Source organism: Clarias gariepinus, chromosome 1 (genome assembly GCF_024256425.1).
Source record: "Clarias gariepinus isolate MV-2021 ecotype Netherlands chromosome 1, CGAR_prim_01v2, whole genome shotgun sequence".
Classification (NCBI taxonomy): Eukaryota; Metazoa; Chordata; class Actinopteri; order Siluriformes; family Clariidae; genus Clarias; species Clarias gariepinus.
Window position 1 is genome coordinate 23,209,676 of NC_071100.1, and position 72,089 is coordinate 23,281,764.

Here is a 72,089-nt window from a genome sequence, read left to right on the forward strand (position 1 = left end):
GCTTTCATGTAGTCTGTAAAACATAAAAAAATATATATTTAAACCACATCCAGTGGTGGTCTCAGATTGGATTCCTAAGATGTGTCTCAGTCTGGATGCTCTACCCACTGACATCAGAGTTCATACTGTTCGTTATGTCACTCGCAATGTGATGCAGAAGTTTGAGTTCATGCGATCATGTAGTATGGACATAGATCAATGGTCGAAAAACAGGCAGAAAGGCAATGGACGAAATGGACCCCAATAAGACAATGATATTGACCTTCGTGTTATCCTTCTGTTGTTATAAATCACCAGTATTTGACGTCACACATCACACGTGCTACAGTGTATCCACGCCTCTGGCATCGTTACCGCGGCAACCAATGCAGGTAGCCTGCCACTGTGTCAGATTTGAGCTGCAAGTCTGAACAGATCCAAATCCGATCAGATCACTCTCAAATAACAGTGTGGACAGTCAGTCCTAAAGATCAGATCTGTGAAACATCTCGGATTTGCCTGCAGTCTGAACAAGACATTTTGCTTGTCAAGTATAATGAAAAACACATCATTAGATGTCAAGTAAAAGGCCTTGAAGCTGAGAAAACATCTACTGCTAATGTCACATGGGAAATGATGTCAACACCCGACAATCTCACATAAATTCTCCTGCTTCCACAGATAATTAAAGGGAAAAAGAAACAGAATATAAAACTTAAAAATGTTTTATTAAAAATCTGTACGAATAGCTGTAGATGTATCTCAGTGTATCAAAAAAAGTGACACAAGACACAGTGTGACCAGACTTCACAGTTTGCTCACTGCTTGCTTTGTCAAAATTCTGTTAAAAATGCAATTCCATCTATTACTGTTTGTCAATTTTTTCCCTACTTCTTACTTTAGTGGTTAATTTTTGGTTTTCAGCTGCAACTCCCTCAAAATTTCTCAACCCCCTCCAGACCCAGACTACAGCAAGCTCTACTTTCTGTGAGCTGCTACTGCTGTAAACATATTACATCGCTGCCACTTCTAGCATGACTTTATCATGCACTACTTCTATCAAGCGCACAAAAAAAGAAATGTGCCATTAATGACCACAAATAAACAAAACAATGGTCTATTTCACGCTAAGGAGCGCCACGCACCGACACACTAGGCAGATTTTTTTTCTTTTGGCTCAGTGTACTGCCTTTCCTTGCAGCCACATTGATTTTCATTTTCATTTTTAATACCATTTTATACTATCCCACTAAGGAAGATGAACAATTAGAAGACTTTTGGTTTTTGTTATTCATACGAGGACGTGCAAAGTGACTTTTGTACAAAGACATTTCACCACCGGATTGCGTGTTTTAAATGGGTGATTTTATCACATGATATTGTGAAATCATACTATGAAATTTTAAACGATAACACCGCTATTCAGGAAGGAGACAAAACAGGATTTCCATAAATAAGAAAATAGATAGCAGGAACTATAGTGACAAAGCATTCTGGAATGTGACATGAAAGTGACACAATAAAGCCATGTCCTAACCTGCAGCTTGACGTATCCTACGCTGTCTCCTGCAGGGTACACTGGAGGTGCAGGAGTTAGCCCGATCCCTGCATACTCGTTCCCTTGCTCGTCCTCACTCATCTCTCCAGCAAGGGAAAGTGATGCAGGCGCTGGAGGCAACGGAAATGCAGGAACAGAAGGAGGAGGGAGCGGGTGCTCCTGGATCCAGCTACCCTTGCGAGACCCCATTCCTCCTGACATGGGCTTCACCCCTGCAACCGGCAACGCGGGAAGTGGCCTCCGTGAGAGAGACTCCTGAGAGGGCAGACGCGGTCTTGTTTGGCTCTGCAAAATGGTGGAGGAGTCCTCAAGAGCTCGGCGGACCATTGTGAGCAGACTTTCAGCCGTAGGAGATGCACTACACACCGACAGTGCAGGAAGGAGGTCTGCAAGACGAGACCATGCCTGCTGAAGAGAAGGTGGGATATCGCCAGAGTGACCTGCTTTCCATACTGACAAAATTTCGGCCAGCGATGCGGCCAGGTCCCGTGAAGGTGTGGCGGCGACTGAGGCGGAGCTTAGAGCTGACTGTACGAGAGACGAGAGAGAGCTTTTCCACTGGATGTCACCCGACCCGGTGCTGGATGCAGAAAGACGGCATGCAGGAATGTCCACTGTGAGAGCGGGCATGTCATAAATGCCTCCATCTGCTTCAGAGAAATCCTCGGATGCCAGTTCCGACTTTCCAGGACTTGGAATAGAGTAAACCTCAGCGTTTCCCCTTGCTTCCATTGGCATTTCACCAGAGTCTAAAGGCAGACCTGGAAGACTGGGGACACTGTAAACGTCTTCTTCTATGTCTTCGCTTAGTGAAAGTGATGCCGGGACATTGTAGGTCTCCTGCTCAAGGTCTGAGGGTGGATTCAGAGCATGGGTGGGAACATCATAAATCTGGCACATAATAAAGTGTAAAGAAGGAAGTAGAGAGCGAGGAAACAAGAGAAGAAGAGAGAGGATGTTATTCACATGAACTAGAAAATTGCTCTTATTATACCCCCATAGCCATCTGTCAATCATAGCTGCCACTATGTTGAAAACAATCGCCTTTTTCACAAAGTCACTGTTTTAAAGCTGAACTTTCCCCATCTTCCTAACACTGGGGGCTGTGTATAAAGGCTAAACTGTGCTCTATTTCTTCACTATTGTAATTTCCAAACAGACAGCTGGCTCTATGTGCTTTCCCTGCAATGACGCAGGCTCTGAGCAGCCTTGTTGGGAGCTCTTGTGGCTTAATGTTGGCCCTGAATAAGAGCACGTACATGGAGGCTGTACTTTCCACTGCCTTATTAAAGGAAAAAAAAAAAAGAATCTCTGGATTAACAGGGTGTGTCATTAAACTTCTGTAAGCAGTAATTACTTATTTATAGATGTAATGATACTTCTGTTAGAGATGGATAAAAAGGGGTAACTTTTCAGGCATAACTGTGGTAGCTGCAATCGAGTGTCACACCAGCAAGTCCTCTTAAGACAGACGGGTGTGACCAGCTGAACGAGAGGAAGGCGACAGACAGAAGGGATTAGCTCAGAGCAGTGAAAAACAGGTGTGGCCCTGAAATGGAGGAATGACTCTTTGCTTGTGAGAGAGGCATAACTGCTGTTGGGAAGTGATTATATGAACAATGAACAATTTGAAATGCTGATAAATTAAGAACACTTTACATGGAAACTGCATCATGTCGCACATTTACCTCTGATCCCTGTTCATTGTGTAAAGGGACAGCACGAGGGGTGTTATAGATGCTCTCGCTTTCCTCGGCAGATAGTGCGGGGACTGGCTGCTGCCATCTGTTTGTAGGAGGAGTGTCATACACCTGTACAAAGGAAAAAGAACATGAGGACTAATCCAAGTCTTGTAAAAGCTGAACAGCAAAAACTAGTCACTTATTTAGTCAAACAATTTAGGCCGTTTTCACACTAGACACAAGTGATTTGTACCATGCCCAGGAACAATTGCCCCCACGCTACCCAACTGGCCAGTGTTCACATTATTTTTGCTTTCTGTTCTCAGGTACACTCGCTATTTACACTCTTTGATACAGCATATGTGGCAGCATGAACCTACATCGCGTCTAAACAGTAAGAGATTATCTACTTTCGTGTTCATGTACAATTGGCTTCCATATCTAATTTGATCTTTGCCCAAATATGCTGTATTGTTCTTGAGACCACTTTTTGCAGCAGACTTGGAAAGATTGTGTTCTCACTAATCAAAATAAACCAGACTTTAAGATCAAGTGTTCTTGGAAACGAGCATGGGGTCCAAATGTGAAAACACAAACCGACCAAAAATCCATTTATGATTTCTGATTCACTTTTTTAAAAGATCATACTGTCAGGCGTGGGACTGAAGAAGGGTGAACCCAATAGCAGACTAAAAGTGTTTTTTTTCTTTATTGAAAAGCACAAGGGAGTTTTAACATGTAGAAGAGATAGGAGAAGGGGAGAATAAGGTGCTTGTGAGAGAACGGGATGAATGGGGAATCTCCTGTGACGTGAAAGGAGGCGGGTCGATGACGTAGGGGGGAGAACCCCACAGTCCGGAAGTCGAAGGTGAAGCGGGAGTCTCCTGTGATGCGTGGGTGGAGGATGAGAATTTGTGTGTGTAAATGCAGTGTTTGGTGTTTTAGGAGTTTGTGTCTGGCAGAAAGTGAATTCCCACTCGTGTTGATAAAACTCCTTCGTCCGATCTCCGCGAACGCGAAAGTGCACGCAAGCACACACACGCGCGCACACAGCCTGAGAGGAATAGTGCAAGTCGAGGTCGGAGAGGCAGGCAAAGTTGGTGACCAGTAATCCAGCCGCGAGAGAAGTTATATGATCCAAAACGTGATCCAAACTCAGAGTAGATAAACAGACGAGGTCATACACATAGACGAATCCAAAGTGAGCAAATCCGGAAGGTGAAGCACGAAAGCAAAATCCAAAACAGGCAAGGTCGAAAACACAAATCCAGGACACTAGGAAATTTCACGAAGAAACAAGACGAGAGGCACGTAGTAAGATACATCGGCAAGGTGAGGAGCTTTCTGCATTACTTTTAAAGTCCCTGGCTGATTGGTAACAGATGTGCTCTCGCCATTGGCGCAGAGTGTATTAGCAGGAGTTATGACTTAGATGTGCTGGGTTGATCAGACTGGCTCGTGACACGATGCTCCACAGACAATGTGATTTGATTTTAAACAAGCTTTCGTACAAGTAGCTAGCAAACAGCTAGTTAGTTAGATTGTTTTTTGGTGAGCTTCATATGACTATGAGTAATTAACAGTAATTAACACTGTTTCACTTTAGAAGAGAAAAAAACAACAACCATGCATCTTGGTACACTTCCAAGGTATTAAATGCTGCAAGATCTATTATCTAGTTCACCTAGATAAACTCAACCAAACAAAAATTTGTTGATGAATATAAAGACAGCATTAAATAAATATAACAAGGTGAGTCTGGTTTAACAATATTAACAATCACTAGAACAGCAGACGTCCATTGTAATCTACCGATACAAACATCTTCCAGGTAAGTCCTATTTAACTATTAACATTTAAATATGATGTGAAACTGAAACAGCATGGAATAAGTGTAAAACAATACAATTTCCTTTACCTGATCGCCATGTGTTCCATCATCAGAAAGTGTGCACTCCGTCTTCATCATCTTTATGTCCTTCTTCTTCCCACCATCTTTACTTATCTGACGTTGTTTCTCCTCCTTAGCAGTCTCCGTAGGAGGACCTGCCTGCATAGTGGGTTTTGCAGCAGATGATGTTGCCTGCCCCTGAGGTAAATCCTTCCGGGTCACACTTCTAACCGACGGCGCTGGTGGAGGAGGCTTACGTCCAAAATTGGCAGGCCGCATTTCGCACAACAAGAGGGGATCCTTTTACGGAAACCTGTGATGTTTTTCCACGACCCACCGGGGGAGTGGCACACTGACCCTGTGCTCTGGCAGATGACCTGCTTGTTGGGGGTGTGTTTACATTTTGTCCCAAGGCAACCGATACCACAACAGACCCAGCAGATAGCTTGCGCTCGGCTTGTGGAGTCCTAGTTATGGCTGTCCCTGGTGCACTCGGGGTCTGGTACATTCCTGGAAGTTCCTGACCTGTTTTAACTTGACTGGTTACTCCGTCTTGAAGCACTGGCACTGAAGCCATGTTAACCGGAGTTTGATAAAAATCCTCACCTGGTAAAACTGCCACAGTTGGCCGAGGAACCAAATAACAGGCATCTGAATGGCCTGTGATGCTTGAATCTCTTGGGCTCAGATAAGCAGCCTCGCTTCCTGTTTCAACGGTAGATCTGGGCACAGCACTGGGTGACAGGTACACTGAATCAGAGGCACCCTGCGATCTGTAAGGTGCCCCTAGTGGTGCTGTTGTGGCAGGAGTCTGATATACTGAACCCGCTTCTCCTGTCCGTCCTCTAAGGGAAGGTGAGCGTGGACGTCCTTCAACTCCTATATCTGCCCATTCTGGCCGTGGCCTAGCACCAGAGCTGGAGTGGGAGCGTGGACGACTACCAGATCCTGATGCCCCTGCAGGTCTCTGCTACACCCCTTCAGCTAGGCTTGAAGGAGAGAGATACACTGGGTCCCTATTAATTAATTAACCCCTCCGTCCAGCCATTAACGTGTCCCTGCTGAACTGGAGAGAGATAGACTGAGTCCACACTGGGGGCACGGTGGGCATCCGGTGCTGTCTGGAGGAGCCGTAAGCGGTTAGCAGGGGCGATGCCTTGGCGCCCGTGGAGGGAGCAGAGCCACCACCCCGGCCCACCATCTTGCTCCTGCTCCAGCACCATCAAGATGTCACCTTTCCGAAAAGCCAGCTCCCCTGGACTCTCAGCCGCATTATCATATAACGCCTTTGCTAGCACCGTCTGAGAAAGAAAAATGGAACAAAGAAGGAAAGATAGAATTAGATTGGCACAATTTGTTGTATAGAAATAGACAAAACATAGTCATGGAGAATACTGATACAAATCTAGACATGGAACAGAGTGATAAAAAGCAAAAAGGGGGTGTGGTGTTCACTGTATTTACTACAATTAGGGGGAAAGGAAAGCGATGAAAAAACTACATTGGAAAGACTACAAAAGTAAAATAAAAGTTCAAATTTAAATTAAAGTCGATAAAGTAAGAGAAAATTTATGCAATCACTGAAATCAATCAGAGAAACCTAAAACTTCAACTATTTTATGCAAAGTACAGGAAAAGTTTGAAGAAATTGGCTGCATTAAAAGTTTTAAAAGGAAGACAAGTCTTGGTTGTACATGTGGATACTCAGTGCATATGCAGGGACAGTCAGCCGTGTCACACCACACCAGCATACCAGAAATGCCATTCATAACACAATTTGGCGAAGTAAATCCAATGTGTTCGGATTTAAAAAGTCTTAAGTCAGTTTAGCCAAGCTCACTTTGCAGAGATCCACCTCAGCTAAATACTGCACCGGTTAGACTTGCACAAGTTCTACTGGCAGAACAGGACTAAACCAAGAGGACAAACAGCAAGGCAAGCCAAACATACGGCCTTTCATACAGAATAACACTACAGTTTACACGAGTTCAGCAGATTACACTAACAACTGGCCATGAGATAAAATGACCTTGTTTTTCTGCTTGCTTGACAAACAGAAACCGACAGAAGCTGGAAAAAGTCTGTTGGAGGTCATAAAAAACAATTCTTCCTTTCCATTACTTCTAATTGTAGAAAGTGGCTTCAATTCATTAAGAAGGTGTACAAATTAGGAACAGCTGTTAAGTGTATTCTCGGAGGCTGTTAAATAAATCCGAGCCATTTCTGTAAAAGATATGATGCCTTTATGCTTTCTGTGTTAAAACCTACTTCTGAGCGTACAGATACTAAGGTTTCGCAGTCGAAAAAAAAGGTATGTGTCGGGCGACTCTCCATTAGATCTGCAGTATTAGGGTTATGCAGAATAGTCTATGCAAATAGAGTCATGAAGTCAAATGAGCTACTCTGAGGTTGCAGGTTGTTAGGGATGACTTTTATTCATCAGCACACTTTACTAGAGCCACTGAAAGATCAGTACTGGCTCGACTGACTGACAACTGGTTACTAACCCTATACATATGGTAAGTGTGACTTTCCTGGCTGCTTTTATTAAAGCACAATAGAGTCGATACGTAGATGAGAGAGAGAGAAAGGGAACAGATGATAACGAGAGGAATGAGCGGGGGAGGGGGTTCCACATCTGTCCCCCGGTTTTAGGGGTCCTTTTGTCATCCCTCATTTTCACTGGGTTGAACTACTCTGGGACAAGCTGAGCCCCGATCACTTCTCCTCCTCTCTCCCGGAGGGGTTTCAAACGATTGGTCCCAACAGGAGGGGATTTAACAGCGGTGAACGGTAAATACCAAAGTCTGCATGTTAGACTATGTGCTTTCAATAATAAAAAAACAACAACAAACAAACACATAAAAACACTTACAGAGAGAGACATGACTGCCAGTGATTTCTGTATCAAAGCTCTGTATCAAAGCTCAGTCCGGGTGTGTGCTGGTTCTGGACAAGCCTTTTTAAAAATGTTTTTTAAATATCCTGGTCACATATAGAATGTGTAACCCATGTGTACGTCTGTCAGAGCCAGGCGTTGACTCAGATGTCCCGGTGGTGTAGACTGGCGTGATGTCAAAACCACTTTCCTTGCATTAAGTAGAGTTGATTGCTTACTGCAGATCTTCCTCGCCGCTTCACACCGTCGTCCATGACTATATCGCCTGAGCTCAACCTGGGGGATATAAAAAAAAGCTGATGTTTGTACACTTTTCAAAATATTTCATTTAAATAAAATACAATCTCAGTGTGTAGTGTGACCGTTCTTGATCTGGAAGGCTTAGGCAGCAACTCAAGCACAAACTCAGAAATCTCTCATAATGTTTTTTTTAATTTTGACATCAGCAGGTACCAAACAAGATTTCAGCAGGTTAACTTTCCAGTTGAATTAGAGCAGGGTAAGATGAGAACAAAGGTAACAGACAATTGGCTTCTAACCCAACAGAAACGCTGTTTGCCTACAGGGGGAAAAAACCCAAAACAAACAAAAAAAAAAGATCTCTCTCGTTTGACTCAACAATGTAAGCTATATAGTTGAGGCCCCTCCTCTCCAATTCAAATAAGCCAATAACAGCAAATCTTACTTTTGATTGACAACTCCATTATACATAAATTTTCACTCAATAATTTGCATGATCTTCATTATCATTATACAAACATTACATTATACATTTTCTCAAACTCTCTTTTCAGAAAGATAATACCGAGAAATTCAAAAGACAAACATTTTAAATACATTTTCAAATTCTCATAGACTAGACTCCACCCCCCCCACATGGATGACATGTATAGGGCTTCCTGTTTGCGGGCCAGCCCCTCCTATTTCACAGGAAAAGGTAAGACAAAGAAAACCATGAATATCAAGCAAAAATACTATTTTAACTAACAATGTCTTTTAGAAATACCACCACTTTACAGGAGCAAATGAAAGGCAGTCACACTGGAATGTGCACCTTCCATGGGACTGTAAAAAAAAACAATAAAATTAATAAAAATTGTTTCAAACACAACTTGGTGAGACCATTATTTCATGTTCAACATACTCCATGTATCACATTTCTCCCTACTACCCCTTCTGGGCATTGTTAGTCACTTAAGCGGGATAGGTAATCTGCAATTAAATTCTTCTTACCTGGACAATGCTCAATGGTGAACTTATAAGGTTGCAGAGCCAAGCACCAGCGCAGTATTCGAGAGTTATTATTTTGCATCGATTGCATCCATTTTAATGATCGATGATCCGTTTGCAGAGTAAATTCCCTTCCGAGCAGATAGTATCTTAGAGAGTCCACAGCCCATTTAATTGCCAAACCCTCTTTTTCCACCGTTGAATATCGTCTCTCTCTTTCAAAGAGTTTCCTGCTCAGAAACAACACTGGCTGCTCATTCCCCAACTCTCCTTGGGCTAATACTGCTCCCAGTCCAACATCTGAGGCATCCACCTGCACAAGAAATCTGCCAGAGAAATCAGGGCTTTGCAGAATTGGTTCTTGATACAACAACTGCTTCAGGGCTTCAAAAGCCTCTTGACACTCCCTTGTCCAGTGAAATTTAGAGGGACTCTTTCTGGTCAATTCTGTTAATGGGAAGGCCAGAGATGAAAAGTGGGAAATAAATCGTCGGTACCAGCCGATTAAACCCAAAAATGATCTTACTTGCCTTTTTGTTTGTGGCTGTGGGATATTTTGAATGGCTTTAAGCTTTTCCACTTGGGGTTTGACTTTGCCACGACCCAGAAGATACCCCAGATACTTCACTTCCACCTGTGCCCATGAACATTTAGAGGAATTAATAGTGAGCCCAGCTTTTTGAAGTCTTTTCAGTATGTCAGAAAGATGTTCAAGGTGTTCTTGCCATGACTGACTATAAATGATCACATCATCCAAATATGCTGCAGCATATTGATCACATCCAGACAATATCCCATCCATTAGTCTTTGAAAAGTTGCTGGGGCTCCATGTAACCCAAAAGGCATTACAGTATACTGGTATAACCCAGTAGGGGTCCGGAAAGCAGTGTAGGGTCTGCAAGATGGTTCAAGTGGTACTTGCCAGTATCCCTTGCATAAGTCAAGTGTGGTCATGTAATGTGCTTTACCGAGTCTTTCAATGAGTTCATCTATACGTGGCATTGGATAAGAATCAAAGCAAGACACACTATTTAACTTCCGAAAATCTGTGCAAAACCTCACCCCCCCCATCCTTCTTAGGTACCAGGAGAATAGGACTTGACCATTCAGACTGAGAGGGCTCTACGATTCCCATCTTCAACATCATCCTCACCTCGGTCTTCAACTTCTCCACCATCTTTTCAGGAACTCTGTAAGGTTTCTGTCGGATTGGGGTAAAATCTTTCAAGATGATATTATGGGTGAGAACTTGTGTCAGCCCCGGTTTTTCTTGAAACAGTGATGAGAAGGATTGACGTACCTTCATTAGCTGTTGTTGTTGCTGATCACTTAAGTGAGAATAGTCACCAGGAACGTCCTCTAAATGTCGTACTGGTTCCATTTCCTCGTCTTCTGCTTCCTCAACAACAGCCTGAACCATCATTGCCACGCGACTCTCGTTCTCAACAGTCCGGTCTTTAAACTCCCTCAACAAGTTAACATGTAAGATCTGCGTGGAAGGTTTTCTTTCTGGACACAGAATTTCATAAGTTACAGGGCCCAACTTTCGCTTGACCAGATAGGGCCCTTGCCATTTGGCCAACAACTTGCAAGTACCTGAAGGTAAAAGTACCAGTACGTTTTGCCCGGGTTGCAATTCTCTTTCTCTAGCATGTTTATCGTACCATACCTTCTGCTTCTTTTGAGCCTCCTGCAGATTTTCTTGAGCCATGCTCCTGAAGTTCTCCAGTTTATCCCTCATCTGCAAGATGTATGAAGCGACACTGCACTGGGCTGGTTCCTCTGCTGTCCATCCTTCTTTGAGCATGTCCAGGGGACCTCGAACTTGCCTACCATACAACAACTCAAAAGGAGAGAAACCAGTTGAACATTGAGGTACTTCTCGATATGCAAACAAAAGAAAAGGAATCCACTTATCCCAATCACTACCAGTTTCATCGACAAATTTCTTAAGCATGTTTTTTAAAGTACCATTAAAACGTTCAACCAAACCATCTGTTTGAGGGTGGAAAGGAGTGGTCCTAATACCGCTTATTCCTAGTTGCTTATAAAGCAATTTCATCAATTTGGCCATGAAATTGGTTCCCTGATCAGTAATTATTTCAGAAGGAACACCCACCCTTGAAATTAGATCTATCAAACACTTCACAATGTTTTTAACCTGAACGGATCGCAAAGGGTACACTTCAGGGTATCTAGTTGCGTAATCACAGATTACCAACGCAAACTGATTACCTGAGCTACTCTTCACTAAAGGTCCTATTATGTCCATTCCTATGCGATCAAATGGGGTACCAATAATCGGTAGAGGTTTAAGGTAACTTCTGTCGACTTTGTGAACTGGAGCTACCATCTGGCATTGAGAACAGGTCCTACAATATTCTTGTACATCCTGATACAACTTCGGCCAATAAAAGCGTTGACTAATTCGGTCATACGTTTTCTGCTGACCTAAGTGTCCTGACCATGGGATAGTATGACCTAAATGCAAGATCATTTGACGGAGTTTACCAGGTACAACCAATCTGGGATTTCCAGTATCTACTAAATACAGAAGATTGTCTTTAATCATGTACTTATCCCCAACTAGTTTTGGTACACCCACACTTTTCCCATCAATTTCACAAACTTTTTGAAACAGAGGCTGTAAAGTAAGATCAGATTTCTGCAATTCTCGAAAATTGTCAGGGACTTGCCACTGAGTTTTAACTAAATCTGACACAGGGCCAGGGAAATTTGGTAGGCTATCCTGTGCTTTTTCTTTACCCCTATGTTTTTCTCGCTTTCGCTCTTTTTTGGTTTTCCTAACCTTCCCACCAGGTTCAAACAGATCTGCATGGACATTAGGGAGAGGTTGCAGGCCTTTAGTCTGTGATCTAGTTACCACTGCAGAGTCTCTGTGAATTACATGGACAAGTTCATTTAAAAGTGGAAAATCCTCACCTAGCACCACATCATAGGCTAGCTTATCAACTACACCCACCCTCAGTAAGTACGCCTGACCATCCACAATTATATTCACATCAGCAGTTGGGTAAATCTTTTCTTCGCCATGAACACACCCCAAACTAAGCATTTCTCCATAATTGAATATTTTCCCATTTAGGAAGTTAGACTTCACCAGCGTTTGGGTACTTCCTGTGTCTACGAGAGCCTGAGCCACCTGACCATTTACTGTTACAGTTACAACATGCCTATGTTTTTCAGGGTGAGTTGACAATTCACATGAAATTTCTTCCCGGGGTACATAACACATGTGGTTTACCTTAGGTTTTCTCAAGGGACAGACAGATGCCTTATGTCCTGGTTGTTGGCAATAGAAACAGATTAGAGGTCCAACAGTAGTAACAGGTTTCCTTCTCATTAACCCGACATTGCCATTACTAGGTTCCTCCAATTGACCCCTACTCACAGTACCTTTACTCGTCCTGGGTGGTTCCTGATGAGCAGCCACATATCTCTCAGCCAACCTAGCCGCCTCTTCACCAGTCTGAGGTTGATTTTCTTTGACCCAAATCCTTACATCTGGGCGAAGCATTCGAAGATATTGCTCAAGAATGATGGTCTCCCCCATCTGGTCTTTGGTCTTCATTGTTGGTCGCATCCATCTCCCATATAAGCTTTTAATACGATTATAGGTCTCTCTCACGGTCTCTCCAGATGGTACCATGAGACTTCTAAACCGCAGTCGATAGGTCTCCTCTGTCACGTTATACTTGGTCAGAACAGCTGCCTTGATGTCCTCGTAATTGCAGGCTCCTAGCTCATCCATCCCAGCATACGCCTCCAAGGCCTTTCCCGTCAGTAAGGTAACAACTCGAGCAGCCCACTCGTCCACTGGCCAGCCCCACGTTCTTGAAATCCTCTCAAAGCGAACAAAAAAACTCTCCACATCTTCTCCCTCCACAAATTCAGGAATTCGTGGTTCGTGATATCGGCGAAATGAGATATTCTGCACCTGACTGTTTACATGCATACCTCCAACAGGATGGACTGAAGGGTTGGTTTGGGCGGGGTACGAAAATAGTGCAGGAGGTGTAGAAGATGGTTGCAAAAAGGTTCCTGGTGGGGGTAAAGGGTGGTGGGTATGCTGACTTGCCTGGTCCTCCAATTCCCATTCACTTCTGGGCTTTGGAAGAATAGAAGCCTTCAAGTAATGCAATTCTTCAAAAAGGATTTTCTCTTTTCTCTGTTGCTGCTGCATAAACTGTCTCATTTCATCAAAAAAATCTTGCTCCAACCCCACACTTCCTCGTTTGCCATGAGGGGTACTAACCTTCACCGTCTTAGTTCTCACCACTGGTTCAGTGTCTTCCTCTTGACTGTTTACTACAATAGTAAAGTGGTCTAGGGGTGGATTCACCTCTCTTCCAACAGCACCCAATTCCATTTCTCCAGTGTTCACAGTCTCTACTGCTTCCACAGTATCCTCTTCAGAAAACAGCACTGGGTGGGCTCTTGTGACTCGTTGCGGTACGTGTGCTCTGTCAGCCATCACATTTCTTTTCGTTGTGCTCACCAGCGCCTATTGTTAACCCTCAGAGACGAGATCCCACCGCTGCCACCAATTTGAAGGCTTAGACAGCAACTCAAGCACAAACTCAGAAATCTCTCATAATGTTTTTTTTTTATTTTGACATCAGCAGGTACCAAACAAGATTTCAGCAGGTTAACTTTCCAGTTGAATTAGAGCAGGGTAAGATGAGAACAAAGGTAACAGACAATTGGCTTCTAACCCAACAGAAACGCTGTTTGCCTACAGGGGAAAAAAACCCAAAACAAACAAACAAAAAAAAGATCTCCCTCGTTTGACTCAACAATGTAAGCTATATAGTTGAGGCCCCTCCTCTCCAATTCAAATAAGCCAATAACAGCAAATCTTACTTTTGATTGACAACTCCATTATACATAAATTTTCACTCAATAATTTGCATGATCTTCATTATCATTATACAAACATTACATTATACATTTTCTCAAACTCTCTTTTCAGAAAGATAATACCGAGAAATTCAAAAGACAAACATTTTAAATACATTTTCAAATTCTCAGAGACTGGACTCCACCGCCCCCCCCCCCCCCCCCCCCCCCCCCCCACATGGATGACATGTATAGGGCTTCCTGTTTGCGAGCCGGCCCCTCCTATTTCACAGGAAAAGGTAAGACAAAGAAAACCATGAATATCAAGCAAAAATACTATTTTAACTAACAATGTCTTTTAGAAATACCACCACTTTACAGGAGCAAATGAAAGGCAGTCACACTGGAATGTGCACCTTCCATGGGACTGTAAAAAAAAACAATAAAATTAATAAAAATTGTTTCAAACACAACTTGGTGAGACCATTATTTCATGTTCAACATACTCCATGTATCACACAGTGTAAAAATAATAATAATAATAATAATAATAATTCTCAGCTTTAAATATGTATTAATATTTAAATATGTATTAATTACTTAATTACAGCATTTCAACCACAAACATTTAATGAGCTCCTATTATAACATAGTAATAATCTGTCTACAGGCGAATAAAATGGTTTGATTTCCTCATTTAAATCGTGAAAGAAACACCACTGATGTCTTGCTGGACATTTAGAAATGAATCTTCCATTAAACCGACATCAGGTCTGACAGTTATTTCATGCGTTACTGTGTTTCAGGTTATTATTGCTGAGATTATGTAGATTATGTAGATTATACAGCTATTAACGGAGTGATTAGGAATACGTAGTGAATCTTCTCGGAGGGTTTTGAACAGCCACGTTTCGTTTTTCCAGCCCAGAGACCCTGTTAAAGACACAGACTGCTAACGCTCTCATCTCACGGTCACAACAAAAGGACGTTAACGTGCAGCTGAACTGCGGAGATTCGGGGAGAAACGCGGAGAGAAAACGCGCTGTGCGGAAACGGACAGGGACACGGGCTGGAGTCTCAACAAAGGAGCCGGGAAATAAAGCTCGACCAAGTGTGGAAGAAATAAATAAATAAACAGAGAGAAACGAAGGATCTTACCTTCACTCCGGCGAGGAGACATGAAGGAAATGAGGAGGGACGAGGAAGACAAAAGACAGGAGGAATTACATTCCCGAAACGCCGCTGTGGTTGTGATTCTCTGCTGGGTTTTTTTTTTTTCGAGATTCATTTGCGTTGCTCCATTTGCTCGGTCTAACCCCCGGCCTTCTGCACAGGCCACTCGGGTAAGTAGCACACATCAAGAATCAAGCTAATTTTATTTTTTTTAAATACTGCTAATCTATTATAAAACGGTTAAAATTATTACCACAGCTGTGTGTTTTTTGTAGCATTTTATGAAGACTTTAAATAATAATTATAAAAAATAATACTAGGTAGTCACAGTGTTACAGTATGTGAAAAATGTGGGACATTTTTTTTTCATTTGCTCCTCTTAGTTTTCCTTCCTCAGCTCAGACTACACCTGTTAGACTGAATTTAAATTTGGCACATGGTGTGTGTGTGTGTGTGTGTGTGTGTGTGTGTTGGGGTGGGGTTGGGGGCATGTTTTTTATATTTGTACGGAACATGTGTCCCCGCAAGGATAAGAATATCTCACAGATTTAAAGTCCTCACAAGGATATATGTGTTTTCTTAAAAAAGTAGCTTTCATTTCAGCTACGATTATGGTTAGATTTAAGCATTAATTAGCTGCTGTAAGGGTCCTCCACTAGAGGTCACTGTTTTTATTTTGTAGTTTTTGTTGGCCGACTCAGTTTCCCAGCAGGCACCTCGGTCAGGTGAGGCAGTGCACACCTAAACCGAGGTAGCCATCAATCAATCTATAAATAACTGTTTAGACTGGGAAACTGGGTCGAGCGTTTTTGGTAATACCACTGTCATTTGTGTGGGCATTTTGTTCTGTTCTGTTTCGATATTTGTTTAGTTTGTACTTTGATTTTAGTTGTGTTGACTTGGGCTCTCTTATTGGCAATGTCTCTGTGTATGTTTAGTGTGTCTGTGTTAGTGGAGCTGATTCAGTCCTGTCCTCCTGTGTTCTTGTGTGTTTAGCTAGAGCAGGTAAGTAGTTAGGTGTGTGTGTGGCTAGGAGCATGATTAGCTAAAGTTTATGTTGAGTTACAGTAACTAGCATGCTTCTAGACATAGCCCCTTTGTGTCTCTAGCTGTCCTGTGTTTCCTACCTCCCTAGTGTCCCAGTGTGCCTAGCCTTTAGGTGTCCCCTAGCCTAGCCACTGGGTATCCCTTGTCTGTGTTTCTGTGCCCCCATTCCCTAGTGTGTGTTAAGCTATTAGGTAAGTGTAGCTTAGTGCATGTTGGGGCTAAAGACATGCTTAGCTACAGTAGGTGTATGTGTAGCTAACTGCCATGGTTAAGCACAGCTTAACCATGTTTAGCTAAAAGCCATGCCTAGCTGATTGCCATGTCTTTAGCCCTCGTCCCGTCCCTCTCTTGGTCTCTCGTCTCTAGTCTTTACGTGTCTCCCGTTCCTCTCTAGTGTCTCCCGTTCCTCTCTAGTGTCTCCCGTTCCTCTCTAGTGTCTCCCGTTCCTCTCTAGTGTCTCCCGTTCCTCTCTAGTGTCCAGTTTCAGCTCCACGCCTCGTTTGTGTCCTGTTAGGTGTTTGTCCCCCTGCCTGTGTCTCGCCACAGGGCGTGTTACGTGTCTCCCTTTGCCTGTGTCTCGCCACAGGGCGTGTGTTTGTTCCCCTGTCTGTGTCTTGCCAGAGAGCCCCTGTTAGCACAAAGTTAAGTATTGTTTGAGTTTGTTCCTTTGTTTGTATCTTTATTTATACTTTGTGTTTACCCTTAATTAAAAGACTCTTTTTGGTTACACCACCCCTCTGCCTCTATGCCTGCTCCTTCCGCCCACGGCGTTCAACACCTGCCACAACACCCCGATCATGACAGCTGCATTAGTATTTATTTGAGTTAAAGGACCTCACTAGGGCAGCAGGAGAAATGCATGGTGTCTCTACAAGGGTGTCATAAATGTTATATGATGACAGGTATACTGTAATAGTTTTGAAGTTCTGGACCAGACTGGCTATGATGGAAACGCCTTTTTATAGCAGTAATACTAAAAGGGCTGTAGCAAAAGTAATGAAAAGTGACTTGTATTACTAACTGACTCTTCCTCTACACAAAGGTATGACTTAACATGGGCTCCATTACAAGCCGTGCATTTGCACAGTTGTTGAACCCAACTCTCGAATCCTGTATGAAAACAATTCAATTCAATTACATTAAAAAACTTAATTTATCCCCATTAGTCATGATAAGACACACACAGTAGTTGTTTAAAAAAAAATCAGTGCAAGTACAAAATACAGTAGAATAATATAAATAAAATACAACTGTTGTAATGATGGTAAATGGAAATAGTCTGTTTGTGCAAAAAGCTTTGCGTAAACATGTATAAATATCTGTAAACATCTGTATGAAGTATCTGTACATAAATATTAACTGTATAGACTGTGAAATAAGTACTGCTTAAGGTGAAATAAATGGGTGCATATGTTAATAAATTAATCCTAAAGTGAGCAACTTTGTCGTAGTTGGTCTCACTGTTACGGAATCACAGACTTCACAGACAGGAATATAGAAAACTCGAACGGCCCCTTTTATTTACAATAAAACACTTACTGTACACTGCATGATTTGTCTTCAATCCCCCCCCCCCCCCGTTAAGCTTCTTTATCTGTCTGTGTCAATATTGACATCTCTGTAAACATTCTATATGTTGTAAAGTGAAACATATATAGATACAACAACATTGTAAACATGCCCTTGTACTTGTTTCATTCATGCTCGTTTTTAATTTAATTAAATTTTATTTATATAGCGCTTTTAGCAATGGTCATTGTCACAAAGCGGCTTTACAAAATCTAAAATTTGAGAAATTAATATGAAATGTGTGAAAAAACATATATAAATCACAATTATCAGACAAATTTAAATTTATTAGATGATCACTTTAATGTTTTAGATCATCAAATAAATTTCAATATTAGTCAAAGATAACACAAGTACTCACATCATGTAGTTTTTCAATGAAGGTTTTATCATTAAAGTAAAAAAAATAATTCAAAACTGCATAGCCCTGTATGAAAAAGTGTTTGCCTCCTAAACCTTATACCTGGTTGGGCCACCCTTAGCGGCAACAACTGCAGTCAAAGGTTTTCGATAACTTAAAATGAGTCTGTTACAGCGCTGTGGAGGTATTTTGGCCCACTCATCTTTGCAGAATTGTTGTAATTCAGCCACATTGGAGGGTTTTCGAGCATGAACCGCCTTTTTAAGGTCATGCCACATCATTTCAATTGGATTCAGGTCAGGACTTTGACTGGCTACTCAACAAAGTCTTCATTTTGTTTTTCTACAGCCATTCCGAAGTGGACTTGCTGGTGTGCTTTGTGCATCGTCCTGCTGCAAAAACCAAGTTCGCTTTAGCTTTAGGTCACAAACAGATGGGTGGACATCTCCTCCGGGATATTTTGGTACACAGCAGAATTTATGTTTCTATCTATCACAGCAAGTCTTACACGTCCTGAAGCAGCAAAACAACCCCAGACCATCACACTACTGTACACTCTAAAAAACGCTGGGTTGTTTTTTCTACCCAAGCGCTGGGTTGCCTCTGTTGGGTCATTTTTCTGGGTTATTTACAGAGAGTTGGGTAGTTTTTGTGTAACCCAGCTGCTGGGTTGAAGTTTGCTTGGCTCCTCCCCCAAAGTTCACCGGTGGATTCAGCGGCTGTCAGTCAGAGCTTCGTGTCTCTCTTGAGCTCCCACACCGCTGATGACGGTTCATTTAAGGGGAAATGACGTTAAATACAAGGTCTGTATACACATGTTCACTCACCTAAGTCACATATGACTGAAATATTATTACTATATGTGAGGTTTATTACTGTTACCGTGTTAAGGTTACACACAAACTTTCAGGCTGGTCTGAGGTAAGATAATTTAGCTGACAATAGCTGCTATAGTTAGCCAAAGAACCCCACCTGTGTGTGAAAAAAACGGATAAGATGTCTGAGCTTTTTATCTTTCTCTGTAGAATGTTTGCAGGGTGACGAAACTGTTAACTGTAGTATTAGCATGACGCTAGCATTTAGTTAACATTAGAACTTTATTAATCTTACTGTTAGAGACAATAAAATGCTGGGGTGTTACAAAACACTGACCCTCTCACAAATATACACACCTGCTAACCCTCCCGTTTTTCACTAGTTAGTAGTTTACTCCGCGGTCAAAAGTCACCCGCGTTTCACCCGAGTTATAACAATATTTTACACCTTTACCCCTTTGGCAAGTAGTATGTAAATATGACTGCTGCATGTAAGCTAACCAGGTAGCCCTCTTTAACCAAAGTTGCTTGTGACTCAGACTAAATTAACTATCAGTCAGCTGTACAGATAACTACTAGATGGAAGTATTAATATTTGGGTGATTGTAATGTGCCAGTATGACCCCAGCTATGACAATGCATCTCCTCGGTAATTAGCTTAAAATCAACACAGACCACAAGATCAACTAGTCTGACTAAAAAATATATATATTTTATCCCAAAAGCCATGCTTATTTTGCTTATTTTATTTTTGGTAGTAGCTGTCTCCATGTTTTTGTTTCATGTTACCTATACCCTAGCTTTGTCATTTCTTTATTTAGTATAAATCCTATTACACATTAAATTGATAGTCTTATTTAGTTTAATCTTTGTTATTCAACCAATTTTTTACTTTTTTTTTCATTTCTTTCTAAGGTTGGCACCAACATGGTGGAATACCTCCACAGGCTGAAGGGTCAAGGCCGTACCCTACATCCTGACGTTGGGAGATGATGACCAGCGCTGCTCTCAGGCATTCGTCATTCTGGTGGGACAGGCTCTGGAGCAATGCACACTAGTAGTATTGAGCAATGCACAATACTACTACGCGGTTGATGTGTGCTTCAAGGCATTTTATATTTTTGACATTAACTATTTAAAGTAGTGTGCACCTGTATAGGACTTTTTGTAATGTTGCTATGAAATAGCAAGGCCTACTTGAAAAGTCATAGTCAAGTTTGTATGTTAAAACGGAACCAGGGCTGGATAGTTTTGTTCTGCAGAAAAAGATATCTAATGTCACAGAGAGATCCTGCTCTGTAGAAGCTGCCTCAGCCTATTTGTGTTATTACTCCATTCTGCCCTTATGAGTAATAGTATAGTAATGATGTCGCTGTTGATTATCTGTTCTTGTGCTTTTGAAAAATAAACGTTTTTTCTATGAACATTTAATAGGATGTTGTTTATTGCATATATGTATGGTTTTGCAAAACTTTTAAGTTTTTTTTGTAATAAACCAGTATATCAAAGTAATTTAACTGTTTAATAGACGTGGGTAGTTTTTTTTTTTTTTTTTTACAGATTCACTGTAAAACATGAAAATAATAATAATAACCTATTTGTGAGGTAGAATTAACTCAACATTCCAGTTACAATTAACCAACATCTGTGTAGAACATTTAACCAATTTATGTGGTAGAATTAACCCAGCATTATAGTTAAATATGACCCAGCATTTGGGTTGAATATTTAACCCATTTTGCTGGGTTAAAAAAATAACCCATTTTGCTGGGTTAAATTAACCCAGCATTTAGTTAGTCCAATAGTTACCCAGCAGCTCGGTTAAAAACAACACAGATTGGGTTGTTTTTAACCCAGCATTTTTTAGGGTGTAGCATCACCATATTTTACTGTTGGTATGATGCTCTTTTTCTGAAATGTGGTGTTACTTTTACACCACACATAATGGGACACACTTTTGTCTCATCAGTCCACAGAGTATTTCCCCAAAAGTCTTGGGGATCATCAAGATGTGACGAGCCTTTATGTTTTTGCTTAGCAGTGGTTTTCATCTTGAAACTCTGCCATGCAAACCCCGTCTCTTTCTTATGGTGGAGTCATGAACACTCACCTTAACTGAGGCAAGTGAGACTTGCAGTTCTATGAATGTTGGTGTGGGGTCTTTTGTAAACTCTTGAATGAGTTGTCGCTGTGCTCTTGGGTAGTGTTGAAGGACGTTACTTTTTAAAGTAACTAGTTACATTACAAAATTACTGTCTTTAAAAAGTAATCAGTTAAATTACAGCGTAGTGTAACTCTCAAGATACTTGTAAGTTACTTTGTAACCATTACACCCAACACTGCTCCTGGGGTAATTTTGGTCGGCCGGCCACTTCTGGGAAGGTTCTCCACTGTTCCATGTCATTTGTAGATAATGGCTCTCACGGCGGTTAACTGCAGTCTCAAAGCTTTAAAAATGGTTTTATAACCTTTTCCAGACAGATAGATCTCAATTATTAATAATTGTTTTTAATTATTTTCTCATATTTTTCTTTATTTCTCGGCATGATGTCTAGCTTTTGAGGATCTTTTGGTCTACTTTACTTTGTTAGGCAGGTCCTATTTAAGTAATTTCTTGATTGCGAACAGGTGTGGCACTAATCACCCTTACGGAAAGAAAATATATTTCTCTATATATTAACTGTCAATATACTGAATGATTTAGTGTTCTGATCTAAATATATTCACAATATACAGAATAATTTATTGTATTAATATATATATATATATATATATATATATATATATATATATATATAATACATAAGGAATTGCTGCTTTTCATATATCAAAAATCTTTAAACAACAGCATACAGTGATGAGCCACAACAAACACCACCTTAGACCAGTCAGTGTCCATTCTGACCTCTGTCCATTACAACATAAAACCAGCAGGTTAACAATATTAAAAAGATTACAGTTTACTATTACCACTAATTTGTAAATCGAGCCCATGCATTAAAATAAATACATAAATGAAATAAACTTAAATGTGCAAACTACAATATATAGTTTTCATTATGTAATAAATTTACAATTTATACAATATAACAGACAAAAAGCAAAATCTGTCAAATCAAGACACTAAATGATACAAAATGTCACAAAGATATTAAATGTCACACTGCTCAACTAAAAGTATGATTTATACAGGAGTTACACAAAGTCCACAGCATTGTGACAATCTTCCTGTAAAAAGAATCAGTCAAAAAGGAGATGAAAATGTTTTTAATTGGTTGCTTGCTGTATGTAAGAGTTACAGGAACAGGGCTGGAAAAGTTTCTCACCGTCTACATCAGTCTTCTCTTGTGGTGGATGTCCAACAAGTTTGTCCAAAGTCTGCAAATTCTAAAGCTGCTTAGTATCTAATGGAACAAAAAAAAGTATTAAAACATATGAGATTTACCTAAACACCATTCAGCAACTCCATTCCCAACTGTCTGAAGGTTGAGAGGTGGGCTTGAGCTTGCTCATGAGCTGGTGCTGACCTGACTAATGATGTGGTGCTGATGGAGACTCCAGAACATTCTCCTGTTTCTTTGTTTAAATTCTTGTTCTCCTCGAATGCTTCTGAAAAGAACCTAACATGCTAAACCACAGGTAGCATTTGAATTCCTTTTGCAATTAAAGAACGAACATAAGCTGTGTAATATTCAGCAAAAATATACTACATGTTTTTTGACCACAGACTCTGTAGTTTTAACTTTTAACACTTTTGTTAATTTATTATTATTATTATTATTTTACATTTTATCGTTTTTTAACATTCTGACTCTCTGTCAATAATAACTACGCACTTAATTTTCATTTCGGTGCAAAAAGTAAAACCCACCTTCACCGTCTGCTTTGTCTTCTTCTTGGTCTTTTTCTTCATCTGATCTGCGGCAGGCAAAGTAGGCAGTGCGCTACCTAAAGGTCTGTATGGAGTAAAATCCCGGACATTTTTTAAAAGGATTTGCAATTTGCACTTGCAACTGCGTTTTCCATATGTGGACACATAAAGTGTGACATAATTTAAATGCAATTGCAAATTTTGCATTAACGTTTGCTTTTTCGCCTTCGCGAACGAACACTGACTCCCAAATTTTAAATGAAAAAGCAAAGTCTATTTGCAGTTGCATTTCCCCTGTCTTACAAGTCATGAGCCTGCTTATCAAAAAATAAACAGACAAAAATGACAAATCGCATATTTTCTTACTCTGTAGTGGACAGAGAAGCTATTACAGGTAAATATATTTTTAGATCTTCTCCTGTTAAGAGCCTGCTGTAGATAAATCTTTCAGAAACGCTGCTTACCGGCGCTTTATAGCGATGGAGTCACTAAGGGACCGTCTAAAAAGTGCACGACCAAGACCCAACCGTTTGGTTAAAGAAGAATACACAAGATTACAGAGAAATACCTCACAGGACATTAAACATATTACACTGTTAGGCTACAGTATTTGAAATTTGGCAGTCAGTGGTGAAAATGTTTTGGTGAAAGTTTTTGAAAAATGTCTGGGATTTTACACCATAGGTCTGGATGAATAATACTTTTAAAGTGTTTTTTGCTGACTTGACACCGAGGCCTGGTGAGGTCCTGCACATTTCTCTAACACAATGGCCACTTAAACATTTGCAGGCTTAGAGCATGTTTGGGATAAATTATGGCTTTATTAGAGTCTATATGTACTGTAGGCTTAATTGGGTTGGCCATAAAAAAAATTTGAACATTCAGTCATAAATGTATAATCAAAAATAGGTTTGGCCTTAAATTATAGGATAAGTGCATACAGAAAACACTGAACACAAACATAATCTTGTTGCTTTACTTTTTAATAAAGAAAATATTCTGTATATTGTATATTAGTTCTTTATTGGTAATGACATTTGTACATTGTAAAGTAAGCTTTTTCAATATCAATATTATTTAATATTGTTACAATAATGTTTTAATAGAACAATGATAAGTATATATATATATATATAAGTACTTATATAGGTACTAAAATATAGGTTTTAAGACATTTTTTGTAGACTGCCAGCGATTCAGTTGTTCGGACATCTAGAGAAAGTTCATTCCACCAATGGGGCGTCAGAACAGAGAAGAGTTCTGGAGGCTGTGAGATGGTGGGAGCAGTCGAGCAGTGCTGGAGGATCGGAGGGAGCATGATGCAGTATCACACGTGACCCTTCCTAAATACACAGCATGTAAGCAGTTAAGCAAACTGGATGTGTTTAGCTGTGTGTGTTAATAACCCAGTGTACACCAGTTTGATTGTAAATGTGACTGGTATGTGAGTGTAAGTGCTTTATCCTGGTCAGGGTCATGGTGGATCCAGAGACATTAAATTATTAAATTTCCTGAAGTCCTACATGTTCATACTCATATTCATATTTGTGATGGCTATGTCATGTGTCCCAGGGACTTCAAAGGTGGATGGATTTGATTGCGGCACAAGAGACGGCGGCTAAAGGACTACACAAGCTGCCGTGGCACTTTCACTTTCGCTGAGAGCCAGCCTTCACAATCCAACCACTATAGAGGTTAAGGCCCTCTTTCCCAGCCGGGATTCCCACTGTGGTTATCGGAGGAACAAACCCCAGGTCAGAGATCTCACACCTGAAATGGAGATGGAGAAAATGTTAGTTAAGGCTGTAAATTAAACTCAAGTGACAGAGCTGAAAACTTGCCCTTACCAAGATGGCGGCGTCACTGACGTGTCTGACTCAACTTCATGAGGCGTCTACATTCTTTAAGAGCTTCTAAGAGAAATCAGATTAACAACACAAACACAGAATAATCCAGTAACTGGACTAACATCTGTGTTTATTTATATAATTTATAGAAATCTAATAACAGCTTTAATCTGATTGTAACTGCCGAAATCAGATAATGATGGTATTATTAGGGTTAAAGTAAACACACTTCATTATAGACTTGCCATGTTTCAACTGTTTATAGAGTTAATGTTTATTTTATGTCCACCAGGTGTTCCCTCTGACCTTCACCTCATAATAAAATCTCCCTGAGGAGAAACTCTGCTTTCCCACAACACAGCCATTATATTTAAACCTCTCTGGTGTATCAGTGAGATTCTCCTGTTCTGTGTCTCCACGTGTCACTTGTTTTCCATCAGCAGAAACTCAAGAATATCGAGGATGAGCTGTATCAGGATCTAAAGTCACATCACTGAGAAACACACAAACACACACACGCATACACACATGCGCACACACACGCACACACACACACACAATTAATTAAAAGATAACAATGAAACTGAACTTCTCTCTCTCTCTCTCTCTCTCTCACACACACACACACATACACACACACACAGCACACACACACAATTCATTCAAAGAAACTAGTTACTAAACTTCTCTCTTTCTCTCTCACACACACACACACACACAAACACCCTGTAAGATATTGATGGTATTATTAATGTAAACACACCTCATTATAGACTCGACATGTTTCAACTGTTTATATTTATTTTATACACAATAACATTTAGTCTCTAATTACATTTAATACAAATTATTATTTTGGTTTTAGTAAGTAAGTGATTATAGCCAACTGTAAAACATACAGTATAAAATGTTATAAACTATAATTCAGATGTTATTCAGTAACATCAGTGATGATCAGTGGATTATTGTCCCGAGTCCTGAAGTATGGATAGAGTTTCTCATTGAAAGACTGACCAGTGAAAGAGTAGATATGAGATCTGGAGTTCACATCATAAAAGGAGACCAGACCTTCTTCATAATCCACAAACACCCCCACCTTCTCCACCTTCTCTCTCAGTGTGAGGGGGACAGGGGGATCAGCACAAGCCCAGTACTGATTCAACAACAGTTCCACAGTCCAGACTCCACCCTGAGGTGACCATGTAATCCAGTCCTTCCTGTTAACACTCTCTCTCATCACTCCTAATGTCCACCAGGTGTTCCCTCTGACCTGAACCTCATAATAAAATCTCCCTGAGGAGAAACTCTGCTTTGCCACAACACAGTGAGACGTAATAAACCTCTCTGGTGTATCAGTGAGATCCTCCAGTTCTGTGTCTTCATGCGTCACTTGTTTTCCATCAGCAGACACTCTGAGTTCAGGATGAGCTGTATCAGGATCCAGGGTCACATCCACTGAGAGAAACACACACACACACACACACACACACACACACACACACACACACACACATTTGTTTGTTTATGTGAAACAATGTTGGAAATATTTTTTTTTTGTTATTGAACTACACACACACACACACACAATTCATTCAGAAAAACAATCTTTCTCTCTCTGTCACACACACACACACACACACACACACGTCATTCAGAGAAACTGTTTGTGTGTGAAAAAGTATAAGTATTATAGATTTTTTTTGAGTAACTGAACTTCTCTCTCTCTCTGTCTCTCTGTCTCTCTCTCTCTCTCTCTCACACACACACACACACACACACAATCTTTCTCTTTTTGTCTCACACACACACACACACAGACACACAGACACACAGACACAAACATTTGTTTGTTTATGTGGAACAATGTTGGAAATCCATTTTCAGAGAAACTGAGTCAAAGATATTTTTTTGTTACTCAACTTCTCTCTCTGTCCCTCTCTCTTTCTCTCTCTCACACACACACACACACACACACACACACACACACACACACACACACACACACACACACAATTCATTCAGACACACACATTCTCTCTCTCTCTCTCACACACACACACACACACACACAATTCATTCAGACACACACATTCTCTCTCTCTCTCTCTCTCTCTCTCTCACACACACACACACACACACACACACACACACACACACACACACACCATTTCAATCAGACCTGGTAAAGTATGTAACGTCATTCAGAAGATTTACATGATTTAGAAAAGAACACAGAACTGACGACTCTGAGTCGACTCTGACCTTCAAAATCAACGGTTTCATGTCATTTATGTCTCTACTGAAACAATAAAATGTTTTGGTTCTGGGAAAAAAGTTGATTGGCTGCAAATGAAATGAGTACAGTGCAGAGGAACTTTTTTATTTTTTAAAAACAACAAAAGACCGGAAAAAGTTTAACATATTGGATTTTTGCTGGATGTACAAAGACTGTTTATAGAAATATCACCGAGTGAGAAGTGTTGTGAAACATCTGAAACTTTTAGACTTTAAAACTTTACTGTAACTACAGTATGCTTTATCTCTGGTTAATAAAGATGAATTGATTTTGTATTATTTTACTCTAATAATCTTTCGCTTTATCATGGGGGAGTTTGTGTAGTTTTCCCAAGAAGCAGAAAGTAACTACAGAAATGTGACAGATACGTGATGCATACGAGTGGGATGGGATGTTGATTTTGAGTCACTTCACTTCCACCAGGGAGGGGTTACGATTTTATTCTCTAAATATTTTACTACAATATCTTGTAACAGAAGATATAATAAAAGGTAGATTGCTAAAAGTTAAAGCATAATTTAAAATGTACTTTTGTCTTTATGTGTGTTTGATTATGTTAAGTGAAATTGAACATTATTAAACCAAAGAACACAATTGGCTATTAACATTATTAGACAATTTCCCTTTTTTTAAATAAAAAAAATAGCAGTCAGCTTTTAATTTACGTTGGTCTTTGGTAAAATCCAGATTAAACAGTTGTTTTAACAGCACACTCTCAATGTCACAAAAGTTTTAAATCAGCCAAAAAATTATTCATCTCCATGTTTTTTTTCTAGTGATGTAAACCTATTCTGCCCCTTAAAGAAAAAATCAGAAACTCACAGATCTCATAGTGAGAGCATGCTTCCAGGACGTTACAGTTTTTTCTAAATTGCTAAAACACTAAGTCCCATTGTAAAAACTAAACTGTAAACTCTATTCTTCTGGTTAGGGCACAATTTGCAAATCTGAATCTCCCATTTATCACACCTGTAAACACATTCTCACACACAAAACACATTTAGCAGTGTGGTGCACTTCTACCCAGACTGGTGCACACAGGCTACAGAAGTTAAACACAACTAACACACTGTTTTCATCATTTACACACTACCACTCAAAATTAAAAACACATGTGTCCAAACAGTGAACCCAATTAGTAAACAGTATATACTGTTAGCCTAGTCAAATGCAAATGGCATGAGTGGATCCAACAATGGAGCAATACAATAGAAGAGGAAGAGGAGTCCGTGTCAGAGGTGGTGGGCAAGGACTAAAACCAAGAAGAAGATCTGTAATTTCAAATGACATTCGAGCAACTGTCATAGATCATGTTCTAGTGCATGGCATGACTATGAGGGAGGCAGGGCAACGTGTCCAACCAAACCTAAGCAGGTTCTCAGTGGCTACTATAATCCAGACCTTCAGAGAAGAAAACAGGTAAAAGTATACTTGTCTCAGTAAGGAGGCAATGAAAGATATTTTTTCCATGGTACTGTCTTTGAAAACATTTACTAAATAAAATATATATATGTGGTATATACAGTGGTGGCCAAAAGTTTTGAGAATTACATAAATATTGGAAATTGGAAAAGTTGCTGCTTAAGTTTTTATAATAGCAATTTGCATATACTCCAGAATGTTATGAAGAGTGATCAGATGAATTGCATAGTCCTTCTTTGCCATGAAAATTAACTTAATCCCAAAAAACCTTTCCACTGCATTTCATTGCTGTCATTAAAGGACCTGCTGAGATCATTTCAGTAATCGTCTTGTTAACTCAGGTGAGAATGTTGACGAGCACAAGGCTGGAGATCATTATGTCAGGCTGATTGGGTTAGAATGGCAGACTTGACATGTTAAAAGGAGGGTGATGCTTAAAATCATTGTTCTTCCATTGTTAACCATGGTGACCTGCAAAGAAACGCGTGCAGCTATCATTGCGTTGCATAAAAATGGCTTCACAGGCAAGGATATTGTGGCTACTAGGATTCCACCTAAATCAACAATTTATAGGATCATCAAGAACTTCAAGGAAAGAGGTTCAATTCTTGTTAAGAAGGCTTCAGGGCATCCAAGAAAGTCCAGCAAGCACCAGGATCGTCTCCTAAAGAGGATTCATCTGCGGGATCGGTGTGCCACCAGTGCAGAGCATGCGGTGTGAGCGCATCTGCACACACAGTGAGGCGAAGACTTTTGGAAGATTGCCTGGTGTCAAGAAGGACAGCAAAGAAGCCACTTTTCTCCAAAAAAACATCAGGGACAGATTGATCTTCTGCAGAAAGTATGGTGAATGGACTGCTGAGGACTGGGGCAAAGTCATATTCTCCGATGAAGCCTCTTTCCGTTGATTTGGGGCATCTGGAAAAAGGCTTGTCTGGAAAATAAAAGGCAAGCGCTACCATCAGTCCTGTGTCATGTTAACAGTAAAGCATCCTGAGACCATTCATGTGTGGGGTTGCTTTTCATCCAAGGGAGTGGGCTCACTCACAATTTTGCCCAAAAACACAGCCATGAATAAAGAATGGTACCAAAACACCCTCCAACAGCAACTTCTTCCAACAATCCAACAACAGTTTGGTGAAGAACAGTGCATTTTCCAGCACGATGGAGCACCGTGCCATAAGGCAAAAGTGATAACGAAGTAACTCGGGGACCAAAACGTTGAAATTTTGGGTCCATGGCCTGGAAACTCCCCAGATCTTAATCCCATTGAGAACTTGTGGTCAATCCTCAAGAGGTGGGTGGACAAACAAAAACCCACTAATTCTGACAAACTAAGAAGTGATTATGAAAGAATGGGTTGCTATCAGTCAGGATTTGGCCCAGAAGTTGATTGAGAGCATGCCCAGTCGAATTGTAGAGGTCCTGACGAAGAAGGGCCAACACTGCAAATACTGACTCTTTGCATAAATGTCATGTAATTGTCGATAAAAGCTTTTGAAATGTATGAAGTGCTTGTAATTATATTTCAGTACATCACAGAAACAACTGAAACAAAGATCTAAAAGCATTTAGCAGCAAACTTTGTGAAAACTAATATTTGTGTCATTCTCAAAACTTTTGGCCATGACTGTATATGTATATACTATATATATGTGTATGAGTATGTATGTGTATATATGTACATGCTGTATGTACATACTGTATGTACATACTGTATATATATATATATATATATATATATATATATATATATATTAGTGCTGTCAAAATTAGCGCGTTAACGCATGCGATTAATTTGAAATATTTAATGCATTAAAAAAATTTAACGCAATTAACTCGGTTGCAGTTTTTTTTTATTTCCTGTTGTGGCCGACGTGTGTTCAACGTGCAAAGAAGTATGGATTAGACCAAGGAAGGACTTTTAGATGGAAAGTTTCAGTATAAAACTCTGCCGGATGGTTCTGTGGATAAAACAAAAGTAATCTGTACATTTTGCAAAGACGAATTTAAATACCACAGAAGTAATTCGTCTTTGACATCACTTAAAAGCAAAACACCCCACTGAAACAATCTCTACAGGGCCTCGCCAATGTAAATTGCATTGATTGTTTTGAAATTCAAATGACACAAATGGCACATACCTGTGTTTTTATTTCTGTAATAAATATGGCTTTCAAGCCAACAGTTAATTTGGAGGATATTGATGGTTTATTGCAGGTATGTTGTTTACATGAGAAAATCTGTGTTACAGGTTAAACAAAAATTCCAATAAACAATCATATTTGAATTTAAATAGTTTTATTGTCTTGAAATTGTCTTGAGTTTACATTAATTATTTACATTTACATATCCAAAAAGTTTCAGTCTTTAAATTGTGATTAATCGCGATTAATTGCAAAAGAAATGTGCGATTAATTAGTTAATTTTTTTTAATCAATTGACAGCACTAATATATATATAATTTGCTGTATATATATATATATATATATATATATATACTGTATGCATGTGTATACTTCTAACTAAATGTTGTTGTTTTTTTAGAACTGAAAGACGGCCACATGAGGGTGGAAGAACAGGCATGTTCTCATAATACCAGGAGACACTTATTGTGGATATGGTCCATCAAAATAATGCAATTCGACTGCGTGAAATACAGCAGCGGATTACAGAAGACAACATACATTTTGAGGGAATAAATAGTGTGTGTCTGTCAACAATTGACCGTGTCCTGTAACGCAACAAGATAAGGATGAAACAAGTTTATCGGGTACCATTTGAGCGAAACAGTGAGAGTGAAAGAGCAATGATGTCAGTATGTGCAAGTAAGTAAACTTTTACAGTAAACTTAGTACTAGAATGTACACTGTATTGTCTGGGAAGCAGCACATGTATGCACCATACTGTGTCATTTACAGAACTAAATGTAGTTTGTTTCCACTGTGTGCAGAGAATCTTTGAGCTTGACTCAATGGTTAGGCCTCATGAATACATCTTCATGGATGAAGCCGGATTCAATCTAGCCAAAAGGAGAAGAAAAGGTCACAAGGTCATAGGTCAATGTGCCATTATTGAACTGCCTGGCCAGCGTGGTGGAAATGTAACTACAGTATCTGCGCTGCCATCAACAGCTATGGGGTTCTCCACAGTAATGTTACTGTTGAGCCATACAACTCCGAAATTCTACTAACATTCCTGGATGGTCTACGGGATGTTTTGCTTGAGCATCCCATGTATGTTATCATTTAGGACAATGTGAGCTTTCACCGTGGTCCAAGTATACGTGATTAGTTTCATAATAAGCAACATTTTAAACCCTATTGAGGAGTTTTTCTTGGCATGGAGATGGAAAGTATATGACCAAAACCCTTTCACACAAGCAATGAATGGAGCATGTGGTGAGATTGGAGTTAGATCTTTGCCAGGGCTGAAGTCGGCATGCTAAAGGATTCTCTCTTCGTTGCCTTGCAGGGGAGAACATGGCATGTGATGTGGATGAAGTCCTGTGGCCTCACCCAGCACAGAGGCATGATGCTAAGGCAGAATAAATTATCTGAATATGCTGTAAAATATACATTTAAAACTTTTTGTTTAAATGTGAGTACAAGAATAAACGAATAAATATTATTTTACCGTTATTCCACAGTGTTTTGTATTTATTTATCTAGTGTGTAATCGTTGCTAAGTTGTGTTTGCACATTAAATGGTTTTGTGGGGTTTTTGACAGTAGTGCTTGATTTTGAGTAAAGTTCAAGTTGTTTTGGGTCAAATGTTTGGTTTTGCAACAGAAGTCGGAGGTTTTGTGACTGTAGCTTGAATTTTAGAGCTTGTGTTTTGAGACAAAGATGAGATTTTAGGAAATGTGTTTTAGCAATTCAGAAAAAACTGTAATCAAATGGATGCACCATCCAAATACTTTTTTAGCTTGGGGGGGAAAAATTGACAAATTATGCTTTGAAAATTGAAACATCTCATTGGATACTCGCCTCCCAATAAAATATCACAATGCATAGGATTTTATAAACATCCAGATTCAATATTACATTTTCCTTAAGTTTGTTACAATTTTACACCTTAAAAGTTTCATGATTATATATATTATAACATTATATATCATTAGTTTTCTCACTTAAAAAGCATTTAAACAGTACAAACTAACTTCAAATACAAGAGTTTAATACAACATTTAACTGAGCAGTACGTATGTGTAATCCAGCATGAATATTATTTCTAAACAAATTTAGCAAATAATTCACTGTGTACCACTTATAGGATTATGAAGAAATGGTGGCATATTATCTCATTAAATACCTCTAAAGTCTCAAAACTCAATCTGACAATGGGCACATGGGTGCACACGGATGGAGTTTTCAACTAATTGGTGCTCACAGTGTTTTGAGACTGGTGTAAGCGTGTGTAATGAGTGGATTTGAGACTAACAAATTTTGCATTTCAAAATGACACTTAGTTTTGAAAAAATTACACACTTTAAATGCACTGAAAAACAGTTCTCTGCATAAGACACAACAATCTGACATAAAGTCCTCATTGAAGTTAACTCTTCAATGAGGATGTAAGCACAATAAAAATAACACCTTTTTTTTTTTTTTTTACAACAACAATTGAAGACATTGCAGAGAGAGGAAGAGGGAGGTTGATAATAAGAGGGGGAGGAAGAGTGAGAGGTAGGGGTAGAACAGGTAGAGGACTTCATGGCCAAAGAAGACAAACACTTTCAAATAAAATCAGAGCAACTTTAGTAGATCATGTCATCAACCATGGGCTGACAATGCGTGAGGCTGGACAGAGAGTGCAGCCAAACTTGAGCCGTTTTACTGTCGCCTCTGTCATCCGGACCTTTAGACTGGAGAACAGGTATGTAACCAAAATTTCATGTAGTACACATGTAGTATACTCCATGTCTAGTGTATCAGTCGGGTGACACCTGTTTACTTAGTGTATGACATCAGCCATTCATGAACTGTACAAGATTTCTGTACAGTGTACTCTATTGTGGGGGAAAATATTTAGCCTGCATTGTCCAAGCCCTATATATATATATTTATTTTACTATATTAACTGCAGTATACTACACGGAACATTGTTTCCCAGTGTACTGGATAACACCATATTAACTGATTTTTGTTCTTTGTTTTCAGGGAGTACTGGAAATGGATGCTCATGCAATCCCACGAGTTCATCTTTATAGACGAGGCTGGGTTCAACCTAGCAAAGACCAGAAGGGGGAGAAATGTCATTGGCCACAGAACCATTATAGATGTTCTTGGCCAACGTGGTGGGAACATCACAATGTGCGCTGCCATCTCCAGTATGCATGGTGTCCTCCACCGTCATGCCAACCTTGGACCATACAACACAGCCCATATTGTCACATTTCTGGACAGACTTCATAACATTCTTATACCACCAGAGCGTATGAATGATGCAGACCATCAAAGAAACCGGTACCTTGTAGTATGGGACAACGTGAGCTTTCATCGTGCAGCCCCAGTTCAAAATGTTTTGCTGACCACCCAACATGTCTCGTGCAATCCCTCCCACTATACTCACCATTTTTGAACCCACAGAAGAGTTCTTTTCGGCATGGCGGTGGAAGGTATACGACCGGCAGCCCTTTGTGCGCATGCCTCTTGTGCAGGCCATGGAAGAGGCATGTGATGAGATTGATGTGGGTGCAATTCAGGGATGGATAAGGCACTCAAGGCGCTTCTTCCCTCGATGTCTGGCAAGGGAAGATATTGCATGTGATGTTGATGAGGCGTTGTGGCTGTGCAGCAAAATGCTGCCTAATCATTTTTCTTGCCCCCTTTTTTTTTTTTACGGTAATATATTTTTTCAGAAATTTTTTTTTTTAGTTTACTGTTTTTTGTAAGAATATTTTTGTTCAGTCCCATGTAAATATATCTGCTGTGCATATGTTGCACTGATTTGTTTACTGTAGTAAAAAAAAAAAATGTTGCAACAGCATGTGTGTGTATCTGCAAATATTTCTGTGAACAATCTGATACATATTTTAGTATTATGGCAAAGGATACTAAAGATGGGGGTGCTATTCATTATGCCCAACAGTGTGTACATAGATGGTTAGGCAAAAATCTGGTAATATGAATGAAGTGTGTGCCATTTTATGCAAAAGTTTGATTTTGATAAAGCTATGTGTAGTTTCGGTTGCAGTGCTTCATTCTGCAGGATATATGAGGTATTTTGCAGTTTGTGTGTGTGGTTTTGTGAATTGTGTTAAGTATTTTGATAAAACCAGACTGGTTTGAAAAATTGTGTGTTAGCAATTAGAAAAAAGTAACGTATGTGTAATGCCACTACCTGGAAGCTTCTCTGCTCTGTCCAGAATCATTAATATCTGAGGCTAATGGGCTGATCCGAGATCACTAGTCATGGCCAATCAAACCTAAAATCAGCCAATTCTAGTCACTGGCCGATAGCCCAGTTCATCTCTTTTATGAATGTAAAAATACTTTTTGCAGTCAATGTGGTGATATGTGAATAGCCACACAAAAGAATCTTGATTCATAACTGAACTGATTTCCCCCCATCTCTAATTTAAACAATACGAAATTACTTCAAATACAAGAGTTTTATATTTAACATAAACTAAACAGAGTGCACAACCTGTAGGATGATAAAGAAACAGTGATGTTTTACACCTGACATCTTGTACGCGTGTTAAGCAACTGCAAGCACAGTGCAGACAGCTTTATTTAGTGGCATTCACTGGGGGACAGCAAAGAAAGAATTTCATTGTAAGGGGAAAAATGTTTCTTTACTGTGCATATGACAATAAAACTTAAAACTTTGTGAGCGTACACAGCTTCTAATGCGGATACGCACAGAAATCTTTTACGCCATATTTATCTTACATACAAATACTCTTCTACCACGTACATATGGGAGGGTGGAAATTAGCACCTTCACTTGAGCATAGCCTCTACAGCTGACATGAACATGATTATTGTAACAGCAATACAGTCGAACATTTCACCATAAAAATAACTAGATTACATCACTGAATATAGTCATGAAAGTGTGCAATTACCTTCTTCTTCTTCTATATTACAATGAGCAGAAAGTCATTGTCTTCTCCTTCTGTGCGCACAGTCAGTGTCACTATTAAACTAAAAGCCTTAAATTGCCAGTTCACATTAATAAACACTTTGAGGGTCATTTACACTCACACTGTTACCCAAAAAAGCATTTTCATGTCATTGGTTAGTTGCGACACGAAAAATTATATTAGAGGTATTTGCGGGAAGGCTAAGAAATGTTTTAGAGAAAGTCATGAATACAGATCAAACGTATGTATGTTTGAAATATCTATATTCAATAATATCGCTCTGATTCAAGGCATTTTAAAAATTTTAAGATTATACATTTTAAATATAATTATTTTTATAAGTATGATTTCCCTAGACCAAGAAAAAGCATTTGATAGTGTAGAGCACAGATATCTATGAATAACCAACTTTCGTCCTGATTTTATTAAGAAAAAAAAGTTTTACATAATAGCATTGGGAGTGTGCTGAAAGTTAATGGTGGCTTGAGTGTGCATTTTAAATAGAGGGGCTAGACAAGCATGTTCACTGAAAGGTATGCCCCGGCCCAGTGATAAAAACTTAGTTACATAATCTGAGAACTGATGGAACACATCATCTATTAGTGTATGCCGATGACATAATTTAAGTTTTAAACAAAATAATACGTACAAAAAAGGTGACGAAATTTCCTTTGCAAAAATAAACTGAGCAAAAAGTGAAGCAATTAGCGAAAGGTCTAAAAAGTTATCAACACTATCAGAGAAACTTGAATGGACAAGAGGAGGAATTAATCTAAACGATTTTAGTAGTCGTTGGGACTGCCTGCCAAGAAATGATTTATATCTACCTAATGAAGAGAGAGGACAAGCCTTAATGCATCTGCAAAGCATAATTACAGACTTTCGACCTACACTTTTTCTGGACAGTGTATGAGTATGAGAAAGAGAAAGAGTATGAGAGATCACTATGACTGAGAGATCACTATGATGGGACATAAGAGAGCTCATACTCTCTCCAAACATGGAAGTAAACACTAACCATTGTTTTACTACAAAAACCTTGCAATCATAGTTTCCTCTTAGTAAAAAACCTTTTTAAAGTTTGCGTGAAAGTTTATATATACACAATAAATGTATACAGTATATATACAGTATATACACAATAAAAGTGTGTATACATACAAAAGTTTGTGTGCTATTCTCAAATTAACAGAGGAAGAACATCCACAATCACTGTACAAGCAGAGAGCTTGTGTGTGTGTGTGTGAGAGAGAGAGAGAGCGAGAGATTGTGTGTGTGTGTAAAAGAGAGATTGTGTGTGTGTGTGAGAGAGATGTGTGTGTGTGAGAGAGAGAGATTGTGTGTGTGAGTGAGTGTGTGTGAGAGAGAGAGAGATTGTGTGTTTGTGTGTGTGTGTGTGTGTAAGAAAGATAGAGAGATTGTGTGTGTGTGTGTTTCGTTGCCCTGCCTCCCTCATAGTCATGCCATGCACCAGAACATGATCTATGACAGTTACTCGAATGTCATTTGAAATTACAGCTCATTCCTGATAGTAGGCTATCTGATAGTGTTAACTATGCGAATGTCCTGATTTGTAAAAATCGTAAAAATGTGTCGCCATCATCAGAAGACATGAATAAACTAATATATATATATATATATATATATATATATATATATACATATATACACTCAACAAAAATATAAACGCAACACCTTTGTTTCTGCTCCGATTTTTCATGAGATGGACTTAAATATCTAAAATTCATTCCAGATATTTATTCCACACAATATTACCATTTCTCTCAAACATTGTTCACAAATCAGTCTAAATGTGTGATAGTGAGCACTTCTGCTTTGCTGAGATAATCCATCCCACCTCACAGGTGTGCCACATCAAGATGCTGATCTGACATCATGAGTAGTGCACAGGTGTACCTTATACTGCCCACAATAAAAGGCCACCCTGGAATGTGCAGTTTTTTGCTTTATTGGGGGTCTGGGGACTCAGAACCGGTCAGTATCTGGTGTGACCACTATTTGCCTTATGCAGTGCAACACATCTTCTTCGCATAGAGTTTATCAGATTGTCAATTGTGGCCTGTGGAATGTTGGTCCACTCCTCTTCAATGGCTCTGCGAAGTTGTTGGATATTAGTGAGAACTGGTACACGCTGTCGTATACGCCGGTCAAGCACATCCCAAACATGCTTAACGGGTGACATGTCCGGTGAGTATGCTGGCCATGTAAGAACTGGGAGATTTTCAGCTTCCAAGAACTGTGTACAGATCCTTGCAACATGGGGCTGTGCATTATCTTGCCGAAACATGAGGTGATGTTCATGGATGTATGGCACAACAATGGGCCTCAGGATCTCATCATGGTATCTCTGTGCATTCAAAATGCCATCAATAAAATGTACCTGTGTTCTTCGTCCATAACAGATGCCTGCCCATACCATAACCCCACCACCACCATGGGCCACTCGATCCACAACATTGACATCAGCAAAGCGCTCACCCACACGACGCCACACACGCTGTCTGCCATCTGCCCTGAACAATGTAAACCGAGATTCATCCGTGAAGAGAATACCTCTCCAGCGTGCCAGATGCCATCGAATGTGAGCATTTGCCCACTCAAGTCTGTTACGGTGACGAGCTGGAGTCAGGCCAAATTGTTTGGTTATGCAAACCAATTGTTTCAGCAGCTGTCTGAGTGGCTGGTCTCAGACGATCTTGGAGGTGAACCTGCTGGATGTGGAGGTCCTGGGCTGGTGTGGTTACAGCATCTTGATGTGGCACACCTGTGAGATGGGATGGATTATCTCAGCAAAGCAGTAGTGCTCACTATCACACATTTAGACTGATTTGTGAACAATGTTTGAGAGAAATGGTAATATTGTGTATCTGGAATGAATTTTAGATCTTTAAGACCATCTCATAAAAAATCGGAGCAGAAACAAAGGTGTTGCGTTTATATTTTTGTTGAGTGTACATACATTTTAGGCATATATATATATATATATATATATATATATATAATTTGTGTAATTCACAAATTTACTGAATATATTATGTTTTTATGTGTATACTGTATGTGTTTGTATGTGAATATATTATATAAGTATGTGTTTGTGCACGCGTCTCATATGTAACATTCATACAAAAAATGCAATTCATGATAAGTGTATGTTGTTAAAGTATTTGTGGATATGTATGTAACGACGCGGCTTACGCGAGGAGCAGAGCCGCGCATAAACTGTTCAAAACAGGCTGGGTCGTGATACTGCGACACTTCGTGTGATAATTCGGTCGCACCGGTAAAAGGTGTCAGGGCCAAAGACAAAGCGCGCTAAAGAAAACACAGGCAAAGCCCAAGACCGCGGTGAAGTTGGTTTGACATTGGACGTTGGATATTCGAGCTCCGGCGACCAGATTTGTAGCGGCGATTCGCTGATTTGTAGCGGGGATTCGCTAACAGAGTCCGGCAAAAGCACGTCGCCTACTGCGCGAGTTAGGGACCGTCTGCAAATTACTGTCCGACTGAAATACGGATAATATTAATATTATAAACATTAATATTTAAAACAAATAAACGAATTATTGCTTCAAAATCTAATCTAGAATGTGTGTCCACCTGTCCTGCAAAGGGCACAAACTTTTTCTGTCAATATGATCACTTTTCATTTTTATTAATAATTAATATTTAATAATTATGCATTTTACTTCAAAACCTTCCAGGTCATGTGACCTATTGACTCAAAATCCATTCTAAAATGTGTGTCCACCTGTCCTGCAGAGGGCACAACATTTTTTTTGTCAATATTATCACTTTTCATTTTAATTAATAATTAATATTTAATAATTCTGCATTTTACTTCAATAATTTCCAGGTCATGTGACCTATTGCCTCAAAATCCATTCTAAAATGTGTGATCCCTTGTCCTACAGAGGGCACAACCTTTTTTGTCAATATTATTACTTTCCTTATTGATTAATAATTAATATTTATTAATTCTGCATTTTACTTTAATACCATCCAGGTCATGGGACTTATTGCCTCAAAATCCATTCTAAAATGTGTGTCCACCTGTCCTGCAGAGGGCACAACCTTTTTTTTGTCAATATTATCACTTTTCATTTTTATTAATAATTAATATTTAATAATTATGCATTTTACTTCAATACCTTCCAGGTCATGTGACCTATTGACTCAAAATCTATTCTAAAATGTGTGTCCACCTGTCCTGCAGAGGGCACAACCTTTTTTTGTCAATATTATCACTTTTCATTTTTATTAATAATTAATATTTAATAATTCTGCATTTTACTTCAATACCTTCCAGGTCATGTGACCTATTGACTCAAAATCTATTCTAAAATGTGTGTCCACCTGTCCTGCAAAGGGCACAACCTTTGAATATAAAAAGTGATAATATTGACAAAAAAAAGGTTGTGCCCTCTGCAGGACAGGTGGACACCTCTTATAGAATAGATTTTGAGGCAATGGGTCTTCTGACCTGAACGGTAAGCCCAAGCCTTTGTCTGTCTAAGACACCAGCGAGAAAGTGAGGGAAAGCGACACGGATCAGTTTAGTGCGCGCTCTCGGGTTAAAGTGCAAACTCTACTCTCTCTCTTCCTAAAGACATAAGCCCCGAGAGCATCTTTAGTTTTTTTTGTTTTAGTTTCCAGAATCCTGTCCGTTCTTGCGTAGACGGCGGAGCTCTGTTTATTTTGTGTTTTCAGTTTTCTTTTGGTTTCCTTTTAATTTTCTTAATTAATGATCCAACGCTATCTCCAAAAGGAAATGTCTTCCCATGTCTGTCATAAGCTCTTACAGCCAGGGTCGGTTCTTGACAGGCACATATGGGGGGCAGTGAGAAGTGTGAAGGGGGCATCATGTGTACACTTTACCTTCAGACCTGTCCAACTTGGGTGTCCCACTTGAAGACTAAGCTCCTGCTGGTATAGATCTTAAGGTCACTGAGGCACGCGAACCCCCTGACCACAATAAGGTGGCAATCCCTCAGGGGGTAAACTGAAAAATAAAAATAAAAATAAATAAGCCACTGGGTGCGTTCGCCATGGATTTAAGACGCCTCACGCGCCGGGGCTATCCGGAATTTGAGCATGACAAGCAGGAAGAGCTAGCTCGTCACGCATTTCTCCGGTTACTCCGACCGCCGCGGCTTCACGAGCACATCAGGTTAGCTGCACCAGCCTCCCTTTCTGAGGCACTTCGCGAGGCCGAGCCGCTAAACCCATAATGGCTGAACATCACGGCGAAAGAGCCGAGCGACCTCCCGCAGCTCGGGGCCGCTCCGTAGGCGAACCTAGCCAGGGACAGGGCTACCCGTCGCGGCTAGGCAAGGAACAAGCCTCCGAGGTTTCGCGACGAGGCCGAGGCCAGGAACCGCAGGACTACCACTGCAACGTTCTCCGGCCTGAGGACAGTGTACCCCAGCAGCCGTTTAAAGTAGCTCCGGGGTAGGAAGCCACCTCCAGCAACCGCTTTGTTCCCCCAACTAGTGCATTCAACTATGCAAAATTGAAAAGTGGTATAGTGAGCCTACTGAAGTGATGAAACTGAAGGCGAGACTTAGCAGGTGAAAGTGGATGGTCTCAAAAATGTCCTACAGGGTGCATACACTAGTTATTAATAACCTGGCAGCATCATCTTTATGGCACAGACTGACGTGTACCCACCACCAAACCTGCTAGCAAAAATCCAGGGCCTGCTTGCCGATTTCTGGTGCTCGACAGAACTTTATTTTTACTAGTTTACATAGTACACGGGGCTGTGGCCACAAACAGACACATGGCGCACATGGACCCCACTAGGGGCATAGAGTGTCTCTTCTGTGGGAAGGAGGAAACAGTAGACCACCTGTTCCTAAAATGCAAAAGATTGGGAATGCTGTTCTTTCTGCTTAAAACCTGGACAAGTGAGTTAGGAGTCACATGGACTGACAACCTCTATATACATGAGCCAAAGTATAAGCCAAAAGATAAATCTGTCAATCTTTTAAACTACATTATAGGCCAGGCAAAACTCTCAACCTGGCTCACCAGAAAAAACAAAATGCAGGGCGGTGGGGACACACGATGCTGAAAGAATGCTGATAGCGTTGGCTAGGGCAAGGCTAAAGGTTGAGTTCACCCTTCCTAAAGATGACCCACAGACTACCAGAGTCTGACGTCTGACCAGATGTGGGCACAAGGGGACGTCTTATGCTCCATAGACAGTTTTTTTTTTTTTTACTTTTAACTATTAAAATAAGCGTGAGATCCTTTTTATCTTGTGTTTTACCTGTATTTTATCTATGTGCTTCAGTGCTTCTGAGTTTTATATACCATGTGTATTACTGTACCTATTCGTACCTTTTAAACATTGTTTTAATACACTAGTTCAGCACTGTACACACCGACCACTTTTAGACCCAACCCATTTATTGATCTGTTTTACTTGAATTTTACCTCAAAGTCCCATTGCTAAGCTTTTTTTTCCTCACACAATTTGCTAAATGAATGTTTTTGTACCCTTTTTTCCTATTTTATTTATTCATTTATTTTTCTCTTTTCTTTATTTTTACTAAACCTCTTGCCTTATTTATTTATATTATACGAACTATTTTTGTCATTAGAAAAATTACTTTTTTGTAAAATAAAGGAACGTTAAAAGTCGTGTACACCACTTGTACAAATAAAACATTTAGACAAGCCCGACGCATTTGGGAACAAGTTCTGTGGACCTACATCATGAACTTTTTGGCCGGAATGAGCAAAGGTATGTTTGGAGAAAAAAGGGCACAGAGTTTAATGAAAAGCACCTCTGTCCAACTGTTAAGCATGGGGGTGGACCAATTATGCTTTGGGGTTGTATTGCAGCCAGTGGCACAGGAAACATTTCACGAGAAAAAGGAAAAATGAATTCAATAAAATATCAGCAAATTTTGGACACCAACTTGATGCCATCTGTGTAAAAGCTGAAGTTAAAGAGAGGATGGCTTCTACAAATGGATAATGATCCGAAACACCTCTCAAAATCAACGATGGATTACATGAAGAGGCATAAACGGAAAGTTTTGCCATGGCCTTCACAATCTCCTGACCTTAACATAATTGAAAATCTATGGATAGACCTTAAAAGAGCAGTGCGTAACAGGCAGCCCAGAAATCTCAAACAACTGGAAGACTTTTGTAAGCAAGAATGAACGAAGATCTCAAACAAGAATTGAAAGACTCTTGGCTGGCTACAAAAAGCGTTTACAAGCTGTAATACTTTCCAGAGGGGGCAGTACAAGGTATTAACTCTGCAGGGTGCCCAAACTTTTGCAGACACCATTATTTGGTTTTCTGTTATTTTAAAAGTGTAAATGATGAAAATAAAATACAACTTTTTTGACATATTATAAGAATGTCTCATTTGCATTTTGATGGCTTTTGGGGATGTTTCCATCTTTCCCTGGGTTCTTTATGCACATTAATAGACATTTTTACTTGGGGTGCCCAAACTTTCGATCTCCACTGTAAATAAGTGTAGACAAATATACAAATATAACGAATTAATAAAATAATTATAAATATATCAGCAGTATCTGATATTTTTATTTTTATGTGTTAAAAATGGAGACTATCTAGTATAGTTAGTTTTTAAAAGTTCTAGATAGTTAAAAATGTCCAGGTGGTAAAGCCTGGATTTGAGTTTGCGTTTTCATACATATAATACAGTCATTGTATACATTGAGCTAATGCATCACATCGTTAGCACCGTTAGCATTACAGTTCTGGTGAAGTTGTGCTGTGTTGGACGAATGCCAGAGCCGTTTTTTTCATCCCAGTTCGTCAAAATACCTATCTACATCACACCAACATGTAAGAAATATGTTTGGTGTTACTAAAATCAGATAGATATAGAGCACTATTATAGACCTATATTATAGACCTTCATATTAAAATTACACCCTTTTCTTGTAAAATATCAATATTACAAATATTTCTTTCTTAACATTCTACTGCGTTGCCAAGGGTTACTGACGTCATCCTCGCGTGTTTGAGTCATGGTCGTGGCTAAAAGGGATATATAGCTCCGACCGGAAACTAACAATGGAATGAATTGTTATACCTATTGTATTATTTTTCACATCTAAAACTAATCCTTTCTGTAATACAAAAAGTTTTATTGTTGTATAGTGAGAGAAAAAAAAACGTTAGATTGATGTGCGCATGCCCAATAGAGCTCAAGCTGTATTCCTTCTAGCCATAACTGTATTAAACCCATAATCAAAGTCAAATTACAATTATTTAAAAGAATATAGTACCACAAGCTGTTCATAAAAAATTATGTAATTTTTATATTTTTGGAATACTATTAACTTTGTATTGGTTAAACAAGACCAAAAAAAGTTACAGAATTAGTCATTTAGAATGTTTTGAACTGACAGTTGTTTTTCTGTAGTTTTACTAAAACTGTTTTCACCATATTAGCCTTCTGTGTTGTAAACTGTCCCTTTTTGCAGAACAGTAACTCAATTATCTTACCTCTGTTGTTCTCCAAGTTCTCCAGTGTTAAAGTTTTTTTGGGGGGGTTTATTTAAGTTTTTTTCAGTGTTATTTGTAACAAGGATTGAGAGATATGTAATTTCAATTCTCTATATGTGTGCACTGTACATGTAGCAGAATTGACAATAACGTTGACTTTGACATTGCCTGATAAGGACAAATATAGTTCATAAAACACCACAATAAAGCGGAGGATGGGTACAGTTTAGTAACCTTTGAAGTGGCACTTATGCAGTATACAGACACAATTTTAGCCAATCAAACATTTTATTTAAAGGCAGAGCTGCTCTGTTTAAGAGTGTACTCCACCCAACCTGTACACTCAATCTGCTCATTCATTCATTCATTTATGCTGTAGTAGCAGTCCATGGAACAGAATCCTTCAAACTCTCGGTCAGAATAAAATGACGAGGCCTAAAACATTTCACGAGGCCTAAAAACATCTGTAGCGCAAAACGGACACTGATACAAACTGCCAACCCTTACTTCGAGGGAAAACCTGTCCGTGTTTTGTCTCACAGTAATATGTGTCTGTCGACAACAATTAAAATGAATAATTAAATGACGAAAATGAAGAAAAAAATTATTTATATTGACTAACCACACTAAGCCTTATCGCCGCAATGTTCCTCCGCACTAAAATAAAGGTACTTACATATAAATAGGATTACTGCTGATTGGCCAACGCAGAAACTCCTTTCACCAAAGAAAAAGCTTTCGACACACCCCCTACCTTTCGGCACGCCAATTGGCCAACGCAAAAGCTCCATTCACCCACCAGTTTCTTTTGACATGCCCTCTACCTTTCGGCACGCCCCGACCTTTCGGCACGCCTTATTGGTCTAGCCTGCAGTTATCCCTACTTGTATCATTGTCATACGGATTCTGCCTGTTTTTGCCATGGTTCTCCACTAGGGGCGCTCAACAAATCCTTAAATCCACCGAATCACACACACCAAGTCTCCCGAATCTGTATGTTTCACTCAGTGAGTCCGGCGGATGCACCAAGTCTCCCGGTTCAGATGAAACAGACGAATCAGTAGCCACTATTTTGAGTCTCTCATGTATCTGACTCTGCAGGAAGTTTTCTAAACAACACAGTCACCCACTTGTGCCTACAGTTACTAGCTAACGACTACTAAGAACAACTGAATTGTGTAATTATCAGTTTGTATTTATGTATGTTGTATTTAGCAACAAGATAACTTGGGACTCAACTGATCTGAGTAAATGAAGAGGTGGATTCGTGATTCGTGAGTCATATAAAGGATCAGGTTATTTAACCCGGATGAATCCAGATTCGCTCATCTCTACCAGGAAAAACAAAATAACACTAGACACAGACTATGACGCCATGACAATTTTAGCCAGACAAATCAAATGAAGAATCCTGGAAGATTTTAATTTCTATAAGAGCACTGGGGATTTGGTAACGTTCATGGTAGTGTGGTGTTGTGATGAGGCTTCATGCTCTGTCAAACACTGAACTTGTTTATACAATTAATATTAATTAAGAGAACAACCACAACTATGCTCTTTTTATTTGATTTATTCACATATTTATTTATTTATTTCTCTGTTTATTTAATGTGTAAGTTTTTTAAAGACATTTTACTGACCTATTTACTAAAGCACATGAATTTTTTTGTTCAATGTGCCAATTTTGTTCAATCTCTCTCTCTCTCTCACACACACACACACACACACACACACACACACACACACACACACACACACACACAATCTCTCTCTCTATCAATCACACTCACAAAGAATAAGATCATTTTTTTTTTACCTGAGGACAACTTCTTCTTTAAAAAGTCTGAAACACAATGCAGTATTTTATATAAATTTGTCTCAACACAATTTCATCCGGCATAACCCCCATTTAAAATAAACTAATTTTGTTGCTTTGCGCCTGAAATTAAGACAGACACAGTTTTTGTTTATCCAGCTGTCTTTACTCAGTGCAACTTTTAACATCCAAGTTTAAAACAAAACACCAACATGTAAAAAAAACAAATATTGTAAAATAATGTAATTTTTTTTTTAAACAGAATCACTGATATGGAAAAGGATCACTCCCTGCTAAAAATTACTTGTAAACTCAATCAGGTGAAGCCTTGTCACCTTCTCAATGGCACACAAAGCTTTGAACATCTAGATTTTGCAATATTTGCCCAGTCTTTTTGCAGAACTACAACCCATTCTACTGCCAGTGTGTGTCTCTGGAGATTGCATGGCTCTGTGTTTAATTGTATAACAGCTGTTAGTGGTGATTGTGGCTGAAACACCTAATTATATCCTAGAAATTATGAGGTGCGTCCACATACTTTTGGCCGTGTGGTGTAGATAAGAGCTAATGTGCAAGGTAAAGATGGTACTTCATATCAGAAAACTATGTATATTTACTGTAATTCCTTATGTTCCTTCCTATTAAATATTCAATATTATTTTCACAACAAGATTATTCTCACCTGCGTATTTCTTCACCTTCTGAAGCTCTGAGGCTGAAACAGATTAAATAGTTTTGAGTATTTTGTGTAAATTCTATAAAAATACATGTATGAAAAAAATAAGCGGTATAATATAGTGATAAGGGAAATGGACAGCACAAAAACGTAATCGTCCTGTCATGTTATGTTGTTGGTTATTCGGCTGCTCCCATCAAGGGGTCGCCACAACAGATCACCTGAGCCAACCATATGTTTGCTAAATGATGAAGCACATGTAAAACATGATGTTACAGGTTAGTTATGATCCTATGATAAATATTTTTTTATAATGTGACTAATTAGTTGATCTCTGATCTTCTTACTGAATCCTCTATAAAGTGAAATCAGACTCATCAGATCTGGCTGGCTCGTGTCAGTTCTGATGACACTGATTATCACTTCATAGAGTGAAATGTTATCAACTTAGGCTTTCAATTCCAAGGTATTTTCCAGCTGATTATACAGTAATCTTTATTTATTTAATTTGAGCTGAACAGTTAAATTGCATTGGTCATGAACACAAGGAAGTAATTCTTGTTAAATAACAGCATTTCTCTTTATTTTCTTAAATCCTTAACACTGACTGCTTCTGCTAATGATTACAGCTATTTGTTTGACAGACTTTGTCCTGCTACTGTATGTATTTCCTGTACTTCACAGTAAGGTAGTCGCAGTGCAGTTCTAATCTGCTCCTCTCTTACTGGCTTCACAGCAACTATACATGTGCTCTCCTGCACACCTTCTGTATTTCTATTTACTGGATCGCTGTTACATGACCAAAATTTTGACCTTTAAACCATCTCAAAAGTATTCTGCCAAAAGTGAAATTCTGTGTTTAATTACATTCTCTTTTTGTTTTTAAAATAGTGACAATTAAGATAATGAGAATTTATTTTGTGCAATAAAATTACTATACAATCAATATTTAGTATGAAGTCATTTGTCCTTCAAAACCTGCTTGTTGCGACGAGCCATAGAGTCCAAAAGACATGTGCAGTACTCTGGTGGCGCTCAATCTGTGCCTAATTCATTACTTCCTGAAGATAATGTACAGAAGACAGTTTCTTGACTGCTACAGTTTTACAGTTTTTTTTTAAATAGTTTTATTGTATATTATGTTTATTTAAGCTGAATAGCATTGTCACATAGCCAGTTTTTCACAGCTGTTTAAAAAGTTAATTAGCACAGCTCTTCAGTCAGCGAGGCTAGAACTATATAGTGACATCACCTGTTTTGTGATAGGGTACATCCCATTTTGTTTCTAATTTCTTTTTGGTTTAATTTCATGTCCATGTTTTGCTGCTACTGTGAGATGCTTGAGTCACTATTTTGTTTCCTAGCTTGTGCTAATGCTAATGGCCACAGTTCATAGCCTCTATTCCTGTGTTTGGGTCGTGCCTGTGAATATGTTTGTAAATTAAGAATAATTTAGATTTCACTCCATTAACGTTCCTGTTTACATCTCAAGTTCAAGTAGCTCAAGTTCAAGCAGGCTTTATTGTCACTTTAATCATATTGTAGCGTTTTTATCGCCGTAAAGGATGGTGGAGAGACGAGTGAGCTTATTTGCTGCCCAATGCAAATGGCTGGGAGTATTTTATTATGTTGTAGCACAATCTCGCAACAATAACACATGAGACGGCTAAAACACACACATCTAACACACACACACACCCCTGGCCGAAACCACTAACCCAAACACCTTTTCCCAACAGGGTGAACACATAACAGCCCCATCCCGCAAAGCATGATGGTTCCCAAGCGAAACCCCGCCCCCGCCACACTGCCCCCTCTCGAGCTGTGACCGTCCCCAGTCACCATGGCGCACTCAGTCTAGCAGGCGTGATGGTGGGCGGCGCTGGCGTTGGGAACGCCGGAATCTTTTTGCGGGGGAAGGGGGGCCGTCGCCCTCCTCCTGAGGCGGACTGGCCTCCACAGAATCCGACGATGCCCTGGCGTGGGGCTGATAAGGAGCCAGACGGTCCCGGTGGAGCACGACCAATCGTCAGCCGCACTCGGTAGACCACATCAGAGAGCTGTGCAACGACCGTGCAGGGGCCCACCCAGTGCGACATAAGCTTAGGCGAGGGACCCCTTTTCCTTCCGGGGGAATACACCCAAACCTGCTCCCCAGTAGCAAAGTCTCGCCCCCGGCTGTGAGTATCGTACACGCGGCGCTGTTTAACCCCAGTGTCCGCCATTTGTCTACGCGCCAGCTTGTGGATATGGAACAGTTTGTCTTACAAAAATAATCCAAACCCGGTTTTGTGGGTAAGTCCACTTGGGAAGGGGGCCCGAACACCAGATCCACAGGCGTGTGCAACTCGCGACCGAACATTAACGCAGCTGGCGTCAGTTGTGAGGATTCCTGCACTGCTGTACGATAAGCCCAAAGCACGAGAGGCAAATGCTCGTCCCAATCTTTCTGCCGGTCGCTGGTAAGCACGGCGAGTTGGTTGGTGAGTGTTCGGTTGAATTGTTCCACGAGGCCGTCACTTTGTTGATGCAGGGGCGTGGTGCGGGTCTTTTTCACACCGAGGCGCTCGCACACCGCCGTAAACACCTCCGCCTCGAAGTTACGCCCCTGATCGCTGTGCAACTGCTCCGGGGCGCCGAATGGGCTGAACACCTCATCCACCAGCACTCGAGCCGTGGTGGAAGCGCTCTGATCAGGAACAGCAAACACCTCCGGCCACTTGGTGAAATAATCCATGGCCACCAGCACATAACGATTCCCGCGATCAGAGATGGGAAACGGCCCCAGAATGTCCACGCCCATACGTTCCATGGGCGCCCCCACCCGGAAGTCTTGCAAGGGTGCTCGCGAGCGCTGGGTAGGGCCCTTCTTTGCCGTGCAGACGTCGCATCTGTGAACAAAAAGTTCACTATCAGTATGACAGCCCGGCCAGTAGAACCGAGCACGCAACCGCCGCAGTGTTTTGGTTACCCCGAAGTGTCCCGAACCTGTATGCCCATGAACCATCCCCAGCACACATGCCCGCAAAGTCCGCGGCACCAGCAGCTGAAAAGATTCGCCAGCGCCACACGGCCGTTCCCATTGGCGGTAGAGTAAACCCCCCCACAACGCTAGTCGATTAAACTGCGAGTGGAGAGCTTTTTCTTCTGGTCCCAGGTGGGCAACGGCGGCATAATCCGGTCTCTTGCCCGTGTTAACCCAACCTAATACCCGCTGCAGTGCCGGGTCCTTCTCCTGCTCGACCATTAGCTGATCGCAGTCCATCTGTGGCACAGGCGAAACGACCACAGACGATGGGTTAGGTGACGCAGTAACTCGGCTGCAGGCCGGCTCGGACGGCCGATTACTGACGGGGGCTTCGGAAGACTGCGCAGGGAGAATGTTCTGATTCACGGGGGTCGGGGTGTGTTCGATGGTGTGACCACCTACACGCTTTTCAACCCGCTCGCAGTGTCGACAACGCTCTTTGCTGCACGGCCGGCGGGATAACGCATTGGTGTTAGCATGCAATTTTCCTGCTCGGTGCTGAACGGTAAAGTTATAGTCCTGCAACCGCTCGAGCCAACGCGCTAACTGCCCCTCGGGCTCTTTAAAACTGAGCAGCCACACCAGCGAAGCGTGATCGGTCCGCAGCAAGAAGGATTGCCCGTATAAATACGGCCTAAAATGCTTAAGGGCCGCGACGACCGCTAGCAGCTCGCGCCGCGTGACGCAGTAATTCTTCTCCGGCCCAGACAACGCGCGGCTGAAGTAAGCGACAGCACGCTCTTTGCCCTCGGAAACCTGAGACAGGACGGCCCCCAGCCCTACATCGCTCGCGTCCGTGTCGAGAATAAACGTACGAGCTATATCAGGATATTCGAGAACGGGCGACGTAACCAGAGCTTCCCGTAACCGAGTGAACGCACGCGCGTGCTCCCTGTCCCAGCGAAACGGCTGGTTCTTTCTCGTGAGCGCGTGCAGCGGGCTGGCGATCGTGGCAAAATCCCTCACGAACCGGCGATAGTACGACGCTAACCCGAGAAAGGTGCGTAGCTGCGACACATTTAATGGTTCCAGCCAATTTTGTACCGCAGCAATTTTGGCTGGATCGGTGGCAATCCCTTGAGCGCTAATCACGTGTCCCAGAAAGACAGTCTCTTGCCGCAACAACTGGCACTTTTTGGGATTTAGCCGCAAAATCCCCCGCCGGATAGCTAGAAATACCTCCCGTAGGTTAGCTAGCGCGACCGCAAATTCCTTGCCGTGCACCAGTAAATCGTCCAAGTAGACGACACAATGGTTTGGAGGGATATCCGCCAATACTCTCTCCATCAATCGTTCGAACGTAGCTGGAGCGTTGCAGAGGCCGAACGGCATGCGCCGAAATTGCCATAGCCCTTGCCCGATCGAGAACGCGGTTTTGGGTCGTGCTTTTGGGGCGAGCTCTACTTGCCAGTACCCGCTACGCAAATCCAACGAGCTAAACCACGCCGAGCCCGCAACGTGTTCCAGCGCATCATCTATTCGCGGTAACGAATAAGAATCTTTGCGCGTCACCTCGTTTAACCGCCGGTAGTCCACACAAAACCGCCACGATTCGTCCTTTTTACGCACAAGTACAACGGGTGAAGACCACGGTCCGGATGCTGGCTCTATGACGCCCGAGTCGGCCATCTCACGCAGCTTCTGCTCGGGTATAGCTCGTTTAGCTAACGGGAGGCACCTCGGATGTAACCGAACAGGAGCGGCGTTACCCGTATCGATATTGTGCTGCACCAAATTGGTATGAGTGCACTCGCGCTCATCTACCGCGAAAATATACGCGAACTCGTGCAAAAGGGACTTCACGGTGTCGTTCTGCGTCTGATTTAGCCCCACACTGCTACGCCACATCAGGTCGGCCATTATTCTCGCTCGGTCGGCTACCGGATGTTTACATGGCGCGTCCACCGGAAGTTTCACCCCCCTGGTGCGTGCTACTAACCCGTCCGGCTGCGCTTTGGGCACTAGCAACCTGGCTAAACCGAAATTACCACGCAGAGTCCCGTCCGCAAGATTCAGTACCGGACCCCACCTTTCCAAAATGTCTAACCCCAAGATACAATCATCCTCGATGTCCGCCACAAAGAATGGGTGAGAAAGAATGATTGCACCTACTTGTATTCGCACTGTGCGACAGGCCCGTATCCTCAAATAACTCCCCGACACGGTGCGAATGTTCACGGCCGATTCCGGCAGCACACAACCACGCTCTCCTCGCTCCAACAATCCCCCGCGCAGCAGCGAAACTGTAGATCCGGTGTCTACGAGCGCCCGTAGCGAAACGTTGTCCAGGCCACAGTCCACGTAGAACCCCCCGCGCGATTCCCAACACGGCCCGACCGGAAGTTAAATCCGGCAGTTGGGGGAACAAAGATGGCTGCGGGAGGCGGTTTCCCCTCGGCGCCCCCCGAAGCTAGTTTAACGGCTGCTGGGGTATGCTGTCCTCCGGCCGGAGAACGTTGCAGCGGTAGTCTGGCGGTCCCTGGCCTTGGCGTCGTCGCGGAAACTCGGAGGCTGGGTCGAGGCCTAGCCTCGACGGGTAGCCCTGTCCCCGGCTAGGTTCACCTACCCAGCGGTCGCGGGCCACCGAAGATCGCTCGGCTCTCTCGCCGCGGTGTTCAACCAAGATGGGCTGGCCCTCGGACAGGGACGCCGGTGCCGCTAACCAAAGGTGCTCGCGAAGCCGGTACGGCCAGATTCCCCGAAGGAACGCGCGACGAGCTAGCCCTTTTCTGCTGGCCGTGTTCGAAATCCGGGTAGCCCTGGCGCGCGAGAGATCGCAGGTCCATGGCAAACGCCCCCAGTGGCTCGGAGGCGCGCCACTCGCGGGTCGCCAGCTCCTCACCCGCACTGAACCGGAGGTGTAGCGACTCCCGCAACTTCGCCCAGTCCTCCCGCTCATCAGCTCGGAGGTCTTCCAGAGCGCGGAGCGCGGCGCCCTCCAGCGCGAAGGCCGCCCGGACGGCTGTTTCCGCCAGGGACCAGCCCCCGAATTTGGCGGCTAGCTCCACTTGAGCGAAGAACGCGTGGGGCTCAACGGCGCCGTTGTAGGAAGGTAGCCGCAGTTCGCCTCGCTGGCTGACGGCGCGTGGTGCTGTAGCTTGCTTCGGTGCCTGCGCTGCGTCACCGTAGGACTTCCCCCCGAGGTCCAGGGCCGGAACCTCCACGCCTTCACTCCGCTCAGGTCGCCGCCCTTTGCTTGCGCTGGCCCCGTCAGGGAGGGCTTTCCTCCTCCTCAGTTGTTCTGTTACTCGGCGGCCTGCCTGAATCTTCCGGATGTCCTCCAGCGTGCGCTCTAACCCGTGACTCTCCATCCCACTTCTGACACTAATGTGGCGTTTTTATCGCCGTAAAGAAAGGTGGAGAGACGAGTGAGCTTATTTGCTGCCCAATGCAAATGGCTGGAAGTATCTCGCAACAAGAACACATGAGACGGCTAAAACACACACATCTGACACACACACACACACACACCCCTGGCCGAAACCACTAACCCAAACACCCTTCCCCATTATGGTGAACACACCGACATCCCCGCAAAGCATGCTGGTCGTCAGCCGCCGCCCTGCCCACGCCACACTGCCCCCACCCGAGCTGTGACCGTCCCTGGTCACCATGACGAACTTTGTTTTGGAGGCGTGGAGGCGGTCGGCGCTGGCGGTGGGAACGCCGGCGTCCTTTGGCAGGTGAGGGATGAACGCGAATATTGTCCTGAGGCGGTCCGGCCTCCACAGAGTTTGACGTTTCCTCGGCGTGCGGCTGGTAAGGCGCAAGACGGTCCCGGTGAAGCACACTCGTGCCCGCCCCGCCAACCGCACCCGGTAGAAAACATCGGAGAGCCGAGCAATTACCGTGCCGGGGCCCACCCAGTAAGACTCCACGTGGCCCACAGTAAGACGCCATCCAGCACACAGTCGACACAAAGCCCAGCGCGGCTTCCCAAGCGTCCTCCCGGCGCTAGTTTAGCGGCTGCTGGTGTACGCTGTCCCGTGCCTCGGCCTCGCCGCGAAACGTCGGAGAGCTGCTCGTTGCCTAGCCGCGACGGGTAGCCCTGTCCCCGGCTAGGTTCACGAACCGAGTGCCACTGATCTGCGGGCGGTCGCTCGGCTCTTCCGCCGTGATGTACCGCCGATATGGGCTCAGCGCGCTCGGCCACGCGCAGCGGCAGGTCGCTTTTCCGGCTAACGGCGCACGGAGCTGTATCTTGCTCCGGCGCTTGCGCAGCGCCAGCCTCCGCCCCGAGATCCAGCGCCGGGATTTTCTTCTTGCCGCTCCGCGTTGGTTGACGTGGTGTGCTCGCGCTAGCTCCGTCAGGAAAGCGCTTCTTCTGCGCGAGTAGTCGCTCCGCTACTCGGCGGCCCGCTTGGATTTTCAGAAGGTCCTCCATTGTGCGCTCGAACCCGTTACTCTCCATCCCACTTCTGACACCAATGTAGCGTTTTTACGCCGGAAAGAATGCTGGAGAGACGAGTGAGCTTATTTGCTGCCCAATGCAATGGCTGGGAGTACTTTATTAGGCACACAGCAGGTATGGCATGAGCAGCACCTTCACTCAGGAACCTACATCCAATTCAGCTTCAGCCTGAACCAGAGAACATTTCACACGTCACACACCCAACAGGGCCGAAGCCACTAACCCAAACACCCTTCCCCATTATGGTGAACACACCGACATCCCCGCAAGGCATGCTGGTCGTCAGCCGCCGCCCTGCCCATGCTACAATATACAGTTAGTACACAGTGAAACGAAACAACGTTCCTCCAGGACCAAGGTGCTACAAACAACATAAACTTACAACATAAATTAACAGAAAAACTCAACTAGCTAACTAAGAGGCCTAGTTAGCTGGCTAGCAGAGACAGGACAGATCGACCCAACATAAATTACAACATAAATTAACAAAAACTGCCTAGCTAAGTAAGACTATCTACAGGTTTTTTTGTTTGTTTGTTTTTGGTTGTATAAATCTGAATACGTGAGCTGAGATACCCAGAATTTAGCAGCATTCATTTAAAATAAACACGAGAAGGTGCTGTAATTTCTGTTCTCTCTCCTGATCTGTATCGTCTTTTGAACCTTCACGATGTTTAATTGTGTCTCTAAGTCAAGGAGGCCAAACGGTCTAACAAGCTCCCAGTTACCTTTGTAATGACATTTGCTTAGTGTGATATTGTCTGTGAAAGAGGCATGTGCTCGCAGTAGTAATTATTCTTTTGTTTTGTCCAATTAAATCATACCTGCTGTGTGCCTAATAAATCTGTTAAGTATTTGTTAAATGATGAAGCTTCACAAAGTGAAACATGTTACTAGGGATGCAAGTAACGATTACTTTAACAATCGATTAATCTGTCGATTATTATTATTTTCCCCGATTAAACGATGAATCGGATAAAAACAAAACAAGAAAAGAAAAGTTCTGTTTTCAAACCCTTTGTGCAATTTCTAAAGATTTAGTTCTGTTTTGGAACAAACATGTTGCTCCTTGAGCGATTATAATAGTAATAAAATAAAATAAAAATGGACTAACACAAAAAACATAGACATGTATGCTTTACATCTGCAAAATATACAGATGTACAGCAGAACCTTGGATTACGAGCATAATTCGCTCCGGAAGCGGCTCATATTCCAAAACACTCGTAAACCAAATTGAATTTTTAAAAGCACACTAATGAAATCACTGCTGCAAAGTAAAAATAAATGCATTTTACCTTTGAAAAGAATCGTGACAGAGCAGTGTTTCTGTGTAGAGCAGAGAGAAAGAGTGTGTGTGTGAAGACAAAAGTAGGAGGGGTCTATGTGTCTGTCTGTGTGTTGCACGGTGTCCAATGAGGCGCGCGCAGACACACACACACACGCACACAGCAGGCAAAGAGCAGGCTAAGCTTTATGCAGAGAGAAAAAAAGGATTTTTTTTTTGCTTTTGCTTTACACGCGCGCTGTACACACACATACACACACAAAATAAAATATGCCCAGTAGGGGAGACAATTACGGACTTCTCTGCCTCCGCCATGTATTTTTCCTCTACTTCCGCTTGTTTTTCTTTTGTTGATCTGCCCTGTCTATGAGGCGCCGAACTCTGCTAGCATCAGTGCGCGAGACCGAGTGTGTTCACTCCGCTCAATTAAAGTTTTTTTAAATAATCAAATGTCTCTGCGTTGCGCGACTCAACGAATCGATTATGAAATTCGTTGCCAACGAATGGTGGTGCATTGTTGTGCATGAAGATGATTTTCCTATGGAAGGCACAGTTCTTCTTTTTGTACCATGGAAGAAAGTGGTCGGTCAATATACTTTGCAGAGGTCATTTTCACACCTTCAGGGATCCTAAAGCGGCCTACTCTGGCACCTCCTTTTTGACGTTGCAGCCTTGTTGGGACATGGTGGCCACCCACCAACCATCCACTACTCCCTTCATCTGGACCATCCAGGGTTGCACGACACTCGTCAGTAAACAAGACTGTTTAAAAGCTTGTCTTCATGTATGCCAGGGCCCACTGCAACCGTTTCTGCTTGTGAGCATTGAGTAGGGGTGGCCGAATAGTAGGTTTATGCACAACTGCAAGCCTTAAAAGGATCCTACACCTTGAGATTCGCAGGACTCCAGAGCCACCAGCAGCTTCAAATACCTGTTTACTGCTTTGTATTGGCATTTAGCAGCTGCTCTCTTAATCCGATGAATTTGTCTTGCAGAAACCTTCTTTATTCTGCCTATATCTGCACAAACCCGTCTGTGCTCTGAATCAGCCACAAATGTCTTCACAGTATGATGAGCACGCTTAAGTTTTCGTGAAATATCCAATGTTTTTATACCTTGTCCAAGGAATTGCACTATTTGATGCTTTTCGCCAGCAGAGAGATCCTTTTTCTTTCCCATATTGCTTGAAACCTGCGGCCTGTTTAATAATGTGGAACAACCTTCTTCAGTTTTCATTTAATTGGGTTTATCTGGCAAACTAATTATCACACGTGTCTGAGATTAATTTCAGTGATCCAAAGAGCCCTGAGACACAATACCATCCATGAGTTTAATTTTAAAACTAAACATTTAATGTTTATGACACATCCAATTTGCATAATAATTTGGAACGCTGTGTATATTTAACACGAGGTATAGAACCCTAGGTAGATTTTGGTATTTTAGCCCTCTATTCAAGATTCAAGATTCAAATAACTTTATTAATCCCAGAGGGAAATTATGCTTGCCATATACATATCAGATGATGTTGCATTTTGGACCCTCAAAAAATACATGAACGAATGTGCAATAATAATGAAGACAAACCTGTCCTGTAAACAAATACAAGTGAACGATGGAGCTCAGATTTTTTAGGCTTACATGAAATTAATTCCTTAAAGGAACCATGGTAGACGAACATTTGTCATCATTTTCAAGCATGGATTTGACTTGGCTTTCCTGGCAATACTTGTGATGTCTCTAATGGCATAAATGTTTTTTTTTTTACATTATGAAATTTTTTTTTTTTTTTCAGTCAACGGCCCCATCACTATAGTTTTCCTGTGCTTCAGGTCAATGCAGAGCACTTTTACTTCAGTAAGTAAAAAAATCTAAATGAGCCTTCTCTAGGTCATAGTTAGAACAAATAGAGGGGAACATCAACAATTGCGCAGCAAAAAGACATTGGCATCATTAAGATTTCATTGTTTTAATTAATTTATAAACAATTAAAATATAATACAGTAAAAATAATATAGAATATGTAAGTGTAAAGTGGGATTTGTTAGTACAGTGTAGTACAGCATATTAGTAGCTTATGAATACATTATAGTATGTAATATATTATGATATTAAATATCCAGATTTTAAAGATCTATAGATGAAACTTTTTGGTACTTGACACTTATCATAAAACTCTGAACATAAATACACTCCATTAAATTTGCTTGCAAAACGTAAACGCTATCATGCTTCTTATGTTTACAGTCTTGCCAGGGCCAGTATGGCGGTAACATTTAAATGGTTAAAACCTGAGGTGTGCATAAAGGGGCACGATTAATTTAAGTAAACCTAAGAAGGTGACCCTCACATGATTCCACACTGATAGTTGAGGTGTGTTTGTAACTTTTTAGCTCCACCTTTTCTTTTCTCCCCTTTTCATCCATGGACATTATTATTAATTATTTGCTCAGAGAAATTCTCTGTATCGAGAAAGCATCAATATCTTTTCCTTTGTAAAATACAAGTGAAAGAGGGCGTGTTTCAAAACACATATAAAATAGACCCAACTTATTAATAGGGAAAGAGGGCAATACATTCACATGCTCAAAAACACACGGTCTTTGTCGGCGGCGCCTATGTGACCGACGCACTTATCCATCTGCGTGGAAAAGAGATGCAATGTGGCTCTCCCAAAAGATAATAAGACGATGTACAAGAGGCATCATTGTGGAAAAAAAATATATTTCTCAGCTTTTATTTACTTTTGAACAAAAAGTAGCATGTCCAAAATTATTTATACCCTCTGCATATATATATATATATATATATATATATAAAGTGGAAAGAAAAATACTGTAATTTCATGGTTTTCTGCATGCATTTTCCATAAAATGTGATTTTTGACAAATAGAATGTGCCTAAAATAATAACACAAAATAAATCGGATCTTGTATGTGTTTTTTGAGAACAATCATAAAAACCTCATAGTGCTGGTGGACAAATTATGTGAATCCTGACCTCAAAAAAGCTAACTGGAGTGAGGTGTTAGCATACCTGAATAAAAAATGACCTGAAGAGCACAACAAAGACTCATCAGTGAGGTAAAGAAACAACCCCGAATGACCAAAGATTTAAAGGAATCATTGGAACTTGCTAACATCTGTGTGTATGTGTCTACAGTAAGTAAAACATTGACAAAATAGGGTGTCCATGGCAGGACATCACAAAAAAGCCGCTGCTTAATAAAAAGAACATTTCTGCACGCCCTTAAGTTTGTGAAAGAGCACATTGACACTCCACAGCGATATTGACAAAATATTTTGTGAATTTTTGTAAAAGTAATATTAAATTATTTGGAAAGAACCAAATATACATCTGACGTAAAAAGGCATTGCGTATCATCATGAAATCCTCACAACTTTAAAATTAGGGTGCAGGTGGAGTATCATGATTTGGACCTGCTTTGCTGGGCCAGCTTGTAGTCATAGAGGAGAAGTCCCAAGCGTATAAAAAAAATTCTTCAAAATAATATAAGAATATCTGTATGTCAGCTAAACCTCTGTAGAAGTTGGGGGATACAACAGAAAAATAACCCAAAACACCAGAGCAAGTCAACAACAGAATGGCTTCAGAAAAAAAACTTTTGAACTGGCCAAGTCAGAGCAGAGACCTCAACACAATAGAGATGCTATAGAATGACTTGAAAAGAGCCATACACATGAGATGTCCAAACAGTTTGATAGAGCTAAAGCTATTCTTCAAGGAAGGATGGGCTAAAATTCCTCTTAAACAATGCAAATCTGATCCATAGCTATAGGAAGTGTCTGGTTGAGGTTATTGCAGCCAAGGGTCAGTCAACCAGTTATTAATTTCAAGGTTTCACTTACTTTTTTCACTAGCATTTTGAATGTTATATGTGTGTGTTGAAGACATGAAAGGTTAGATTTTTTGTGTTATTTATTTTAGGCACATCAAATTTGTCAATACTCTTGACTTAGATGAAGATCATATCACATTTTATGACAAATCAATGCAGAAAACATGAAATCCCTAAAGGTTCACATACTATTTTGGCCTCTGTCTCGCAAATTTGGGAATGCCAATTAACATAATCTGCATGTCTTTGTAGTGTATTAGGAAACCGGCGCACCCTCAGGAAGCCCACCAAGCACAGGGAGAACAGGCAAACTCCATCCACAAAATGGTGTCTGAATATTCTAGTTTATTAATAGCATAAAGAGACATACTGTAGAAACCATTAGCCAAGAACTCTGCATCATGCACATCTGCCAGATCAAGACAGCAAGAGTCATCATCTTGTCTGGTGAAATCCAGGGAAAAAAAGAGAGGGAAAAGATCAATAGGAAATTTTGTCATATGTGTAAGGAATGAGAAAGAACTCGCAGAGAACAAAGAGAGAGGGAAACCCGGGAAATGTAACATTGTCTAGGGAACATGTGAGAAAACACTAACAAAATCTGATCTGCTATGCCTACTTCAATTAGTAGCTGCCTTGTACAGTTTTTACAAGGTACCTTGTAAAACGAAATATAATATGTATAATGAATATTCTAGCTGGGGCGAGAGCTTTTTCTTACAAAGCCCTAAAGTCATGGAACATGTTTACAATTCAAAGTGTTTAAATCTAGACTGATAATGTATTTGTTTAATCAAGCCTTTTGTGATTTTATTTTTTTCCTTATGTAAAGGAAAAAAAAAAAACCAGGAGATTCATGGGCAGAAGCGGATTAATGCATGGGGCCCCATGTTGGCAGGATTATTTTTTAATTATTTAATTATTATTTACTTAAAAAAAAAATCCCACTTGACCCCTATTGCGCCATGAGAAACATTTAAAAAAATGGGTATTTGTGCACAGATTAGTGAGGTCACTGTGTCACTGTTGTGTCATTCTGAGTAAACAGCACAGCGGCAAAATATAAAAAAAAAAATATGATAGCGGAGTACAAAAACGAAAAAGCACAATGGCTGAAGAAAATTCCTAAATTGACTGGATTTTAAAAATTGCAGAATCATCATCTAGTCATCCAGAAAATGCTTATCCACAGCAAGAGGACTGCCAGGTATCACTGGTGGCTGAAACAACTACAACTGGACCCTTAGTTTTTGCTGCAACTAACTCTAGCTTTGACAAGGTGACACCAATCATGCCTCACTACCACCTCACTTAGTTAATGAGTCAGAGACAGGGGGACAGATTGCTCAACCACTGGAAACGCCACTATGTTGTACGAGTCTCGCCATGACAACTTCACCTGATGCTGTTTACAGGGCAAAAGGCCGATGCTAAAACAATGGCGAATCACCTTACTTAGCAATATTTTTTCTCCAAACTTGATTAGAGGTATTCTACTTACAAAACATTAAGCAAACATTTGGATTCTTTCATCCATCGCCATGCAAGATGGGAGCAGCTAATCACTAGAAAAAATATGCCTAAGATGTGGTGTAGGACAACTCAGTAGGAGTAAATCAGTGTGTGGTAGGACCGACCCATAAAGCAGGTCACACGTTAGACTTAATAATATTCTTCAGATTAAGTATGAGAAATTTATTCACAATGAAGTTCACATATATATTATATATATATTATACTCAATCCTATTGAGTATAATTAATTCTTCACTCAGCATTGGGTATGATCCAAAATCTTTTAAATTATCAGTTATTAAACCGATAATTAAGAAACCTGACCTTGACCCCTGTCAGCTGTCCAATTATAGGCCAATAACAAACTCTCCCCTTTATATCCAAGATTCTGGAAAAAATAGTAGCGAAGCATCTATGCTCATATCTACATAAAAATAGCATAAATTATGTGTATCAGTCAGGCTTTAGGCCTCATCACAGTACAGAGACAGCACTCGTTAAAGTAGTAAATGACCTCCCTATTGGCCTCTGATCAGGGTTGTGTAACTATGCTTGTATTACTCAACCTCAGTGCAGTTTTTAACACCATTGATCATAGTATTCTTCTTCACAGATTAGAAAATGTAGTAGGAATTAAGGGAACAGCCCTCTCCTGGCTTAGATCCTATTTGACCGATCGTTATCAGTAGGTAGATTTAAATGGTAATGATTCTGCATGTTCTCTAGTGGAGTTTGGTGTTCCATGGGGTTTATTTTTAGGCCCACTGCTTTTTTCCCTTTACATGCTTTCTTTGGGCAAAATAATCCGTAATTATGTTAAGTTTTTATTGTTATGCTGACAACACAGTTATATGTCCCAGCAAAACCAGATGAGAAAAACCAGCCTGCTAAAGTTGAGCAATGCGTAAAGGTGACAATTGTTAAAAGCGCTATACAAATAAAATTGAATTGAATTGGTGGAAGATTTTGTTGACGAAATTGAACAATTCAGAGAATTTATTTAAAAAAAACAAGTACACCCCAGCAGGGTTCCACATGTTGACATAGTACTCTGGTTATTTAGAACTTTGCGTTTTACCAACGCTAGACTTCTTTTTTAAAATTGAACTAGTTAAAAACAGACTGAGATGGACAGTGGGCCAAAACAGACTTAATCACCTGTTTATGATGTCCACTGAAAGTTAAATTCTGTTCAAATTGGATTTTGACAGCCACAAGAATTAATTCTCTATCAGTAAGACAAGATAGAAAGCATTCTAAAGGTAGCAATAAATATTCATAATCATGCTGCTGTTGCAATATTGTTGTACTTACTATTTTCATGACTACTTCTATTAATTAAATAATGCAAAGCACACTGTAAAAAAGTTAACTAGATAAATGTTGAATGAAGTACAGTAATACTGTATTGCATTTACATTTACATTTACATTTAGGCATTTGGCAGACGCTCTTATCCAGAGCGACTTACAAAAAGTGCTTTAATGTTTACAACATTGGATACATACTTACACTGGGTTAACTAGGTTAATAACTAAGTACCATTAGTCCAACACATCTGAAGTTTTTTCTGTTTTTTTTTTTTTTTGTTTTGTTTTTTTTTTGGGGGGGGGGGGGGGGGGGTTTAGTCCAAGTACTGGAGAAACAGATGAGTCTTGAGTCGTCGTTTAAAGATAGTCAAAGTATCTGATGTACGGACATCTAGAGGAAGTTCATTCCACCACCTAGGTGCCAGAACAGAAAAGAGCCTGGATGAATGCCGCCCTCGATCCCTGAGAGATGGTGGGATGAGGCGAGCAGTGCTGGAGGATCGGAGGGAACGTGGTGCAGTGCGTGGTGTAATTAGCGCAGAGAGGTAAGTGGGTGCTGGGCCATTTTTAGCTTTGTAGGCAAGCATCAGTGTTTTGAATTTGATGCGGGCAGCTACAGGAAGCCAGTGCAGGGAGCGGAGGAGTGGGGTGGTGTGGGAGAACTTGGGAAGGTTAAAAACGAGTCGTTCTGCTGCATTCTGGATCAGTTGCAGAGGACGAATCGTGGACAAAGGCAGGCCTGCCAGGAGTGAGTTGCAGTAGTCCAGTCTTGAAATAACAAGGGACTGAACAAGCACCTGAGTAGCCTGTGAAGAAAGAAATGGGCGAATTCTTCTGATATTGTAAAGAAGAAATCGACAAGAGCGAGTAAGGTTAGCGATGTGTGGGGAAAATGACAGATGATTGTCCACGGTTACCCCAAGATTGCGGGCAGTGGTTGAGGGAGTGATTTGGTTGTTGTCCATGGATATCACAAGGTCTTGACCTAAAGATGAGTCACAAGGGATAAACAACAGTTCGGTTTTACTGAGATTGAGCTTCAGCTGATGAGCAGCCATCCAAAATGAGATGTCTGCCAGACATGCTGAGATCCGGGTGGAAACCTGAGTGTCAGAGGGAGGAAAGGAGAGAACAAGTTGGGTGTCGTCTGCATAACAGTGGTATGAGAATCCATGCGATGATATGACCTTACCAAGAGACCGGGTATAGAGGGAGAACAGAAGAGGACCAAGTACTGAGCCCTGCGGGACACCAGTAGAGAGTCTACGTGGGGCAGATGTAGATCCCCTCCATGTTACCTCATATGACCTATCTTCTAGGTAAGAAGCAAACCATTGCCACGCTGTTCCACAAATTCCAAGGCTTGTAAGAATAGATAATAGAATCTTGTGGTTCACGGTGTCAAATGCAGCTGACATTGGTGGCCCAACTTCTTACAGTGGTATTTGTTGAGACAACAGGTAACCAATGTTCTTTAATACTTTGGAGACCCAGACTGAATAAATGTAAAAAATCAACTTGAGTCAGTAATTTATCTTTATTGAGGTGCAATCACGTGATTTATAAACCCCCGCCCCCTTCCCATTACCAGACTGACGGTATCAGACTGCACTAAAGACGTGAGGATGTCCGTTTTGTGGACTCTATTATTTTGGTGAGCACTTTGAGTATTTAATTATTATAATTTTTACATATAAAATATGTTTTAGTTAGCCTACAGGTATTTAAGACAATAAACGTTGTATATGTGAGGCTGGTGTTTTCCGCTTATTGTTATACTGAGGCACCCTGACATTACTGAGGTGAGCTTAGCTAACGTTAGGTACACTAAACAGGAGTTAGAGAGCTAAACATTTATAATTGTATCTTTTTCCCCACTTTGCCTTGAAGTGCCTTAAGTGAAGCTAAAGTAAGAGGAAAGGAGGAATCAGCCTTTCTCCCTTTCTCGTCTTACACAGTAACACTTTCCCCTCTCTTACTCGAGTTTTACATACACACACATTAACGCTTAACATGAGCGCACGCTAACAGAATCACTGCTGTAAATTAAAAATAAAAAACAAATTAACTTCTACTTTACCTTTGAAAAGAATCTCAACAGAGGAGTGTTTCTGTATGGAGTGTGTGTGTGTGTGTGTGTGTAGGCGAGAGAAGGGGTGTGTGTGTTTGAAGGGGCACGGTGTCAAATTACGCGTTACACATAATGGCATGCTAACCCAGGGAGAGAAAGAAAAGGGATCTTTAACCTCTCTAATGAGACTTTCTTTTGCTTTAAATGGGCGCACACTTGTGTTATAATAAACAGTACATGAACGCTGCACACACACAAACACAAAATAAAATATGCTTTACACGCACACAGGTGGGCACAGTGTTATAGTAAACAGTACACACGTGCACAGATGTTGATTATACCATTGAGAGACGCATATTAAGACCAAGCAGGGGAGACGATTACCCACAGTTGTGATCACGTGACGCTCACCGTCAAAACAAAAAACGCATGCGTAAGACATGATACTCGGTACTCGTAAACCAAGTCTTGCTCGTTTTTAAAGTCAAAATTTCTTACAAATCTTTGCTCATCTTGCGGAACACTCGCAAACCACGTTACTCGCAATTTGAGGTGCCACTGTATTTGAATTGAGTTGAGTCAACTTAAGGTTTTGAACTGGGTACACAATTTGTCAACTTAACAGCAAGGTAAAATATTTTGTTTGGCCAGCATATTTCTATAAAAATTGAGTAAACTTAAAAACGCTGTGCAACTCACTATACTTGTTTCCGTTGTGGCTGTCTTTTTTTTTTTTACAGGGCAGTTCTATTTGTGTTTCTGTAAGGATGCTGTTATTTTGCCTAATAGGGTGGTCTGTACTGTTGTTGCACCTGTTGGTTTGGAAAGTTAAAAATTGATAACTGTCTAGAAGATGGACTGTGAATTGCTTTTTTTTCCTGTAGCTCTGTCGTAAAGGTTGTCTCAATGTGTGTTTAAGCTAATGTGCTCTGAATGTGCCCAGGCCAGTCGCACATGGCACTAAGTTACTTGTGGCCCACACAAGGAGAAGCCTAAGGACACATAACCACCTTAATCCAACACTTATAGTTTTATGTTGAACTGGTATGTTTTAATGTCACTTATAGTTTTAAAACTAAAATTGTCATGAACCATTTTGTACCTAATTCTTTTTTAGTAGCCTTATATGAACACATTTATTATTATGCATTTGCACATTTTATCTCATATAATACAGTTATGGAAGGTATTTTATTTTTTAATTATCACACTAATCCTGTATCACCCAAATGAGTATGGATACCCTTTTAAGTCTTCTATTACTCTCAAGGTTTCTTCTTTATGTTCTCTTTGAGTGCTTTCCATGTCACCTTCTCCTTTAGCATCCACAATGGCTTGGGAGACTGATAAAGTCATATATTTAAAATTTTTTACCTTTTTAATTAATGATGCTCCGATTAATCGGCCACCGATCATGATCGGCCGATATTGGCTTAAAATAGCTTGATCGGTGAACCCCAAAAGCGCCCCAAAATTACTTGCGCGACTTTTTCACACGTGCATGCACGGCGCACAGGTAAACAACAGCAGAGCAGAGCTTACCAGTGGCAACACGAGTTCTCCCGTCTGAAATTTTTTTAAGTGTCCGATAAAGACGTAAAGTTAGCTGTTTGCAATGTGTGTCGTGATGAAATCTCTCAAGGTGGAAGCAAGCAACGGCATTTTAACACCACTAACATGATTAGGGATCTTAGAACACGCCATACAACTGAATATGCCGAGTATGAGAAACTAAACCAGCCGAAGCCAACAACATCCCCATCCCTCAACCAGCCGACTGTGAGTGATGCATTTAAACGACGTGAACCATACTGCAGGGATAGTACAAGGTGGAAAGACATCACGTTCAGACCCCTCTTTTGTTTGGAATAATTTTAATACTTTGCCTTATTTGGGAAAGATGGTCTACAGTAGCCTTAAATTCTCATTATCTAAAATAAACATTTGGTGGTTCTTCAAGATCTTGACTGTAGCCTATTTCTAAAATAAAAAAAAAATATATATATATAGTTAATTTAGAGTTAGTTTCAATTCTACAAATGGTGCAAACTCTGCTAGATTACAGATAAAAGATTCCCATTCCCCTGCCATTCTGTGATCGGCAGTGATCAACAATCGCCAGATCATGATCTTGGTGATCGGTAATCGGTGATCGTCCCTAAAAATGCTGATCGTAGTACCTATATTTTAAATTTATATCAAAATTTTTTTTTTTTGGGTGATGTTTAAAGCTTCACAATGTCCATTGTTAAAGGAGTAATACAAAATAAAATATAATTTAATTTATTGAGGTCTAAGAGTCAATATGCTGATTTGCATAATGTTGCAAAATTATGTCACATTGCAAACATTTAAGCATTTTAATTAAAAACTTTAATGTATAGCTACTTTAGGGTTTTCTAATAAAAAACCTTAAAGCTAAATCATGTTTTCTGTAATAATGTCCTGATGTGCAGACAGAAACGTGACACTCTCTCAAACTTTTCATTTATTAAATATCCTTTTTTTTTACTTTTAAAAAAGGATTGTGGTAATGTTATATAATAGATAAAGAAACTGAGATTTTAAGACAGGGCTGAATTAAATCTTCTGCTTCCTAAAAAGCATGGCCAACTGGACACGTTTTTTGTGCGCTAACGCACCTGATATAAGTGGATGATTTACAACCCTTTCTGACTTAAAGTGAGTGTGTTTGAATGTGCTAGGAATGTTATAAAGGAATTTTAAGATTACCTTTCTTGTAACAGATAACTGCAGTTATTATTGCTCCGAGAGTAATAAGACATGCTGACACTGAAATGCCGACGTCCCACTTCCAAGCCTCAAAGACTTTACCTAAAATGAAACCAAGCCTGTTACAGATATTTTTATGAACCCAGGCAGGAATATTTCCTAAATGCTAGACGTAACTGTAAAGACAGAACACACGCACAAAAAAAAAATTCAGAAATGCACATGTTCTAATACAAAAATATTATCTTTATCGTGTTCATGTTTAATCACCTCATATGTAATAACATGTTACAATATAAATCTTTAAAAAATCTAAAAGTTTTATTTTATTATTTCAAGTTTCTTTTCATGTGTTAATGATTTGGCTTACCATTAATAATGACCTCTGCTTCTATCATGTGATGTTTTTGTTGAAGTCGGCAGTAAAATCTGTTGGAGTCACTATAATCATGAACAGTGATGCGGCGTTTCACACTGAAGCCCTCAGTCTCTCTGTGTATCTGTGTCTCTTCAGCTGGTAGAGTGTCTCCTTCTTTATTCAGCCACAGAACCACAGGTTCAGGATTCCAGCCTCTGGACTCACACACTAGATTAACCCCTCCTGAGTTATCATAACTCTCCATCGTGATGACTGGGTGGCTTCCCTGAGCTATAATCATGAAAAAGAAGAAAGTTTTAAATATACTGAAATTATATTAAGCTTTTAAGGACCCTCTTGTTTTTAGGGCCCAAGCACTATAGGATGTGCAGGATCCTCTTGTTTTCCTAAGGATTTTTTTCCCCACTATGTTGGGCTTTATGGGGGTCTTAACATGCTTAAAAACTTATAAAAATTGGCAGACAGGTTGGAATCTACTGCCATTAGGATGCCCAAGAGTTGCGTGGCCCGGGGCCCTCACAAGAGATTTGGCTGCATACTGTAGCTCACTTGCTATGCAGGACTTGCTACACACATGCACGTTTGATATACTCCTCCTAGGGAATTTACATGATTGCAAACCAAACCAGGCCTATGTGATCTAAAGACATTGAGGATGCAAAATTGTAGAGGGATTAGTGGGTAGTTTGAGATACCAAAACGGGTAGTTTGAGTCAGCCTTTTGAGTGATCAACAGTGGGAAATCCCCTGACCTGGTTTTCTTCTGTCCCTCTCCAGCTAAAGATATCACTGCTATCCCACTTCACAACTCTGATCATTACACGATATCCTTCACTCTTACCCTACATAATCCTGTCTATTATCCTTTCCAGAGCCTGAATCCTTTACTACTAACCTCTACCATTAGAGATAGCACAGCTACTTTTATCCGATGTACTGTGTCCGATGTACCTTCTGCTCCATCCTCCCTGACTGTGGATAAGTTTTTTGTCTTTTATGTTGGAAAATTTGTAAAAATTTGCCAGATCTTCCCCAACCTCTACAGTACATCTTCCCCTTTATTATCAATCTTACTATATCATCTGGTAATGTTCCTGCTGCACTTTAGTAGGCAAGGGTTACTCCTATCCCCAAGAAACACTGCCTATATCCAGCAGACGTCAGTAACTAGGGTTAGACCGATTTATCTTTTTAAGCTTCTCTCCTTTTCCTTTACATTTTTTACCAAATGTATCTTTATCTCTCACAGAACAACCTTAATAACCCTAACCAATCTGGATTCAAAGCAGCACTGAGGAATTCCATTGTGCTAGATTTGGCTAAACTGTCATCTATCCGCATCCTCCTGGACCTCTCAGCAGTACTTTACCTTGCAAGCCTTGGAATCTGTGGCATAGCATGGCAATGGTTTGTTTCTTATCTATAAGGCCAGTCGTATAGGGTGACATGGCAGGGATTCACATCTACTCCATGCAGACTCTCCACTAGGGTCTCACAAGGCTCAGTACTTGGCCTTCTTCTGTTCTCCCTCTATACTCAGTCTCTTAGTGAGGTCATATCCCCACACATTGTTTCATACCATTGTTATGCATATGACACTTAACAAATTTTCTCCTTTCCTTCCTCAGACACTCATATTTCCACTTTGATCAGCCATGTTATCTTGGATGGCAGTTCATTGAATTAACCTTAATCTCAGCAAAACCAAATTGCTGTTCATCCCCGGTGATTCATTACCATCACGACTTTAGGATCCTCTGGACAACACTCGGACCACACCTTCAGTCACTGCCACATCTCCCCTTTTTTTTCAACACTCCTGATTTATCTCATTAATGAAAAATTTAGAGATTTTTACTCCCCTTCTTGCAGAAGGATACTAAACAATTTCTTGATCAATTAAATGTCCCCATACTATCTTCTGATGCCCGTAATCTTTTAGAAAACTCAATTTTAGAGGAGGAGGTGATAGCTGCCATTGTTTCCTTACAATCTGGGAAATCCCCAGGACCCGACGGTTTTCCGTCTCTGCACAGCTTGCTCCTTTTCTGACTGTTTTTGCAGAGTCCTTTAAGACCGGTATTCTCCCCCCAACTTTAAATCAAGCATATATCTCCTTATTGTTAAAAAAGGATAGTGCTTCATATAGGCCTATTTCCCTGCTTAATTGTGACGTAAAAATCTTAACTAAGGTGCTTGCCTAAAGACTTGAAGGTGTTCTCCCCACCATCATTTTACCTGATCAAACAGGATTTATAAAGAACCGTCAGTCTTTTTTTAACACCCGCCGTTTACTTAATGTGGTATATTTTCAGCATCATTCTGTTACAGAATGTGTTGTCTCTTTGGATGCTGAGAAGGCGTTTGATAGGGTAGGGTGGGAATACCTTTTTTTAGTTTTTGGAAAATTTGGGTTCTGTCTGGCCTAACTTTCTTGGATTAAATTACTTTATAGTGCTCCCACCGCTGTAGTTTTGACAAATGGCCTGTTTCCTCAACCGTTTAAATTACATCATGGAACTCGTCAGGGTTGCCCGTTAAGCCCACTATTATTTGCCCTTGCTATTGAGCCTTTAGCAATTGCTTTACGTGAATGTCAATAGATTACTGGTATTTCATGTGGTGACGCCGTGCATAAAGTTACTCTATATGCAAATGATTTACTGCTTTTTATTTATAACCCACAGACTTCGTTACTGGCAGCTCTGTCCTTACTTGAGAATTTTGGTCAGCTTTTTGGCTATAAACTCAATCTGCATAAAAGTGAATGTTTTCCAATTAGTAAAGTAGACATGCAGTTACAGTACTCCAACACACCACTGAAAATAGTCAAAAATAAATTCACTTATCTTGGTATCTGTATTACTCGCCAACATAATCATCTTTTTAAACATAATTTTGGTATTCTTCTTGAACAAATCAAAAAAGATCTTTCCAAATGGTCCCCCTTAAAGATTTCTCTCATTGGGCGCATTAAGCTAACTCCCATTCTAAAACCCAAACAAACAAAAAATACAATAGAAAATACAAATAATGTATGCAAAAACCACTGATATTATGGTATCATAATATACAGGTTTTCTGTAAAGTTAACTGTGTAAAGCTTAAATGCAGAAATGTTACTTACCCTCAACCCTGATGTGAACAATGATGTCATCATACCAGGATTTGTCCTCAATGAGACACTTATATTTTCCTTCATCAGAAACTCGGACAGGTGAGAGTTCGAGTGAAGCGTTGCCTTTCTGTAGCTCTTCTTTGAACAGTGATGTTCTTCCTCTGTATGATGGAGTCTGCTTTTCATATCTGTCTGCATGATCCCTGTAGCGATGCACTAATAAGGGCATTTCCTCTAGCCTCAGCCACTCCACTGTCATGTCCACAGCACTGGTGTTGGGTTTGATGAAACAAGGAAGGACCAGATTTTCACCAGCTACAGCATCAAGAGAAGCTTCTGGCCCAACCACCTTTAATTGCTCTGGTTTTTTTTTCAAAAAAGAAACAAATAACTTATAGATACAATGGTCAAGACAGAAAGAATCAGACTGTCAGAACAAATGAATAAAGTCCCATGCAAGGAGGAAATCTTCAATCAGACATTGAGTGGAGTTTTTCCCTGATATGGGGAGTAAAAACCCATGGCAGTGTCAGTCAGATGTTTGTCTCAAATGAAACACTTACGCCAAAACATAGCAAGGCTTATTTAGGTAATTATGCTGTCTGGTCAAAAAAAAGTCACCATTCAGAAGAGTACAACTACTGGGCTGCATCAAGCAAAGAAAACAATTTTAAAGGAACTGGGTTAAGAACCTTTTAACACATCAAAACCTGGACGGATATTGCTGAACCATCAACTTTGTGTAAGAAATTTGGGGTTTAAGCTCGTGACTGGAGATCACTTAAACACTTGGTAAAATTTGGCATGATAAAAATCAAAACCATATAATAGTTAAAGTTAGAGTGCACTCAATCACAGGACTGGGAGTAAACTGCAGTGTTGCTGTAAGAAAACCACTTGTTAGTGAGACTAATAAAAAAACAACAACTTCAATTTGCTAGGGAGCCTAAACTTTGGACTTTGAAGCAATGAAAAAAGGTCATGTGGTCTGCTCAGTTCAGTTTGACCCTAGTCCAAAGTGAGGGGTGCAACAGGGTAAGGAGGGAATTGCATAAAGTGATGCACCCATCATGCATATTGGCGACTGTACAAACCTCTGGAGACAGTGTTACGATGTGGGGTTGCTTCAGTTGGTCAGGTCTAGGTTCAAAAATTTTATGTGGCAATAAAATGTAGTCAGCTGATGACCTGAGAGCACTGAATGCCAGGGTATCACATTAATGAAGTTTTTATTCCATGATGGCAGAGGCATAGTCCAGGACTCAAATTGTGAATGCGCTATAATTAAAGCTAAAGGTGATGGAATGATATCTTAGCTTGTGGGACTTTAACAGTACATTTCCCATGAAGACTGAAACTCATATTTTTTGATGATTGCTTACAAATTGTATAGGACTGTACACATTAGCTGATGAAAACAAATATGAAATGAACAATGAATAACATATTTCAAAAACAGTTTCACCGTTTGCCTTTGTGGTGATCCTCATATCACCCTGAACAATGCTGATGGTTTGTCTGTGGAACATTAGATGATTTTGGTTCTTGAGATTGTTCTGGTTGACAGACCAATAATTGGGCTATTGACCCACCCTTCCCCTGCACAAGACAACTGATGGTGTAGAGCACATTAAGAAGGAAAGAAATGTCATGACAAGGCACACCTATGAATTGAAAACCATTCCAGGTGACTACCTCATGAATCAGATGAGAGAATGCCATGAATTTGCCGAGCTAAATGTAGCTACTTTGGACAACTACAATAT

The 72,089-nt window shown here is 40.8% G+C and overlaps 2 protein-coding genes and 1 pseudogene across 2 annotated transcripts in view; all 3 read right to left on the minus strand.

Moving 5' to 3' along the window:
• LOC128524633 (breast cancer anti-estrogen resistance protein 1-like) overlaps window positions 1-8,271 on the minus strand; it is an 11,587-nt pseudogene extending 3,316 nt beyond the window's left edge.
• A 17,443-nt stretch (window positions 8,272-25,714) lies between these two features.
• On the minus strand, window positions 25,715-33,859 carry LOC128520777 (E3 ubiquitin-protein ligase TRIM39-like). The gene is made up of 2 exons (XM_053495172.1): window positions 33,742-33,859; window positions 25,715-26,238 (listed from the first exon to the last, which is right to left on the minus strand). The coding sequence occupies exons 1-2, from the start codon at window positions 33,857-33,859 to the stop codon at window positions 25,715-25,717; spliced, it is 642 nt and encodes a 213-aa protein (XP_053351147.1).
• A 32,938-nt stretch (window positions 33,860-66,797) lies between these two features.
• Window positions 66,798-72,089, minus strand: part of LOC128524696 (butyrophilin subfamily 1 member A1-like) — a 12,862-nt gene continuing 7,570 nt past the window's right edge. The window contains exons 2-4 of the mRNA XM_053497415.1: window positions 70,333-70,683; window positions 67,197-67,475; window positions 66,798-66,928 (exon numbers count right to left, since the gene is read on the minus strand). Coding sequence (XP_053353390.1) covers window positions 66,804-66,928; window positions 67,197-67,475; window positions 70,333-70,683 — 755 coding nt within the window. The 3' untranslated portion in view covers window positions 66,798-66,803. The remainder of the gene's footprint in view (window positions 66,929-67,196; window positions 67,476-70,332; window positions 70,684-72,089) is intronic.

Coding starts and splice junctions, on each gene's coding strand:
- LOC128520777 (XM_053495172.1), bottom strand. CDS start 33,859: ATGACGGTGGAGGACACCATGCATACTGGAGATGGCAGCGCACATTGT. Junction 26,239..33,741: donor TGACATTTCTCCCCCTTCTG/GTCTTTGCTAGG, acceptor TGTTTCTCTCAG/TGGATGTGACCCTGGATCCT.